This window comes from Chenopodium quinoa, unplaced genomic scaffold (genome assembly GCF_001683475.1).
Source record: "Chenopodium quinoa cultivar QQ74 unplaced genomic scaffold, ASM168347v1, whole genome shotgun sequence".
NCBI classification, from domain to species: Eukaryota; Viridiplantae; Streptophyta; class Magnoliopsida; order Caryophyllales; family Amaranthaceae; genus Chenopodium; species Chenopodium quinoa.
The window spans coordinates 271,239-341,096 of record NW_018743051.1 but is presented as its reverse complement, the minus strand read 5'-3'; the positions used below and the strand labels follow the sequence as shown (position 1 = coordinate 341,096).

Genomic DNA, 69,858 nt, shown 5'->3' with positions numbered 1-69,858 from the left:
TGCCCAGCCAGCCATGAACCACCGCCAGTAGCCACGACCTCCCATTCCCAGCCCAAATTCCTACCTCGATTCCCAATTTCCGGCTCCAATCACCAATTTCTGACACCTCACTTGCTTCCCCCCACCCCAACCTAGCCCCAAAACCTAATTCATCGAGAGCTTGGGACCGTTTTCGAAGGTGGGAAGGGAAAAGGTCGGTTTTTGGTTGAGGGAAAGGAGGGGGGGTCTGTTTTGGCGGTGTTGGAAGGGAGGAGGCGTCGATTTCGGCGGTGTAGGAAGAGAGGAGGTCTATTTAAGGGGGTAGCGTTGCGGAGGGGAATGGTACTTTGGCAGCTTTGTGAAGGGTGATGGCGGTTTTTGAGGATGGTTTAGGGTGGATGAGCCAATTTCCGGTGTAAGGGGTGGTTCGGCGGGGAGAATTGATGGCTGGTGGCTGGTTGGTTCTGGGGTAGAAAGGGGAGAAAGCCACCGTTGGTGGCTAGAGGCGGATAGTTTAGGATTTTACAGTTTTTTTTCTTTTTCTCCTTTTTTTTTTAATTTATTTTATTTTCTCTATTTTTTGTTTTTTTTAAAAAAAAATTAAAATTATTTTTTAGCCACTCACATATCAACACGTGTCATGTGACCTACAATAATAAGTTGTTGACTTTTGTTGACCGGTTTGGGATTGTTGGAGAAAAACGGAGTTGAAATGTGGGATTATTGCAGAATAATAAAAAATTGGGATTATTCAAAGTAAATCCAGAAAAGTTGGTATTATTAAAGTGTATTTTTCTTAATTATTATTTAATAATAATAATAAATAATATTTAAAGATAAATATATTAATAATTAATATTTAAATATAATAATAATAATTAGTATTGAATAATAATAATATTTAATAATAATAATAATGTGATAATAATAATAATATTAATAATAATAACAACAACAACAACAATAATAATAATAATAAATAATGAAATTTGCTCTACTCTGCTTGAATCTGCTCTGCATTGCTCTCTAATTGAATCTACTCTGCATTGCTGAAATTTTCTTTGCTTTGCTCTGCTCTGTTGAAATTTGGAGCTCAAAAGAACATAGGCTAATGGTGTTGCCTTTTACTACGGAGTAGTTACTTTGAACGATTTATTTTGACTTGATGTTAAACAATTTATGTTAATCATGACGTACTATTTTCAAGATTTGTATTAATCTTAGGATTTTTTAGAAAATAACACCACAAATTATGAAAGTTTTTTATTGTAACACCACATTTTCTCAAAGTTTTATTATAACACCACATAAAAAATTAAACTTTTGATATCACCACTAATTAACAATTTTTATGACGGAAAAATAGTGTGGGTCCCACAGTTTACTTAACCCTCCAATTTTTTAACTTCTTGAATTCGATTCTCCCCCTCTCTCATTCATTACTCAAACATTCAATACACTCGGATGAGATTCAACCACCAAAATTTGAGATGGAGAATCAAACCCTAGAGTAGTTTGTGTGGTTGGGAAAGTTAATTGGAAGGAGAGGTGTCATTTTTCAGTGAAACAACTCAGCGCTAAGTCGTTAGCCATCTTCATCAAAGCAAAAGCTTGGATTTTTTCTAGGTTACTGACAGCGACAGGATGAAGATTCCAATAGAGGTACCAATCGAACCTTTTTATAGTACTTTTTTATGTCAATTTTGCAATTTTGGTGTTGATATTAGCGTTAGTTTGGGGGTAGTTGTCGCTGACTATAAAGTAGTCAAACTTAAGTGCGAAATAATGTGATTTAGGGTTAATTAGGGTTTACTTTGGTAAAATGATGTAGTTAGTGCTTAATTGTTGTTAATTGTTGTGTGATTGTTTTATTAAAAGTATTAGTTTGTGCATTGTTAACTGTATTGTGATGGGAATTGGATGTTTTTTTATTCTTTGTTAATTGAGTTGGAATTTGTGCTTGGCTGTATGATTTGGGATATAATATGTGCAATTGCAACTTGTGTTGACTGTTATTCCATTTATTTATTGTCTAGATAATGGCAACCACAGATAGATTGATGGATATAGTTTTCGAGTGGGGGGGCTTTTGTTAGAAAGAGAGTGCACAAAAACAAGAGTTTACTTTGCTACTGTGGTGGGATGTGTTACTGGAGAAGGGGATTGAAAGTACCCAAGCTTAATGTGCATTACATTTGGGAAGCTACAACTTGGAACCATTGTAGGCCCTTATTAATTAAAACCGAAATCCAAAACTCTTTTCGTTAGTCAAAAGAAATAAATAAAGTCATAAACAATTAAAGCAATAACACATTCATATACTTATGGAAACTAGCATGATTCGCTCTTCACTCGTGCCCATTCATGAAAATGCTTCATCACCTGAAAAGCTTATCTCTACTTGCTTCCACTACTCTCCATTAAAAATGGGTCATCATAGGGCCAAGGTAAAGACAAGGGCAACAAACATACAAAACACACAATCAGCAAAGCTAAGTACATTAGCGTAATTAACACACTAACATATAATTTTCCTATCAACACACAACTTACCTTGTTGCATCTGTGTTTCAAGCATACAACATTCAATAAAAGTCCTCACTAGACACTACATAATTTATTTAGTATTGACTACGCATCGAACAGGTTTCCCCCTCAATCTCCCCCAAATAAATTTGAGGTTACTAACACGAGAGCTAACCGCGCCATCATCAATAACCAGTCGTAAGTGGCGGAATTCCTGTACATAATAATAATAAAAATAAAAGGAATGTATAGCGTCCTGTACTCCAGTAGAAGTTATGATCAAATATAAAGTCACATAACTCCCCCCATATGTTCATACTCAAGGTGTATACGTTCCAAGAGTTTTGGTGCGTAATCTATTTCACTTTACGTTATTTACAGATTATTAAACTTGGTGATGACTCTCAAACTATAATTATTCAATCAACCAAATATACCAATTTAATTCTTGAATAAGTAGTGACCACATAATATTTAATGTTGAATCCTTTTTAATTCTACCTCGATGCCAATGACACCTTAAACGCATAAAGCGTCACAAAACCTATCCCTCGGTGTTAAGAACACCTTAAGTGCACTAAGACACCAACATACAATTTATTCCTCGTGTACATAGACACTTATATAGCTCTTTCCTCATGCTTATAGCATTGATAAAAATTATATATATGAACCATAATAAAATTCCTTATTTAATATTTCAAACCAAATTAAACATTTAGTTTAGTTAAACTTGCTCTCTAACATGCCATAAATAAATATATGGTTCATAAATAATATTCCAAACTATTATTTTCCCTTCATTAATCCATCAAAATAAATCATGCTTCATAATCCAATCACCAATAACATCCAAATCATAATTTCCAATCCAAACCTAGCATGATACTACTTCTAATCAACCAAAAACATTTAGCATGCTATTTTATCAACATAATTATGCTAAGTATGCGAACGTACCTTACTACCTTGTATACGATCTTAGAATCGCCACGACTAGTAAAAATCACTCACTTCAAAGTCTCTTACAATTTAAAATTATAGAAGAGTATTAAAATCCACTTTACACAAATTTCCAACAATATATACTATTATAAAACCCCTCATAATTTAATTAAAACATGTTGAAATTATATTTAATACATCATAATTTAGTCCCAATTAATGGATAATTAAAATTCCTTAAAGAAACTTGATTTTAAGTGTTCTACTAAAAATTCCAACACTATATTTCAATTAAAACTTGCTGTAAATAAGCCTTAAAACACTTTAATCAAATATCTAAAGCATTAAACTACCTCCGTTACATATTATTTGCAACGATTAGACATGTTTCCTCTCTACTTTATGTCAAATCGTTGCAAATAATATGTAACGGAGGTAGTACAACATAACCCTTCAATAATTTACAATTCAAGAACCTAGGGTTTCAAAAATTGGGGCTTTTTAATTAAAAACATAATCTAAAAATTAATTAACATATTGTGTAAAAAAAAAAGAACATAATACTTATAATCAAACATCAAAATCAAATCCCAAAATTCATAATTAACAATTTGATTTAGGAATAACTTAGTTTTAAGAAAAAAAGATTATTTTTTTTTTTATAATCGAAAAAGGAGGAGAGAGAGTGCAGCGGCAGCCACCACGCACCGGCTGCCAGCGCCGGTGGCTGCCTGCTACTGGCGGTGGCGGCCACTTGCTGCCGACGGCTGGCAGTGGTGGAGGGGGAAGAGCATCCGAAAAAAAGGGAAGGGGAAAAAGGAGAAAGAAAAATAAGGAGAGAGGAGACAAAAGTTTACTTTGGGTTTTCTCCACTCTAGGCAAAGTTTGATTTGCCTCATATGTGGGATATTTATACCCCTTCTCTGCAAACCCTTTTTCCCTAACTTTCCTCTTTTAATTTTCTTAATCCCATCCCTAATAAAACTTTACTAAATTAAAACTTTCCTTAAATTAAAAGCCAACTTAATTAAATTAATTAATCAAATAAACTTTCCTTTTATAAATATTTTTAACTTATTTTAATTAATTAATTAAACTCTTTAAATAAAGTAATTCAATTTAATTAAATACTTCTCAAAATACTTATTTTGTTTAAAATATGTATAAAAATATGAGGTATTACAATTGTGCATGGTTATAATAATTACAATGTGGAAGTGACCACCCCTTTTAGCTGTTTGTATTGGCAAAAAGAAAAAACCTTTAACTCCAGGAAGAGGGAAATAGTCGATGAATTTGATATTAGTGGACTTTTAGAGACCATAAATGGGCAAGGGTATGTAGAAGTGTTTGTTAGTGCAAGGGAAACAGTGAGACCCATTATTAATGAGGCCCAACAAACTCCGCAAAGGACTACTTCAATAGAGGGTAAGACTAGAGTGAAGATGGTTTCAGTTAGGAGAAGCCCTAGACTACATAAAATAGAAAAACATAATAGTCAAAAGGAAGATTCCTCACCCAAACCTAGATCTAGTTTGCATACCAAAAACAACACTGGAAAAGGGAAGATACAGAGTGAGGGGGTTTGCGAAGCTTCTGCAGTATGAAGGACAAGGGGAAGGGAAAAGAGAAAGCAGTTGCAAAGGGGTTGGTGTTTGACTATGATAAAGATGATGATAGATTTGGACCTGAATTAGGTTATTCAAGTGACGAGCTTAGTATTGATGACATAAACTAGGAACCTACTGAAGAGGAATATGATGATGGTGATAAGCAGTGGTTTTATTCAAGATTCAGCTGAGATTCTTAAGGAGGTTAATAGGAAACTTAGGAAAGGTTTAAAGAAAGAAGGTGAACCTGGGGTGGAGAAGGAGAACAGTTCAAAGTTGATTGAGAACTTGGATTTATCTGAGGTTCAGATTCAAGAGGAAGTTGAAAGGACATTCAGATGATCTCAGAAGCCTACATGAGTCATCTGATGAAGAGGATAAGAGATTAACAACCCTTGGTCTAATGAGAAGGTAGATTTTTCTAAACCTATGTTGTTTGTTCCAAAGCTGCAGTTCAAGAATGCTTTAATGTTGAGGAAAGCTTTAGGAGTATGTGCCGTTGAAAATAGGTATGACTCGTATGAGTATTATTTCTTACACAATGACAGCACTAGGATTACTATTCGGTATAGGAATATATGTGCTTGCGAGTTTAGTACATAGACCAGCAGAATGCCTTCATGTATATGTGTCGGGGGAGTGAAGTGTAACTTTAAGGTGTATGCTAGGAAATTGCTTAGATAAAATACTTGGCAAATTAGGATCGGAGTTTGAGGCTTAAGCATAACTTTATGAGGCAAAAGGGTAACAAAAGGGTTATTGCAGAGTTCATTGCAGATAAATACCTTGAGGATTTCAGGAGCAATCCATGTTGGAAGGTTAAACAAATTAGGAACAGGGTGCTTAATGACTTAGGAATTCAGGTTACCTATTTCAAATCATGGATGGAAAGATGCAAAGCTAAAGCTCTGCATCTTTCCATCCATGCTTAGCAGATTTATGTATGGTTGCAGACAATGATTTAGCTGATTATGTGACACTTTGGGTAATGAATGAACAAGTTTCTGGTGGGTATTTTTGAACAATGGAACAATGACTGTCTTTTGTATGGTCTTTTTGTTATCCAAACTTTAATGCAAGTTGTGAACAAATTTCCATGATAATAATATTGCAATGCTGCTTTTTGTTATTGTGTATTTTCTTAGCTTATTTAATGAACATAGTCGTTGTTTTGCAAATAAATGGCAAACCATAAACAGCAAATGTGGATCAAAATAGGTCCACTTAAGTTACATTTACATAAAAAACAAGTGATTCCATGTTCATTACAACTTACATAATTCAACTACTAACCTAAGGATAATACCTAGCAAACCACATACTTGAGCATCACAAAACACTCCCATAACTGCTACAAATAAACTAATAGAAAGAACAACCCAAATTACAAAGTGATGATCCATGCCTCCCTTGCCTTTAACATCTCTGCTCTTCCTCTTTCTGTCAAATTTGAAAGCCTTGCATTTAAGCATTAAATTATCAACCTCATTCATCAAACACCTCATTTGCCCACCAAGGTCTTCAACTTCCTTTTTGTAGTCACTTCACCCTTTAATAATGTCTTATCCAATAGTAAGTTGTTGATAACCTCAATTTGCCATGTTATTCCATGAGGTTGATCATGTAACACCCTAGAGATTCTTTTCCTTTAAAATACCTATTTTGCTCTTTTAAAATTCAAAGTAGGAAAATTTAAGACATTACCGCCACCGTGAAAATGACTAAGGCAATTATCAAAGACACACAACAGAAGACTATCTTTAAAAACATTCAAAACAAGTCAACTTTAAAATCAACCAAAACAAAAGTAAAGTCAAACCAAAGTCACACAAAGTCAACCTACAACTTGGAACCATTGTAGGACCTTATTAAAACCAAAGATACTTGGAAACCTTGCGTTAGTCTCACAGATAAAATAGTAAAATATTTAAAGCAATAATCCACATCGTAAACTTATGAAAACTAAGCATGATTCGCTCTTCACTCATGCCCCATCATGAAAATGCTTCATTGATGTGTCTATTTTATATAGTATTTTACCCCCGTCCCTTGGTCATAATTAGTAGTGTTTTTGGCTCTTTAGAGCCACTTTTATTACTAATTTGTGTTTTCTAGTGTTTTCGTAGATTTGGTTGACTTTTGCAGGGATTTATGCTTTCGGAGTATTTTCCCGAGATATTTTGGAGCAATCACGAACATTGGAGAAACACGACCATATTTTATAGCCCAGGGCCGGTTAGAGCCATCGAACCGGTGATTAAGGGCTCGGTATAGGTGATACCGGGGCATTTGGACCGAGTATTCAGGACCGAAAGAGGAAACCCAGATTGGCCCGAAGAATTGGAGCCCAATCGTAATCCAAATAGAGGCCCAAATGAGCCGCCCGGCCAAAGAGGCTGGTGCCCGGAGGCGCGCCCAGCCAAAGAGGCTGGCGCCCGGAGGCGCGCCCGACCGGGCGGGAGAAGCTAAGGTGGTCGCCCGGTGACGCGCCCGGCCGGGCGCGAGATTAGTATTAGGGGCAAAAAGGCGCGCCCGATCGGGCGGTGCCTCGCCCGATCGGGCGCGTGCATTTATTAGTTGGCGATTAGCGTCGTTTTAGTTTGTTTTAGTTTAGGATTTGTACGGAGTATAAATACTCCTCCGTAATACGATTTTAGCATCTTCCTTCTCTTTTTCTTTTACTTTTACTTTACTCTCTTAATTGTTCTCTTAGATTTCTTTCTCCTAAACCTTTGTTCTTAATCTACTCTTAATTCCAGATTTATTTTGGTAACGATTTCTCTTCTCTTAATCTCAGTTGTTTATTTTATTACTTTCATCATGACTTATTTTATTGCTTTGATTAGTTTAGTTTTTAATATGTGTGAGTAGTTTTATTTCTAGGGTTTGTGGGGATCCATAAATAATATGAAGGGGTAATTTATTGTTGTTAATTATCAATGCTAGATTAATTTCCTATTGATTGATTTAATGCTCTGTGACTAGGTTAGGCCTGATCTTTTATGCATGAGTTGGACAATATTGATTCGAGATTCGATAGATGAGAATTGATGTTTAGGTCTAGTTTCAATAGGCAGGTTAATTTATAAATGGTTAGGTCGAGATTTGAAAGATGAAATTTAATACCGATAAATTAATTGTGTGATTATAATACGTAGCGAAAGCCCTTTATAATCTTATTAATATATGCATTGATGAATGATTATTATATTCTACCCTGGAATATTATTTATTGGTGAACCTATGCCCTAGTTCCTTTTATATATTATTTTCTCCTTATTCTTGATCTCCGTAGTTTAGTTTATTATTCAAATATAAATTTTGGTTACCTCATAATCTAGATTATAAAAGTTAATTAGGAATAGAAAGATCCGTTTATATGTGGATTCGACCCTACTTCCCTATCTACATTAGTTAGAGGATTTAGGAATTACATTTGATTAGGGGATACGACTTTACCCTGTCATTCATCCCCTGAAAAACTTCTCTCTACTTGTCCCCACTACTCACCATTAGAATATTGGTCGTCGTAGGGCCAAAAAGTAAAGACAAGGCCAAACACACAATTAGCAAAGCTGAGTACATAAGCGTATTTAAACACACTAACATGCTTGTACCTATCAACACACAACTTACCTCGTTGCACTTGTTTTCAAGCACGCATCATACAACAAAACTTCTCAACTAAGTAACTAAATAATTTATTTAGTTTTGATTACGCATCGAACGGGTTTTCCCCCCTAACCTGCCCCAATAAAGGGGTACTAACACGGGAGCTAATTTAACCGTGCCAGTATAAAGGAACCACTCGTAAGTGGAGGAATTCCTGCGCATAATAAAATGGAAAGTACAACGTCCTGTACCCCTAGTAAAAGTTATGGTTAAATATAAAAACCCATAACTCCCCCCATATGTTCATACTTAAGGTATATACGTTCCAAGAGTTTTGGAGCGTAATCTCTTCCACTTTACGTTATTTACATATTATTAAACTTGGTGATGACTCTCAAACCATAATCATTCAATCATAATAATTATTCAAACAATTAAATATACCAATTTAATTCTTGAATAATTAGTGACCACATAATATTTAATGTTGAACCCTTTATAAATCTACCTCGGTGTCAAAAACACCTTAAACACATAATGCGCCACAAATCCTATCCCTCGGTATTGAAAACACCTTAAGTGCACGACACCAAAATATAATTTATTCATCGTGTACAAAGACACTTAAATAGCTCCTTCCTCATGCTTATAATATCAATAAAAATTATATGAACCATAATAAAGTTCTTTTTCAATATAACAAACCAAATTAAACATTTAGTTTAATTAAACATGTTTCCTATCATACCATAAATAAAAGTGTGGTTCATATTCAACATTCCAAACTATTATTTTCCAACCATTAATCCATCACAAATAAATCATGCTTCATAATTCAATCACCAATAACAACCAAATCACAATTTTCATTCCAATTCTAGCATGATACTTCTTGTAATTAATTAATCACATCTAGCATGCTACTACATCATCAAAAATATGCTAAGTACGTGAACATACCTCAAATAAGCTATTAAAATAGTCGAGTACACTACAACAATTTATGAACTAAGTATCCTACATAAAGGGACAATAATACTATATTAATTACCCTTGTATACACAATTTTCAGTAACTTAAACTCACTTTAAACAACTTTTAATAATCTGAAAATTATTTTAAAACCCTTAATTAGTTTCTCTTTTAATGAGTAATTAAACCCTTTCCTTAAAATAACAATACCACTACTATAACTAAAATTCCAGCAATATTACTTTGTTAAAAACTCCTTAAAAACATAAAAATCATATCTTTATACTTGGTTAATAATCAAAATCAATGGGTATTCAAAACCCCCAAATTAATTGATAAAAGAACCCTAAAAATCAAGTCTTTATGAACTTTAAAACCCTAACTTAAAGAATTATAAAATCTGAAAATTAAAACCCAACTAAATAATATGAAATTACACTTTTTAATCATTAAAACATGATTTTTATACCAATTAAAACAATTTTGAACACTAAATACCAAGATCAATCTAAATAACAGAGTAAGAGAACAAAGAGGGGATAGAGAAGGAGGGTGTCACGGTGGTGGCCGGTTTGTGGACGCCTGCTGCGGCTGGAGGTCGTCAGTGTGGTGACGTGGCAGCAGTAGGCGGTGGGGGCGACAACAACAAGTCCTCCTTGAAATCAACCCTTTGGCTCTTTCACGTAAAATGAAGAAAAGGAAAAGAAAAGTAAGGGGAAAAAAATAAGAAAAGAAAAGGAAAAGGAAAAGGAAAAAAAATAAGTAGATTTACCTCTTTAACTTTTTGGGTGGCAAATTTTGGGGATTGGAAGAGTATTTATAGTATAGAGTAGGTTTGGATAGGTTTGGGTTTATGGAGTTGAATAATAAAATAGTTAGCCCAATTATAAAAAATAGGATGATTGAGTTTATTATGAAGATGGGCTACAATTGGATTAAATACTTATTGACCTAAGTATTAGTACTTGTTTTATTTATAATCTAATAATTAAAATAGTTTGATCCAAACAAAAAAAAATATATTTTACAAATAAATAAATAATTTATAAAATACATTAAAAATATGGGGTATTACAAATCAACCCATTCAAATGCTTTACACCCCTTGCTTTCAGTCACAGGATCATGAAACATGCACGATCTGAATTTTTTTTCAGGATTCTCCCTTGTCCAACTAGTCAACTTTGCAAAAGGAACACCACATTGACACTTCTTCTCTTTTGAAGGAGATGAGCTTATAAAATACATGGCCTGCAGCAGTATGACATGCACATTAAACCTTAAACCCTATATTCTAATCCAATTGACTAGCTTTGAAGATGGAATCAAATATTCAGTCCAGAAAAATTGAAAACCCCCAATTGAAAATTCTGATAAACCCTAATTTTAAAATTGGATAATTTGGGGATAACACAAACAATTACACCATGAATTATACATTAATTGCATGTTGAATCGAGTATAAAGTGGAATTAATCACAAATAACCTTTCAAATTTTCCTTCCATTAGCGAATTAAGAACAATCTAAGTATTGAAGACTTACCTTGTTTCAGCAATATAATCTTCACCAACCAAATCTAAAATGGTTGTTGATTCCTTCAATTAGGTTATGTTTGGAGTTTCCTTTCAGCAATTTCCCCCAATTTGATAACCTAAATTTTTCTACAATTGCAAAAATGTTAACGTTTAGGAGGATAATCGAAGATATTTAAAAGGGGTTCCCGAAAGTAGTTGTTACAGTGGGCCCTACTAACACTTCTAGTCTTCTACTAATGGAGTAACAATTTTGGTGGTGATATCAAAAGATTAACTTTTTATGTGGTGTTATAATAAAACTTTGAGAAAATGTGGTGTTATAAAAAAAAAAAACTTAATTTGTGGTGTTATTTTCTAAAAAAATCCTCAATCTTAAGGGTTGGACAAAATATTATATTTATAATTGCATTCTTATGTTTATATTATCGTACTAGTATATTAGATGCTATAAATTATGGATTTTAATTCGGATTTTTGGATTGGATTCAATTAATCGTACTTTAATTCAGATTAGATTGAAAGAGTGATTCGAAACGGATCAAATTGACAAATATAAAACCAAATTATATTTCGGATCGGATTGGATTTGGCCTAAATCCAAACCGAAAATCGAATGAACACCCCTAGACAGAAGATTGACAATGTTAACCCACCGTTATCTCTCCTCAATAATGGAGCCTCACAATTCTACAACAATAGATGTCGAGGAAATCAATGAAGGAGGGAAAGTTCACACAACAACACCTACCATTTAGGAGTTAACTATACCATTTTTCTTAAGGTTTTTGATTAAATTTAGCAGCGACAAAGATGGTGGTGGTGGGATAGGAGTTTGTTATGGTGTTTGGCATGGTGCTTGTTATGGTGTTAAAGTTTGTTTGACATCATTGTTGATGAGAAAGGTCAAAGGTTTATACTAACAATGTGAGTAAGCATGTAAAAAAGAGTCAAAGGTTCACCAAATTGCTCATAACTTTCAAAATGCCATTTGAGATGAAGATTTTGTTAGTAAATAGGGCTCGCTTGGGAAATCGGGCTTATTTGACATACTATTGGTTTTTAATTCTTGATTTAATGATTTTGAAAGCCATAAATATATAGATTTATACTAATAATGTATCTTTTGTAGTTATTATTATTAGGTTTATCTCAAATTTTACAAATCAATTGCTTCTTTATAATTTGTTTCATAATTTTCATTATTTTAAAGAAAACGTAGATGTATTTAAATAGTAAAAACAAAGATCCATTGAGACGAGTTTCCTATTGATCTGATTTGTCACACTGACATCCCTAGGTGGGATAGAAGATAGTTAGATAGCATAATTTTTTTTAATGAATGTGTAAGAAAGAGTGGGTCTTGACTTTTTGTAACAAAAAGAAAGATGCATTACAATAATGGTGAAACCTTTTTCTAAAAAGGAAGTATAATAACTAATATAATTTGGGACAATTGTAAGTGAAAACTGTAAAACCTAATATAGGACAAAGGTACTTTTTGGAAACAATATACCGAGACAATTTCCTTGCCGTTAGTGAAAATTCTTGATCAAAATATGAGCTCGTTAATTAAGACTACGATCATTAAGAGTATAACTTATAAAATCATATAAAATAAAACAAATGAAAACTTTGGTTTACCTTTTCCTTTCATCCCAAAGTTCTTCAATCTTTGGGAGGAAAGGAAATTACAAGAACAAAGAGCACCTAAAAACTAGACATATTTATATGGAGTACTCCATAACATATTTATATATGGAGTACTCCATACTAATCATGTGTGTAATGAAAATCAACAAAGGGAGTGTGCCACATCTTAGGAACGTTAGTAATTGTTCAAATAAAATACTATCAGGTGACCAAAACATGCCAGGGTGAACAACATTTTCAGAGATGACACTAGACCAAAATTAGAGGTTTGTAAGCGTAGAAATTTAAAAATGAATCGATATGACTAGACGTATCCAACCTAACTCAAAAGTGACTTGATTCAGGATAATTTTGCATGACTTAAACCCGGTTAGGATTGACTATCTCTGACCCTAGATTACATTCCAAATTAACGCCTCTCTGTAACGGTCAAAACGTGATTATCTCCGACCCGCTTACAATAAATCGAGAATTAAGTTTTAGTGGGTTTTGGTCAAGAACCATTCCCACCAACATGTCATCGCACAATTTACACGCTTCTTTGCCGTTTGCGAAGCCTTTTCTTCCCCAACTGACATTTATTGCCATTTCCCCCTTCCAAAATAGTCCCTTCTCTGTTACTTTTCCAGTTTCTGGGAGTGTTCTTTGAACAAGAGAGAGAAAACAGAGAGGTGGGACCCACTCTTTTCCCATCAATTTCTCTCCTATTTTTACCATCACTTTCTCTTCCTCTCTCATCATCAATAATACGGAGTGGTTACACTTGGTTGGGTTGCTTCGAATGTGGTTTTCAAATCCCTAATTTCCCCTTTTCTTCCTCATGTAAGCCTTTCTTTCAATTCTATTTAGCAGTGATTGTTTCCTAATTTGTATTCATTTTTTTTGATAATTTAAACGGGAAAAATAACCCCTTTTGATGTTTTTGTTTTTGCCATTGATGGGTTTTGGGGTTTTATTACTATTTTGACACATTTTAGCTGTTTTGTGATTCAGCATGTTACGAAAGTAGGGTTTTTGTGTTTTGTGAAGTGATTTTGGTTAATGGGTTTGTTGTGTTTTTTCACAATTCTGTGAATTTTTGTGAAATGTAGCTGATTCTGAAGTCTTTATTCTAGTTAAGGATTATTTAGTTAATTGTATGGGTTTGATTGATTGTATATACATAATGCAGCAAAATAATTGACGTTGTTAGTTCTTTCCAGAAATCAGGATTATTTGTATGGCTTGGATGGAAAAGCTGGTTGATAACAGTCCTGAGAAGCAATCACCACCATGTGAGAATGGTTTTCTGAAAACTTCTTGTCCAACAACGGAAAACGGGTCGGGGTCTCCGAATTGTAATGGTAGTTTGAAAAAGGAACTTGATGTGAAGGATAGTCTCTCTTATGCAAACATTCTTCGTACCCGAAATAAATTCGCCGAGGCTTTAGCAATATATGAAGGAATATTGCTAGACAAGGACAAGGAGAATGTAGAAGCTTTTATAGGAAAAGGGATATGCTTGCAAATGCAAAACCAGGGGAGGCTTGCTTTTGAGAGTTTCTCCGAAGCAATAAGACTTGATCCTAACAATGCTTGCGCCCTTACGCATTGTGGTATTTTGTACAAGGATGATGGTCGATTGGTAGATGCTGCTGAGGTATGCTTCTTATGTTGCTTCACTCTGAACAGCTGAGCTGTATTATAGCTATGATTCTATGATGTAGTACTATAGCAGGGTGGATCATGCTCATGTATCGGGTGGCTTGTTGGTTGTATAGCAATGATATAACTGTGTGTAGCATAGCTTATAATACAAGGTGTAGGATCAGATACATGCATCATTAGTTATTTATGAATAAGGGAGCATAATCAGTTAGTCTTCTTTATTTTTGGCTACTTTAGAAGTCTTTATAAACATGAACTGGCCAAACTATGTAAATTAGGTACTCTGAAATGCCAAGAGGACCTCAAAAAAGTAAGGGACTTGACGTTATGGGATAGCGAATTGTTGAGCATTGACGTGAATAAGATGTCGGCTCCTGCCTCCTAGACAATGGAGATTAATACAATAATGCTTTCCAATCTTTAGTGATGTTGCATAAACCAACAATATGAATTTTTAAGCTTTCTGAGCCCATAGGCCAACCATAAATGATTCTACTCCCACGAGTGCTTTTGGAATCAGAACACATCTATCCTTGTATACCTTTTGCATTTTTCCTGACCTAATGAACTATGAAAAATAATTTGAGACATTCTCCTGCATTCCTTTTTTTTTTTTTTTTTTGTGGGTTTCATGGGTGACATCCTGCACTTTTCTTTCTCACGGGTGACATAAATTAGTTTCTTTTCTACCTATCTCTTTGTTATGTATCCAAAAAAATGGTTCCTCCTGTATATATTTTTTTGTGTGTTTTTGGATTCCTGAGACCCTGGCTATGTCAAGGGATTATTTGTTGTATTAGAATCTGCTTTTATAAACATATGTTATCCATATGTATAATATGTTAATTGCTACTTTAGTTTTGACCATTGTCTGGTAGATTGTAGATATTGGGTGAATGGCAATTGACCAAAATCAGCATTTGCATGTTGTTTAGTTGCTACAGGCTAGAAGAATTGGAATTTATATGAGTATTATACTTGGATATGAATGCCCTACTTACAAATGTATGTCATTTTTGGCATTTACTAAATGAAGTTGTATTCAAATGAAAAGCAAGCAATTACAAGTGAATTCTCTTTTGGAGGATATTGAAATTTCATTATGAGAACCTGACATTTTAAATTGTCCCATGGAGTGGGCGAAATAGCACGAGAAGGATGTAATATGGTGTAAACCTTATTGTTTACATTTCTACTCCATATTACTTGCTAGAATGAGGAAACATTAGTGGTTGATCGTTATGTTCTAGTTATTCCCAATGTCTATTGGCTGCGAGATTTTCGAACCATTAGAATAGAGTCTTTTCTACGTTGATATGGCAAAACACTTGGAATGAAACACTAGGAGTGGTCCTAACTAAAGCATCTATGTGAAGGATGCCAAGGACCTAGATGCTGCAGGATAGTGATTGTTTGTTGACTCCTATTTTCATCCATTTTCTTTATTTAGGAACTTAGGAACCCCTTTGTGGTAGGGTTTTACTTGTAGTTGTGATTGTTTAGTTAGTTGAGGACTACTTTTGCTGTTTCTCAATTTGACACTTCATTCATCTCTTACTAGGTTTATCTCTTTTTTTGTTTTTATTTTAATTTCCATAAGGATTTTTTTTGCAATTGCAAGGATTGATAGAAGCAACCAATTTAGAGAATAGAGTCTGAGGAGGCTAGTAGTAAATCTGGTTCGTTTTGTTATATTTTCATGTTGTGACACTGATTTTTTAGTTAAACCCAATGATGCTTACCCTATAGTAATTATTTTCATTGTCTAATATTTTTACCACGTAACTATGTAGTATGCACTATTTCAATGCTGACATATTCTATTTGGCATATGACCTTTTGTCCAAAATTTATCCTGATAAATTTATTCTAGCATTACTTTTTGCTAGATTCTAATTGTAAGCACTAATAGATCATTTTAGTGTTGTAAGAATTGTATGAGCTGTAACAATAATTTAGAAAGATTTTATACATATACCCGGCTATATGACACTCAGTCTTATCTCTTTCATTTTGGAGCTATGATACTCGTGGAGTCTAGTTAAGTGATGATTAGTGGTGACTTTAGGAAATTGTGACAAAAAACATGCAGAATTAAAATTTTCTTATCAATTAATCCAGAATTCTTTGTATTTTTAAAATTGATTCAGTTGGACTATTATGGATGAAATATACATTTGTAGTGTGAATTAGTGAATCCACTGGTTCCACTAACAAGAATATCACTCCTAGATTATGCTTCTCTGCAGGTATCTACAGTTCTGCATTACTAGATCTCTTGCTTGTTTACTAGGAATGATTCTTGGGTGCCTTAAATTTCTCTCTCTTATCTTCAAAATGTTTTTGAATTGAGACAAATTGTTTTAGGAGCCCTAAAATGAACTTTGTATTGTGATTATCAAATCTGAGTCTTACATGTAGCTTCAAATTTAGCTGCATCACTTCCATTTTCGGAAATGTCATATACATTGCAATCAATCAATTTTAATTAATTTTGAAGCTGTATAACTGTCGCAATGCCCCTTCAATGAATCAACTTACCAAACTTTATTTTCATAATTAATTGTGATCTTAATCTTCTTGCACCTTTTCCTTTTTCTTTTTTCTCTCTTTTATACTAAAATTGTGCCACTTCACTTGGTTTCAACTTCAAAGAAATAGAGGAAGTTTATTTTTTAAAAGGCATGGTAAATTATTGTTATAAAGGTTGTAGCCTGTAAAAGGTTAAACACTGTGGAGGGTGTAACTTAAACAGTTGTACTATGTTTAAGTCTTTTAACAATAAAAAATTTGTTGAGCTTTGGTTTGCCGCCTCAGTCAATCTTGTTTAAGCTTACAATCTTTATGGGGCTGTGCTGGTACACAATGTATGTAGTCGTCTTTAGTGCATATTCTCCTCTGTCACCATCTTTTCTGGATGTAGCATTTCCAAATTGGTTCAACTTGGCCAAAGTTGTATACTTTTTTTTTTTTTGGATAGTAGTGTAGTACTGCTGCATATTTTTATAAACCTAGTTAAAGGTTTTTCCACTCAACTACCACTAGTAAATATTAGTTGAATAAGTCATTCTCGTTTGCATTGTGTCACAAGATGATGTGGGTGGCTACCCTTTCTAATACCTAAAGGGGGGGGGGATAATATATCCTCATTATATGGTACATTCTTATGTGTTGCATTAACTGAATATAGTAAACAATGAAATGTGAAAATCAAATGCATTTTGTTGCGATTGTCGTAAAGTAGATCTGGGTCTTATCTTTGCTCTAATTTGTCGTTGAGATGTTTATTTTGTGCTTTTTACAGTCTTATCAAAAGGCTCTGAGAGCTGATCCAACATATAAGCCAGCGGCAGAATGCTTAGCAATTGTTCTGACTGATATTGGAACCAGCTTAAAGCTTGCTGGAAATACTCAAGAAGGGATTCAGAAATACTATGAAGCTCTTAAAATAGATCCACATTATGCTGTAAGGGTACCTTATTTATTTTCTTAAAGCATATGCAATTTTCAAATGATACCGGTTTAAGCATTTATATGCTATTTATGCAGCCAGCATACTATAACCTTGGTGTTGTCTATTCCGAAATGATGCAATATGACACTGCCCTCACATGTTATGAAAAGGCAGCACTAGAAAGGCCTATGTATGCTGAAGCGTTCTGCAACATGGGTGTCATATACAAGAACCGAGGGGATCTAGAGTCTGCTATTACATGTTATGAGAGGTAGCCTTCCTCTGACTCTATGTGCTTGGCTGTCTTTGTGTTTTATCTTCACTTTTTAACTTGTGAGAAGACATGCATTCGCGAGGATTCTTTCCTCTACAAGTTTTAGTGATTTAAGAAGTTATACAGAAGAAGCATCTCTGCAGTAGTTGATCTTCGGCAAGGTCTGCTAATAATAGATGATCTAGGGTAAGGCTGCAAGCAATTGAGCTTCCCAAGGGCAGGGTAAATACTAATGGTGATAGGAAATAAACTTTGAGTTGCACTTAAATGTTGTTAGGTTTTTACTACGATAATGTTTCAAAATTGTATTTCTGATCATATTTTCGCAACTGTGTAAATGTTTTAACTGTAGCTAATGTAATCTGTATATAATTTGATTTGTTGTACTACTTTGTTTGACTCAGGTGTTTAGCAGTGTCTCCAAATTTTGAGATTGCTAAGAATAATATGGCAATAGCACTGACTGATTTGGGAACAAAGGTATGTTGTGGTTCATCATTTAGCTTATGTTTTATAGTAAGTGTTTTTGATCATTGTTTCTTATGTTATATAGTGATTTATCTTGAAGCTTTTATTTCTTGTAGTTATTGACATTTGAGCTCTCTAGTGTTAAATTACATTATTGTTGTTACATAAGGTGCTCTAAGCTTCAATTGAAAGTGAGCTTTACTGTATTCCTGGTCCTGGATTAGATCTTCACATTCTACTCCTTTTGTCCCAAAGATTATATCCCTTCTCTTCAGTCTACTATGTTATCATCCCCTTTAAGCTTTCCTTAAGTTTGAGCATTCTGGAAAGGTTTCAGTATAATATAGTTTTATTTCTCTTGTATATACCTTGCAGCTAACAGGAAAACTTCGCCCTATATATATATATATATATATATTGTAAATACGTGTTTGTGTTGTACATTTTTGAGAGAGAGGCTGGTGAATCTTGGAGGCAGTTGAAATATGGATTATGGTTTCCTTATCGAACCTATATTAAGAAATAGCTTACCTGTTTATGCTTTTAAGCCTTTTTGAAGATTTTGTAGAGCTGGATCAAGTGTTAGCGTATGAGGATCACTGTTGTTGACTTTGTTGATAATATGCTCCATAATTGCTTGAGGGCATAAGTTTTTTCTGTCCCCGTCTTCCAAATCTAATTCTTATTACTTGTCATAAAAGGTAAAAGGATATTGATGCTGTCTGTTACCTCTTCCTCACAGCTCTCTTGTTCAGCTGTAGGTCTGTAGCTGACCTTCAGTTTAAAAATTATTGATGCATCTTCACTAATCTGTTTTGGTTATTATTTGTATATTCTTGATTCCATGAGTATCTGAAAACCCATTCATTTTTCCCTTCTCTGCATTGTATTTTTATTTTTTATTTTAAGTTCCTCAAAACATTCACTTTCAGGTTAAACTAGAGGGTGAGATTGAACAAGGTGTAGCGTACTATAAAAAAGCTCTGTTCTACAATTGGCATTATGCTGATGCTATGTACAACCTTGGCGTTGCATATGGTGAAATGCTGAAGTTTGACAATGTAAGTTACATTCTGTCTCTGTGTGTGTGTGTGTGAAATTGTTATTCCATCTTAAAATGTACTTTATCTTGATAAAACTAGTTCTAACCCCATGTGGTGCACAAGCTTTTGTTTTGTTAAGTGACTTTTTTTTTTAATTAATTAATTTATTTTTTTATAAAAACTTTGTAATATGACCATGCAGAAAAACATTGAAGATGGTAATAAAGTTATATATGTTATTTCTTCAAAAAAAAAAAAAGGAGTTATAAGCTGCTATAAATTTAGAAATTATTAATTTCCCCTATATTACAATTTGCGCTTAGATATCATAGTGAATCATTCAACGGGGAAAGAGAATGAATTGGGAATTGATGATATAGTGTGAAATTAGAACATGAAGGGGCATTAGGGTCATTTGAATTGAAGGGAAAGGATTTGGAAAAGGGTGGCGCTTGAAATTGAAATCTGGAAAACTCGTGGTAAAAAGGGAAAACAATGAGGAGACACGTGGCATTCTATTTCTTTCCAATTTTCCTGTCATTAAATAGTACTCTCTCCGATTCTATTTGTTCTTCCCATTTGGAATCTTGTTGTGAGACAAAAAAAAGGTCAAGGTGAACAAAAAAAAGTATAGGAGACATTAATATAGAAGTGGTGTAGCTTTGGAAGGCAAGTAGTTGCTTCTAAGAGTGCTAACAGTATTTGGAGGAGTAGTCTCCTGATTTTGAGGAAACTTATTTTCTTTTTGTTGCAGGCAATTGTTTTCTATGAACTTGCTTTTCATTTCAATCCTCAATGTGCTGAAGCATGCAATAACTTGGGGGTTATCTACAAAGATCGTGAAAATCTTGATAAGGCAGTCGAGTGCTATCAGGTAGCTCCAATATAAAGTGCATCATTTCAAATGGTTTTGTGTTTTGTTATTGGCATAGTGCCAATGATCAATTCCTCAATACAATAAAACATCTTTCATTTCTACTGCATTTCAGATGGCTCTGTCAATTAAACCGAACTTCTCCCAGTCTCTGAATAATCTTGGTGTTGTTTATACAGTTCAGGTATATATTATGTTTAATTCATATTAAATATTTTACCATATAAAAACTTGGTATTGAGTCTTTCCTCTTAATGCAGGGTAAAATGGATGCTGCTGCTAGCATGATTGAAAAAGCCATCATAGCAAATCCCACTTATGCTGAAGCGTATAATAATTTAGGTATGTACTGATAAATAGTTGTGCATTCACGTTCCATTTAAGATCTCTCAAATTTGTGCCTAATATTGCTGTACCTAAATTTATTGACAAACAGGTAAATTTGATTATTATACATTAGACCCTGCTGAAATGTTACTGAGAGTGCTTAGGAGTTATGCTGTTTTGTTAGTACATTACCAATAAGAGGGTTGATACAGTTTTTCGGGTTTTAATGATTCTTTTACCTTTCAAAGTAAGGAAAAATATATATTACAAGTTCTCTTTAATTTTGATTAGGTTGGATTTTGATGGTACCTTCAAAAGATTCCATCATAGAAAGCTAAAAGTGGGTAAAGAAAACATGGTGCTTTGTTCTACCTCCATTCCTTTTTATGTGTCTTGTAAGATTGTGCCTGATAGACCTTAAAGTTATAAAATCAGTATTCAAAACTAACTAGCAATATTCCATTGGGACTTTAAAGTAGCAATTTAGTTAAAATTGCATCAGTATTGTAAAACTGGTAATTGATACTTTTATTTATTTATTTATTTATTTATTTTTTTTTTTTTTCCGGGAACGTTACATATTCTTTTGCATTGGTACTTTTAGGAGTTCTATACAGAGATGCTGGTGAGATTTCTCGTGCTATTGAAGCTTATGAGCAATGTTTGAAGATAGATCCTGATTCGCGCAATGCAGGCCAGGTATCTTTCTTCCAGTTGTCTGAAAATGTAACTCGACTGTTAAATGCTTGGGTTGGAGCTATATAATGTAGCTCCTGGTGGGGAAGAACTAGGTTCAATTCTTTCTGTCCAATAAAAGTCTAGTTGTGTATTAGTGACGTCATGCATCTACAATCTGCACGAGACGTCATACATCTACAATCTGCACATATGTTTGTATATAAGATGCCAGGATTAGATATAGGCTTTAATTTGTAATTGCATATTATCCCAACTGCTAAACATGGGACTATGTGAGAATAACTCAGGATATTTCTATCGAGAGAAGGCATTTTACTTTTTTCCAATTGTAAAAATTCAGGATGGCTCAGGTACCCGTCTTAAGGTTGTAAGATGTGGTCCCTGGTTCTTAATTTGAGGCTGTTGAGTCTATTTCAGTGAACTATGTACAACTGTGGGGGCTTACGGTGTATTTTTATGTTTTGTGGACATGCTATATCAGTCAATTTTTCAGCTAATTGTAGTTGTGCTAGAAAATCCAGGGCTCTTGTTTCATGTCTTCTACTGCCTTGTCTTCCATTTAGTTTGAACTTGTTTGCTATTTTGAAAGGATGAGATTCCTAGAACTCATCCTGGAGAAAAGATCAAAGAGGAAGAAATTTCCTTAGAGTGTTATGAGATATCTTATGAGTTGTCTTCTGTTTCATGACTTTAGTATTCAATATCATCTTAAATGTAATCTGATTTTCTTACAGAATCGTTTACTTGCTATGAACTACATCAATGAAGGAGATGATGACAAGCTATACGAGGCTCATAGGTCTGTGCCGATTCTAAGTATTCTTAGCCTTTTTTTTTGAATTAGTTTGATACTCAAGCGTCATCACCTCAATACATATTTCTTAAATATAATAGAACTGTGATTATGGAAAATCAAATTCAACTCTCCTCGCCTCCTTAACAACAAATAGGTCGAACTCTTGTGTGTTTTTGTGTGGGACAAGACGCTCTGTACGTATGTGACACATAATTTTTTTGATTTCGTTATTAGAAACCTTTTATCTATGTCTTGGAATTATCACTGTACTATTTTGAATACAAAATCTTCTTATGTCTTACAAGGATTAGTTTATGATCACTCATAGGCTCATAGCATATTTTGGAATTAAGTACCTTTTATTTTTGTATTACTTCTACCTCCATCTGGCAATTATAGTCATACACATTGTTAAGTATGATTACAAATAGTAGTCACCTTTTTGAAAGTAGTAATAATAGGGATTTCTGAAATGGCTGTTTAGAAAGAATGATGGGAAATGCAGGACACGATGTAACTATTGTGAATCCTCCCCCCCCCCCCCCAATCCTGTTACAAAGGATTAAAGGGATATTGGAGGAAGTTGTCCCACATATTAGGTATTGGGAACAGGGACACTGACCATTATTTCCAATTGAAGGGAATTTTTCGATATTGTGGCTGGAGTAACTCTATCTTCTAGCTAAAAGTAATCTGCTTAGACTTCCAATATATCACCTTTTACCTATCAGTGGTGTAATGGTAAATTGGTAATTATAACTATCCTCTATGGTCAATGTAAAGCACATCAAATTAAGTACTACAAGTAACTGATATAAAGGATACTTAGTTTTAAAGATATTTTCCTTCTGATTGTGAAGAGGTCAAGGACAAAGTTGGAGATCCTTAGAAATTGAAATCTGACAACCATCCAAGATTTGAAATAAACACATGCCTCTAAAACCTTAAAATACACGAGTTAGTGAGCACTTGACTCAGCTGCTCAGCATCTGTGTGGGACCACGTGGTGTAGTAAACAGCACTTCAGGCTCATTCATGAGGTTTTCACTGGCATGCCTTTTTTTTTTATTCAGTTTGGGGGTGCTTTATTTCAGTTGCCTTTTTAACCCCCAACCCCCCCCCCCCCTCCCCTCTGGAATTCTCCTTGTTTCAATGGATTTTTTTCACTTAAAGGGAAAGATACTAGGGTAGGGAAGTATCATATGCCAGAATAATTAAGCTTTTGCTTTCAGTTCTGCTTCATCTAAATTGAGCTATGCTTCTGCAGAGACTGGGGTCGGCGGTTCACAAGGCTGTATCCACAGTATACATCATGGGATAATCCAAAGGAACCTGAGAGACCTCTTGTTGTTGGTTATGTTTCCCCTGATTTTTTCACCCACTCCGTATCGTATTTTATTGAAGCACCACTAGCACACCATGACTACTCGAGCTACAAAGTGATTGTTTACTCAGCAGTTGTGAAGGTATGTTTTCATGTTGTTGTTTACTTAAAAAAATAGGAAAAAAAATATTCTTTGGCTTGACTGTTTTATTTGCAAGGACATCTTGAATTAGTGGTGAAGCATTTTCCCTGTACAAATTCTGATAATTGTTTCCATTGATGTTTTGCCTGATTTCTTTGCTCATGTTGTTTCTGCAGGCAGATGCCAAAACTTTGAGATTTCGAGAGAAAGTCGTTAAAAAGGGTGGAGTCTGGAGAGATATATATGGCATAGATGAGAAAAAGGTTGCTCAAATGGTCAGAGAAGACAAGGTTGATATTTTTGTAGAACTGACTGGGCATACAGCGAATAATAAATTGGGAACAATGGCTTGTCGACCTGCTCCGTTGCAGGTAAGCTTGAGAGAAAGATGCTCTAAGTGCGCCCCATGATGGTTTTTGATTTTCTGATGTTATACGAGGACTTAATATTATGACTTTCTGAAGCTTCTTTCTAATCAATTGATGACTTTATTATTGTTGGAGATAGTAAATGAACTAAATTACACGTTCTTAATGGTTTGCGTTAAATAATGTTTATTATTTAAGAACTTTGGGCTGGGGGTAGAAGGATCCTATTATGGTAGGTAGCTGCTATATGTTTGGGGGTTTATTATATAGGCGAAAATTACAGTGTCATAACCTACATTAACGTTAATAGTGATTTTCATCTTCAATTGTTTCATTATCCATCTGGGTTACAGGTGACTTGGATTGGTTACCCAAATACCACTGGCTTACCTACTATTGACTACAGAATTACTGATGCACTGGCTGATCCCCCGGAAACAAAACAGAAGTATGTCTGGCTTAACACTTGCTTTTCTCTGGATGTATTTGTGCTGTATTGTACATGTTACCTTTTCCTTTGGCAGTGGCAAAGCCTGCTACTAAGAACTGTACTTACTAACCTGTCGATGACAGGCATGTTGAGGATTTAGTTCGATTACCAGATTCGTTTCTATGTTACACACCTTCTCCAGAAGCTGGCACTGTTTCTGCGGCTCCAGCACTAAGTAATGGCTTCGTCACTTTTGGTAGCTTTAACAATTTAGCAAAGGTATGTTTTTCTTATCCTTGGAAATGAGTGCGTTCCTGTCTATTTGAACTTGTCAGCCATGTTTCTTGAAATACATCATTAGTAATGCTTCTCTCTGCCTACTTTTCAGATTACACCTAAAGTTTTGCAAGTTTGGGCTAGAATTTTGTGTGATGTACCAAACTCACGTTTAGTGGTGAAATGCAAACCCTTTTGTTGCGACAGTATAAGACATAAATTTCTTTCCACTTTAGAGCAGTTGGGAGTGGATCCTGTTCGTGTTGATTTATTACCCTTGATTCTTCTAAACCATGATCACCTGCAAGCATATGCTCTCATGGACATAAGGTAAGGGCCCAGATTTTCTTGCATATGTTTTACATGATGAAACGTGTCCATGTTTTACCCCATCTTCCAACCTCTGCATAATGTTTTCTATATCATTGATGTGCAGTGTATATATTTAATCCTCTAGTTATCAGAAACAACTTGTTCTTTTTTTCTCTACATGATATGTACGTCACTGGTGTTGATTAGGGAGTTATGCTATCTGTTGTGTTTGTGGTATTCAAGGTATTGCTATGCTTCCTTTCCTTTTTTTCATGTGATGCTGAGCTTATTCATCTGGGGAGGGGGGGGGGGGAACTGTGATCCTTGTACATTCTCGTGGACCATTAGGACAGTACAGACTTTGAGTAATGCTGCTACTTCTAGACAATACATCTGCACAGTAATGACATTGACAGTAAGTTTGATAGTACGGTGATGGTCCTACTAGAGATAGATTCCAACTATATATGGTTAAGATAATTATATTAGCATGTCCATCAGCTTATGACTGCCTGTTCACACTAGGTTAAATTGCTATGAGAGGCGTTGAAAATATTTCAGTTTCTTAATCAACCTAATGTGGATACTTCCATCCCCTACCCCTATAGACTTTTTTTTTTTCTCTCATTCATGCTTGGTTTTTTTTTTTTTTTTCTTCAAGCATTTGGGTGAAAGTGAAATAATTCATAAATACAAGAAAATACAAGTACACTGTACCAGGGTCAATAGTACTCTAAAAGCAATCACACTAGATGTTAGTCATACCTAATCCCCATATATTGTCATCATAAAGATTAAACATTTTATTACACCAAAAATAAAGGTGTAAAATTACAACACTTTTACAAAAACTATCACTCTTTCAGTTTTAAGTTTTATTCCCAGAAATTGTGCCGTCTCTCCATACAATTTCTTAGGAATGGCCGAATGGTGAAATGGTCATGCCTCCTAAAAGTGGCATTTTGGACCTGCAAATGCGAGATTGATACTGCTCTTGCCTTTGCTTTATTCTCCGGTTTCATTTCTTTAGGAGCTTTTGGGCCCAGGATCTTACTTTAAGAAATATGTCAACAACTTTATCTAATTCCTATTATCACAAAAAATGAGTTCCACAAAAGAGGAAGCTATATCACAAATTCACAATGGAAGAACAGATGAGTGAAATGTTCCCACTATTTGAATTATGAGCAAAGACTGGAACATCAGGAGATAAGCCTTGTTATGCCATGCCTTCAATTTTGTAGATTGTTGTTAGTGTTGAGCCTTTCTGATCATGTTGTCCTATTGATGTCTTAGTTTTCTTCGGGACCTTGGTTTTACAAATTTAGTTGAAAGGTTGAAGAAAGGAAGAGTGATGTTTGTCATATGCTTATTATAAGTTACATGGGGAATTTGTGAAAAAATATTGACAGAGTAATCTTATTTGGGGAGCCTGAGATAGCACTATAGAATCCACTATGAGACATCATTTTTTTGGTAATCAAAGTTTAGAGTTTAAGAGTTTTATGTAAAGTGGAGATATGATTTAGATGAGGGTGAAATTATAGATGCAGGATAACTCTTAAAGTCTAGATCTTATTCCTATAATGGAGTCCATGTACTTTATACTGTACCAACTACCAAGTTTAGCTGTTAAGGAATAAAAAAGGTGTCTGAGAGGCATGTGTGCCTGTTGCCATTCCTATGGAGACAGTTTTTTTTTTTTTTTCCAAACGTGCTTTAAATAATCAGGCATCAAAGTGTTATTATTTCCCAGATCTAGGAAACATCCTTGGGTATCAAATTCCAAGACCTGTCTTACCTTCTTTAGAATTATGAATTTTATTTCACCCAACTAAATAGCTATCTCATCTTGATTTAATAATATAACACATAACACACAGAAGACTTTTAGCAACATCGCCTGATCCTTAAACCCTTAATAGAGAAGAGACAAGTGTTATAGAGAAACTTTCAACAAATAGGACTGCATGGGAGTTATGTACTTTCTGTGCCTTTATGAAGAATAGTAAACTACGTCGTTCTCATCTGGTTGGCTTCTTAGAAACTTGTTTCAACACAGAGTTCCAAAAAGAGGTTCTCTCATGGTTTCTCTTATGGGACTCCAAGATAATAACTTAGAATATATTTGGGTCATACAATTAGCAGGGGAAGCAACTGAACCAGCAGAGCAGGGTCTTGATCTATTGTGCAAACAAGGTTGCTAAGTGATGGTTTCTCTTAATTAATCTCGAGCCTAAGAACAACTTTAAACTTCTGAAGAATAGCAAGAACATTTTTAGATTTGTGGAGATCTGCAAACTGCAAAGTGGGAGTGAGAGACAGAACCTACCACTTTGACCCTAAAGTGCTCAAGGTTACTCAACCTCTTGCTTGTAGATTTGAAGGATCATTACCTATATAAACCAAGGAAAGAGGAAGATGGAATCTGCTTCAACCCCTTTTTGCTCCAGTGAATACAGACAGAAACTGAGGCTTGAATCTACTCCCCCTCTCATGCTCAAAAGCTTTGCACACGTCACCTTATCCTGGAAATTTTGCATGTACCCTGTCATACGCTTGCTCAAGGCCCACTTCAACAACATTATTTTCCTGGTCATTTCATTGAACACCATTAAATCATCAATCACCTCCTCAGTCACGAGAGCCTCATCTAGAATTTATCAACCTCTATAATCACGCTGAGCTTGCGAGGTCAAAACAAAACCAACTCTGTTTGCAAGGATTTTTTTTGAAGTGAGCAGGCTAATCTGCTTAAAATCTCTCGCCTTCAAAAGATCACTCCTCTGGAACAAGGATGCAAATGTACTCATAAGTCATAACAGTCATAATAAGCTCCATTGCTCCTGAAACAGACAAAAGTATTTTCAGATATAATCTCATCAACATACTGAATCAATTATGCTCATTCTCAAACTTCTAGCATAACGGAAGCTTTTCTCACCACCCCCTTCTTCTACCTCTTCCCCCTTGTACAACCAAACTTATATAACTTCGACTCTTCATTTCACTTTAAGCACTCATGTTAGGTATTTGACACTTGGACATTGCTGGCACTTAGAAACTTCATTTGGAACCAAAATTTGGCAAAATTTTCAGCAGATGATCGTGTCTAATACTGGACACATACTCTTATATGACTCTTCTAGCCTAGTGAGTAACATAGACCACAACAACCCTTTTGCCTTTTTCATTTTGATTAGATTTGGGCAATCCTGATTGATTTTTATCTCATTTCTGAAATCTGAGGTAAAAGCTTGGTTCCTTGAAGTTGATTTCAGACCACGGAGGTATGAACTTAGGGCATGCCTTCGCCAGCCATTATTGTCATCAAATTCGCTCATTCCCTCTCCCTGTGAACACATAATGAACGCATACGATATGTTGAACTGAATTGGACCAGGCACCCTGAGTTTCCAGTTATGTTTACTTAGTTTAACGGACTTGAGCAGTATATTTCACATGTAGCGATAGTGGAACTAAACTATGTTCTAGCCGTCTAGGTACCTCTGGACCAAAGTGAAATGAATGAAAAATGGAGTTTTTTTGTTTATGTTTTAAAATTGGTCATATAGTTATACTCAATGTTCCCATATTTTATTCATTTAATCAAATTCTGATTCCTTTTGGCAACTTTCCTTGCAAATTGAGTGTATCCTGTTATTTCCTTTTGGCAATTCAATGTTCATTGTTTGATCTCTCTTGTTCACCTATATTGAAGCACTGCAAACATAATTAGTTTTTTATCTGATTTGTTTTATGCTGAATGCATTATTTGCTTGTCAAGTTTGTTACCCAAACGTTTTCAATTGAATTGCATTGATTCTCTCTCTTACATGCTGTGCTAATCACTAGCATTTTAAAGCTTCTCTTATAATTGTTCTTTATATCTTTATAATATGTGGCTTTACGCTCTTTTTCCCTTTGTGGTACATGTAATTTATCTTATACTTTATACTCTTGTCTTTATGTAGCTTGGACACTTTTCCATACGCTGGAACAACCACGACATGTGAGTCACTCTACATGGGAGTTCCTTGTGTTACCATGGCTGGCAGTGTGCATGCTCATAATGTTGGTGTTAGTCTCCTTAGTAAAGTCGGTAAGAAATTACAGCCTGTACTCCATATTCATTCTCTTTGCAGGTTAATTTACTGCATTTCATCATTTTCATAATTATTACAGCAATTCCAAAATTTTATTCTAATACTGAAGTGGTAATTGATACCTCTACACTTACATTGGCTTTGGGCAAGCTGCAGCCAGCAAATTGTTATATATCTATTTATGCTGATCTGAGTTATCTCTATTGGTTCTGTTGTTGTTTCAGTATCAAATTCTTGATCACAGGTCTGTTGGTTTATTTTATTTATTTTAAGGTATAGAAGTTCCAATTTAACTTCACACGTGTATATTGCTGTTATTGCTTCTAAGCAAGTGCTTCAGCTATTGGTGTTTGACAGATGAAGCTAAACTTTATGGGAAGTGCTTAGAGCTTTTTTTTTTAATTTAATTTTTTATTTTTGGATTAAAGTGCTTTGAGCTGTTCAAGCTATACTTCAATTGCTCATTTGAAATGTTTTGGCTGACCATAGTGAGGATGGAGGAAATGGAACTTCCTTAAGAATAGGAAATTCCCACAACAATCACATCAAAAGTGCCCTTTCCCTCCCTGCACACATAAGTTACTCTTCCTACATGTATACCTAGGAAGTAAGCGTTTTGCAGTTTCAGCAAAGAATGTTCAGGCCATTTCCGAGAAATTGTTCAGGGAATATAAATAACATTCCAAAATTTTGCATTTTCTACTAAAGTATAATTTTTATATAGAAAAGGAACCTCTTTTTGGACATAGGTAAAGTTATCTTTTGGTGTTTAAAATTAAAACTGTTTGCCTCCTTTTTTATGCAGGGTTAGGTAATCTGGTTGCCAAGACTGAAGATCAGTATGTTCAGCTGGCAATTCAGTTGGCTTCAGATGTGACAGCCCTCTCGAATTTAAGGATGACTTTGCGGGATCTTATGGTCAAGTCACCAGTCTGTGACGGAGCGAATTTTACTCTTGGTTTAGAGGAGGTATATCGAAACATTTGGCGCAGGTACTGTAAAGGCGATGCTCCATCTTTGAAACGGTTGGAAATTCTACAGCAGCAGCAGGAAACTGTGTCTCAAGAGGCTAGTGTTGTGCCATTAAAAGTCATAACCTCAAAAGATGATTCTCCTCTCAAAACAAATGTTTTCAACCCAGTCCCCCCACCACCCGTATTGAGTCTTGCTACCTCCGAAGAAAATGGAGCTGTTAGCTGAACAATGGCATAGTTAGGAATTTTGAATATCTTCTCTTCCCCTGGATGGGGCAATGATAAGTCATACAACGACAAAAGGATCATAGCATCATGGACTGTTGGAGATAAGTGATGCGATCTGGGCTACACCCTGTATCAGGGTTTTACTTGGGCTGTGAGGATGATTTATGTGGTATGGTTGAAGTCCTAGTATTATGTCAACCCACAGGTAGTTGACAGATAGTTAATAGGTCCGGTTCTGATTATTCGTTCACCCTTCTGGCTTATTGTGTGTCTTGGGGGTGCATCAAGAAATATCCATACCCTGTTACTAGAATTGTATTAGTGTATTATTGATTTGTCGGTCAACTGGCGATTAGGTTTTTTGAGGATAGTCAGAGTGGTTTTTATGTAAGCAAATGTTACAGAATGTATAGGCATTAAATCAATAGATCAGTGTAGTGCTTGCTTATTGAGATTTTACTTTGGATATCCACTTAAAACGTTGGATACCTCTTGGCTTGATATAGATTTGTATGAAACATTCTTAACGTGTGATTTATTCATCTGTATCTTCAAGCTGCTCAGCTGCTACCTTAACTTTCTTGATCTCAATGTTTTCTTTCCCTTTATTTCGGGTGATAGATTAAGGCCCTGTTCTTTTCACCTTAAAAAAAATAATAAGTAAAATTAATTTCAATTCAGTAAAAATAAGTTTAGTTCAGTAAAATTAATTTCATTTCAGTAAAAATAAGTTCAGTCCAATAAAAATAAGTTCTGTTCAGTAAAATTCAGTTTTCTTAAAGAAAAATTATAATAGAAAATCAGTAAAATTAATTTCAGTTCAGCAAAAATAATTTCAGTTCAGTAAAAATAATTTAAATTCAGTAAAAATAATTTCAGTTCAGTAAAAATAATTTCAGTTCAGCAAAATTTAAGGTGAAGAGAACGGGGCCTAATTGATGCAGCATTTACAAGCTGTTGCTAATACTGGAACTGTCAAATGTTACGTGTACATTATACAGAGCATTTATCGTGAAACCTATACTTTGTTACCACTTAATCAAGAATGTCAAACACATGGTAAGTACCTTGTGTTATTCATGGTCTTGTACTCTTATTCATTATAGCCTAAAACAATTTACGGTTTTTACTTAATTAAAATATTCCATAAATTTTAAGGACTTCTACTCTTTTATGACCTTAATTAGACAGGTATTTAAGGTAAAGGAACCTCATCTAAGGGAGGGGGGAAATAACTAAAATTCCTTAAATGAGCCCCATTGCTTACACCATATGAAATTTGAGGTAGAGAGCGACACCACTACTCCATCACCTCAACCTCGGTATATAATATGCTGCCTATTTCCCGTCAGTCAGTTGACCAGCATGTATATACTTCGACAAATTAATATATTTGCTGCTCATGTCATCATGTACTCCTACTACTTAGCCATTGACCAAGCAACAAAAATGCTTTTTTGTGGAATTAGTTGCAATTTGTTCAAACCTATCATAATCAAAGATATTATACAATATACTTTATTATGTACATTAATCTCCTCGTAGTATATATATAATTTAAACAAAATCTAATTCTGTTTTGCAATCAGATTGTGATTTTTGTGACTTATGTTGTAAGTCCATTTAGAATAATCTTAAATTCATCACTCAACTCAATTTTACGTTCCAAATCTTTGTTTAGATATATTGAGCTCATGCATATATTTCTTGATGATTTGATAAAACAATATCTGATAATTGACAGAGCAATAACAATAAATCATATCTTATGTTCTCATTTTGTACATTCATTCAATATTGGACTAAATTTTAGCAGGATCTTGTATTGTGTTTACAAATATTGTGCAATCCTATTACATTTTTTTTTTATTTTGTTATAAAAAGGGATATAACCTTCTCTTCCTAAGCAGAATCACAAAAAACAGCAATCAAACTTTCAATACTGTTAATCTTTCTCTACTTTTATTACTTTATTTAAGAGCTCGATCTTTGAGTTGAAGATGAGTCCTATAATAGCCTTGTTAGCAACTTCCTTTGCTTTGCTGCTTGTTTCGATATCATGGAGGGTACTAAATTGGCTTTGGTTAAGGCCAAGGCAGCTGGAAAAGCAACTAAGGAAGCAAGGCTTTTCTGGTAACCCTTATCGCCTGTTGTATGGAGACATGAAGGAGAGTTCCAAGATGACAAAGGAGGCATTTTCAAGTCCAATCGGAATCTCTGATGACATTGTGCCTCGTGTTCAGCCCTTCACTCATCAGATTGTTAAGAACTTTGGTATTGCTTTTAAGTACTAACAGTTGGTGTCATTACTGTTGCTTAACTGTCACAAAATTTCTGACTCTTGGATTCTGATACCGATAATTTTGCAGGTAAGAACTCTTTTGTATGGTTTGGGCCTGTACCATGCATAAATATCATGGAACCTCAGATGATAAAAGAAGTAATGACAAAATATGAAGAGTTTCAGAAGCCAAATGCAAACCCTCTTGCCAAAATGATTGTCAAAGGGATTGTTGCATTAGAGGGTCAGAAATGGGCTAAACACCGAAAAATAGTTAACCCTGCATTTCATTTGGAGAAGCTCAAGGTTCATTTTACTTTCTCATCTTTCTCTTATAACTAACTGAAATATACAAGATATGTTTTTTACTTTTCTCATTCGAATTATACTGATTTTTTTTTTCTGCTTTTTCTTTAATTTGATGAAGGCCCTTCAAGGAGAATTCTATGTAAGCTGTAATGAAATGATCACCAAATGGGAAGAAATGGTGTCATCTGCCGGATCATGTGAGCTAGATGTGTGGCCGCACCTTGATGACTTGTCCGGTGATGTTATCTCAAGGGCGGCATTTGGTAGCAGCTATAAGGAGGGAAAGAAGATATTCACACTACAGAAAGAGCAGATCGCAATTGCTATGAAAGTACTGCAGCAAGTTTACATTCCTGGACTGAGGTATGTCTACATACTTTTGGTATTTATCTGCAGTTTCCGAGTTCTGTATAGAATATGGAAGTGTTCATTTTCATGCACTTCTGTGTAGGTTTTTGCCAACTAAGACGAATAAGAGGATGAAGGAAATCAATAATGAAATGCGAGTTTTGATGAACAATATCATCACTAAAAGAGAGAATCAGATGGAGATGGGAGAGGCTTGCAACGATGACTTGCTTGGAATTTTGTTAGACTCTAGTTCAAAGGCAGTTCAAGAACACGGAAACAAGAAGAATGTTGGGCTAACTATTGATGAGGTAGTTGAAGAGTGCAAAGATTTTTACCTAGCAGGGAGGGATACAACTTCTTGCTTGCTGGTGTGGATGATGGTTATGTTAGGCAAGCATGTAGACTGGCAAGCTCGTGCTAGGGAGGAGGTTTTACGCGTTTTTGGGCAGAACAAACCAGATTTCAACAGCTTGAACAACTTGAAAGTTGTAAGTACTAATATTCAGATGATGGCTTTTCTGATTAGTCTCTAGATTTGTACAGAAGTCTGTTAGCATGCAGCATACTGATCTAACTCTTATTTGCTTCTATTTCATCCTAACTCTAGAGTGATTACTTTGATACAGATGACAATGATAATAAATGAGGTCCTAAGGTTATACCCGCCTGTGATTCTGATGTATCGTATGATCCACAAACCAAGCAAAGTCGGGGACAATATGCTGCCACCAGGAGTACAAATCTGTGTACCGACAATGCTTGTACATACTGATCCTGAACTATGGGGTGAGGATGCCACTAAATTCAACCCTGAGAGATTTTCTGAAGGTGTAGCTAAGGTAACCAACGGCCAAGTTTTTTACATCCCCTTTAGTGGGGGTCCAAGGGTATGTGTTGGGCAGAACTTTGCGCTGCTTGAAGTGAAGATGGCTTTTGCAATGATCTTACAACGTTACTCGTTTGAGCTGTCACCATCTTATTCTCATTCGCCGTTCCTTCTTACCAGCCTTCAACCTCAACACGGTGTCCCCATGATCTTACGGAAAATATAGAATCTTTGAAGACTCCGTGCCTTCACATTATAGTCATATATATAATTTACTATGTAATTCAACAGTGTAAAACTGTAATCGTGTGTTTTTTTTTTTTCCAGATGTTTGAGATTGTTTGCAAAAATATAATTTTCACTATTGTATCAAATAATACATGATTGATATGCTGAATGATATTTTTGTATGAAAGAATGGTTCAATGTTTTAGCACTGTGTAGCATCTCAACTAATCAATGCTCCTTTTGAACTTTTTAGCACAGGCCATGCATGATCATTCATCATTGCTCTACGATTTGGGATCCGTATGCTTATTTAGGCAGATGATAGCATAACATGCTACACGTATGAAAGTCGCCTTGGGCAAACGACGACAATAATTATGAATGTGGATCTTGTCAAGTGCAAGGTTAATGGTCTATGAACAAATGGATATCATAGTGGATTATTTTAGCCAATACTTTAGAAACTGTTGTTTTATAAGCAGGTCTTATTTCTCTGAATTCATGTTTGTTTCTTGGCTGCATGAAAAACTATATTGTCCTTTCTGTCTACAAACTTGTCCCAGTTTTTCATTTCTACAATTTTTTACTTATTAACCTTTAAAATACAACAATGTTGAATTATAAATTATAAAAACACTTTGGCCCTGTTTGGTTTGATGTAAAAGGTTTTCATGGAAAATGAATTTTCCATTTTTTTCCCATTTTCCTTTGTTTGGTTTGTTAAGGAGTGGAAAACAATTTTTCAAGGGTGGAAAATTCCATCTTTAATGATGGAAAACCTTTTCCTTCCAAAAACAAGGGAAGCCACATTTTCCTCTCTCCTCCTTACCTCTTTTTTTACTTCCCTCTCATTCATCCCTACATTTCCACTCTTATTTTTTATTTTTCTTGGATTTTTCTTGTATGCAACCAAACAAAGGAAAACTAATTTGCAATTGTGTTTTTCCTTGAAAATATGTTTTCCATGAAAACTAATTTTCCATTGAAAATGTTTTACATTAAACCAAACAGGGCCTTTATGTAAAATCATTCCATAATGTAATGCATAAGGTTGTACAAAATACTCAAAATGAACTAAAATTTATGTATCCTTGTACACATGAAAGATTGAGAGATGGAACTAAAATTTATGAAATATCTGATGTAAAAAACCTTCAATAATTGAAGAATAAAGTTGTATATAGAATAAAAATAATGAAGGACTTTACATCCTATAATATATGAGATGTACATGATTCATTCATTTTGTAATACAATATCATGCTCCTTGACTTGGCCATGAGTAATATACAAAGCCAATTCTAAAAGTTGGACAACTTTTAGATGTAAGCCATACAATAGTGTAATGGTAATGCGGCGCTAAAATTATGCATTACATTTGTATGATTCAATTAGATATAATAACTGTACACTAGCAGGCATGGTAGTAAAGCAAGCTAAACAGCTTTGCATGGTTGGAGAATTGACCAACAAACTTCACAAGACGTGCAAATTTTGACCATCAGGAGAATAAAGATGGCCAACTCAACCTCTTGAGGTATATTGAAGAGAGAGAGCAACGATGATCAGGATTTGCATCTCAATATATAGTATGACCATACCACCATTGAAACTGAGTGAGGTAGATATATATTGTAAGACGAATGAAACACGATCCCTGCTAGACCAGGGTGGTTTTTGGCAGACTACTAGAAGACAGTGCAAAGATCTCAATGTGAGGCCTACATGGGTAGTTAAATAAATTAGATACAAAAACATGAAGATCACTGCAGTCCTCGTTCACAACACACCAAATAGGTATGCACTTTTAATATAAAGGAAGCATTTCTATGCCAAAATTGTAGTAACACTAGAAATGAGATATTTAGATAGATCAAAGATTGAAACACACCTTTCATTTGAAGAGGATGAACATGATATTACAACCAATATCATCCCTCTGAAGACAATGCTTCCTCAATGCTCCTTATTACACTGCTAAGGCTGCCACCACGCTCAAGAGCTTTAACAGCTTCCTTGTGAGCCTGCTTATGCCACTTAAGCAAATTATACGACTGCAAAACTGCCCATCTTGCTTGATTTGACATCTGCATAATATAACAGACAGCAACACTTAAATATATTTGCTTGAAGTTCATTTGCGCTGTGGCCTCAATGGTTACTAAATTATTACAAACCTGCGGAGTACTTAAAGGAGGTTGCAGAAGTACACAGATACTTCTGAATAGATTCTCATCATTTTCTCCACCCTCAGCTTCACCATAGACAAGAGCTTCTGCTGCAATACCAGCGAATAGCACCATGCAGTACCTGAACAGTTTAATCTTCAGAAGCCAAATGCTAAAACTGACAACAAATTGACTTTTTCTTGCTATAACCTGAAGCCCCTATGAAGTAGATAATGCACACATAATTTTTTCATGTTATTAAGATCATTCTATATTAGCATTTCAGTGAAGAATGAGTCAGCATTGTGTTATAGATGTTACAAGTTTCACTGTCCAGAAAAATATGGAAATGAATATTAAGATACCACATACAACGTCATTCCACATACCAAAATAAGCAAAGAAGAAATAACAAAGCGGCAGATAGCTGGATTCATGGAAAGTAAATTTTAGGTCCCGGTTATATACTCCGTATAAACTAATTTAGTTTTAGGAAATTTAGAGATTACAAACCATCCTTCCACATTGTACATAACAGTGATTCTTTAGCCCCGGATATTCTACATGGTTCCCATCTAGTTTTGACGAATATTGATGGAAGAAATATATATATGAAATTAATAAGGTGCCCTTACAATATTGGGCACAATTATGCCTTACACAATATGTAACATCTGTTAATTTCAGCTAATTACTTTCATGGTACTGAAATGACTAAAAAACCACTCATTTTAAAAGAGAGAAAAATTATAGAATAAGATGTATTTCGTATTAATTGAGCCGAAAGATTAAAAGTGTACCATATGATTCTTTTTTAAATTCTTCATCCTTTCCAATGGCAGCTTGCCAGTCTGCCACTATAGAAAATTATACTTACATCAAGCATCATTAAAGGGATGATTTGAGTCAAGCATACCCTCCACCAGACCCAAAAACCAAAAAACTTTAATGGGAAAATGATCAACCAGAATCTGGGTAAAATTCAGAACCACCAGATTCTCCACCCAATTTTTTGCATATTATCAGAATTCAGAAATGCATGTTGGCCTTGCAACGCCAAGTGGTAATTTTGTGGTCAACAAACAATTTAAAGGTCTATTGCATTACATTTTAAAGGGCAGATATAAATGTAAAGTTTCTCAGTCTCTCATACATTATTGTCAAAACTAAAAGATGACCTCGTATAATTCCCCTTGTTTTATATACTTTTACCCTATCATATCCTTTTTTCATAATATCACACTCATTTTCATCTCTTTAGAGTGGGGGGGACACAAATATGGCAGTCTCAAACATTACCTGTCAAAAGCAGTACTGCTAAGTCGTCCTCCAGCAAGCTCATTCTCCAATTTCTCATCCCAAAATTGGGTCCCTGCCTGCAATAGAAAACAGCTTTTCTCAACTTCGAAACTCTTGTCCAAAAGTATTTGCAACCAAATAAATGAAATTGCAAACTGGAGAAAAAGAGAATGTACAATTAGATCACCTTTTATTTTTTTTTACCCCAGGATGCGTTACCATTCAAAGTAGAAAGTAAGGGTTTAAATATGCAGCAGCTAATAATGGAAAGAGTTCAGAAAAGTACAGCACATGCTACAAAAAGTAAATCCATAATAACTAGGCAGCAGCAGGAGAGAGCAAGCAGAAGCCAGCTAGTGTCATCCACAGATTTCACACCAACAAAACCGTGTACCAGTCGAAGGCAATCACAGTAGCATTAATGATATCTACCAATAACTCACCAGTGATCCAATTACTCAGAAATTTCTGGGTTTATAAGATCATACTCTATTTATCCAACCTATTTTTGGATATCAGGAATGCCAGCAGTTTCTGCTCACAATTAATAAACTACTTCCTCGAATTGAAAACAAATAAATGATGCATTAAGGTTAAGCACAAGCATTAAACAATTATAACATGGAATAACCACACTATCCTTGTTTATACATAGTACTTCATTAAAAGAAAAAGAGGTGGAGGAATGGAATGTATATACCTTGACAAACTTTATCTTAACTACAAAATACATCCAATAATAAGGATAGCGAAAAATAATCTACAATTCAACTGGAGGGGTATATGACCGTTTAGTAGGTTCCAGATGTTCAATCATTTGAAATTAAGTTGGGGTTTGACTTAGTGCCAGCAAACAAGTCCATTGCGTTGAGTTAGATTGCCTTAATTTCAAACCGTTTATAGGTTGAGTCATTTTGGTTTAAGATGGATGCATAAAACTCAAAAAGCTTCAGTTTCCGGGATGACCCAATGGATTGAGAGGATCTATAAACTTTCTAATTTTAATTTTCAGCATTTAATTATGCGGCTTTCTTCCTTGATTGCTAGGTAGGTTTACTCTCATTAGCAAAACACTCGAAATCCCTATGCCCCTCCTTACATAAAAACCTCAAACAATCGGGCTAGAAGGTCATCCATAATTCTTAGCTGGGAAATTCCCATTTATTGGCTTCATATAGTTGTTTTGGCTATCAGCTTTCCCAAAATCCTTCGCTTCTCTCCATAATTCCCACTCTTAGATGCACACTTGACTTGTAAAACATACAAGTGTACAGCTGTCCCATACACCTCATCTACTGACTTGAATCTCTTTCCTGCCAAATCTTTCTGTAACTAAGTTTAGCTTAAACCTGGGGAAAACCTTGACAAGTTCAAAAGTTTACTGCAGTACTCGTTAATTGATATACTTCCTCCATTTCTTCTTAGTTGCAACACTTTCCTATTTTAGAAATTTTTAATTACTTGCAACACTTTCCATTGTAACATTTATTTCTCTCTATCTCTCTCAAACCCACATGGGTCCCTCTTATTTTTCTCTCTATCTCTCTCATCTTCAAAAATTGCCTAGGAGACTGTAACTTTAGAAGTGTTGCAACTAAAAAAACGGAGGAAGTACTATTATACTAATCAAGGCTTCATATGGTGGGTAAAACTTCTCCCTTGGCACAACAGCTAAAGACCTCCCAAAGTAAGGTCGCTTCACCTCAGCTAGTTTCTTAAACATTTCACCCACAAGATTGGATTGCTCATGGTGGTTTAAGGTCAAATTTCGGGCTAAAAGTCTGATAGCATTGGCCAAAGCATCAGTGTTAGCCATCTCGGTCCAAGATGGCAAGAACAATTCACAATTCCTTTATAGGCTTATACAAAACAAGGAATACTTCACTTATCACAACACATTCACGCATCAAACTATCACTTATTTAATGCTTAGTTTGAAAGGTAATTATTTCACTACTCCTATATTAGTTCATTCTTTAAGAAATAACTAGTAAATTCTAATCATTTAACATCATTAGGAAATAAACAAAATAAATTAATACTCTAGTTCCCACAAAATTTATGTTTTGAGATTTCAAGGAGTGGGTATAAGAAAAGAATCCATAACATTATTAATATTCATAATCATAGTATGCATTAATGAAAACAATACTTTATCCTCTTATAAATCCAAAAGTTGTGGACATATATAGCCACTTATTTTATAAATAACTTAAAAAAAGTATTGTCTTTATTTAAATTTCCCTAAAGGGATAACAATAAAATTCTTGTCAATCTTCTCATCATCTCCAAAGAATACTCTTTGTCTAGTTTATCTTCTTTGTATTCCTTAACACACTTAAATACTCTTTGTCTAGTTTATCTTCTTTGTATTCCTTAACACACTTAAATACTCTTTGTCTAGTTTATCTTCTTTGTATTCCTTAACACACTTATAGTTTGGCTTCTTAGCTTGAGTAGAACTCTTAGAGCAATGCCAACAATGAGCAAAAATTATGCTCATGAGCAAAAATTTGGGTGAAATAAAAAAAAAAATTAAAAATTAAAAAAAAAAAAATGACTTACACCAATGAGCAAAAACAAAATTGCTCATGAGCAAAATGAAAAATGCACATAGGATGAGCATTTTTGGAGATGAATAGTAACTATGTGGGGCCCACAAGGCATGTTAAAAAAAAAGAGAAAAAAATGATGTAGTGGAGAGAAATGTAAGTGAGTATTAGTAAAAGTAAGAGAGAATGATGTGGTGGAGAGAGAACACTAAAGAAATTTTTTATGATCATTGGTGGGATTAAAATACGATCATCAAAATGCTAATGAACACGAGAAGTAGAAAGTGAGTAAGTGAGTAGAGAGAGAATAAGGAAGGTTTTTTTTTTAATCATTATTGGCAACGCTCTTATAACTCTCACTCGCTCTTTCCTCAACTTGCAGCTTCATCTCACTATACTTCTCACGTTGTTGAACCACCCATTAGTTTATAAATAGGTCTTCAAGTATCCTATCTCTAGCTTTAGCCATCTCTAAATGAATTCATCACCTTTCGAAGAATCATCCATAGTTAAAATCTTGAGCATCTCTTAATCAATGGTGTCTTAGTGAGAGGAACTAGAGTCATCATCACTACTAATGATGATATGGTTCTCACTCTTCCACACTCTTTTAATTAGTACATGCTCCCTTTTGATCTCCCAACGAAACAAGTCTCATTTACCCTCAACTATTCCTATAAGCAATGGGGTAAGGTTTTCTATTAGGCAAGGAAATAGGTTGAATGTATTTCCCAATACTCACATTGTCATAAGTAAGTTTCTATAGTAAGCACATATTCTAAGTACAGAGCCGCTAGAAGCAGATGAAGTCATGGCAATAGTACACAATCTAGTAAATGTTCAAGGAACTAGCTCATGTGAAGCCACCTTATTTTAAGGGGCGCCTCCATTAAAACTAGATAAGGGAGTTTGATGAGATTTGTGCAGCCATAGATTGCCCTAGGGATATGAAGGTGAATCAAGCTTCCATGTATATGCAGGATGAGGCAAACATTAAATCTCCAATTGCCTAAATTCCTGTGAAAATGATAAATTTTAAATGTCAAGAGCAAAGAGAAATGGAGGTAGTACATCTTACTACAAGCTAAGAATTTCACAAGTCTTTGTTTAGGTAAAACGTATATCAGCATTAGAACCTTTCGGCTCATAGGCCTCTTCATTTAAAACAAAAAATAAATAAATAAAGAAGCAACGTATAAAAGGCTCATGGCGCACGAAAATGATAGAGATTTCACCTCCTTGTACCATAGTGAGCCTCATTGAAGTGAGGCATTTATAAGAATGGGGAAAAATGGAAAATAAAGCTAGAGAAAAAGTTGCGCCTCCGCAAAATCACCTCATCTACACAAAAACAGGTGCAAGGCCCATGAGCGCGGAGGGGGGGGAGGTGGGGAGGATGTTCCATGGTTATGGACACTAGTAATATTGCTCAACTGAACAAGGAACTAATAATGTAGCTCCATTGAACAAAGGTATATGCAATTTGTTATGCGTTTAGGTGTTTAAATTAAGTCCTTGTTTTGTTTAGAGTACTCAATCAAGGCTAGGAAGTGTTTTGATGTTTTAGAGAGTGACACCAATTCACTAGATTGGACCATCTAACAAGAAACATTAAAATTACAAGCAGGTCCTAGTTGCATATGGCATACATAATTGGTTCATCTCAAGAGCTGAAAGCACAATGTGCATAAGACTTGGGCAGAATTTGGTAAGATGGGCTTTCTGGACTACATAGATTGAAAGCTAAACTTTTACTCGCAATTGCTTGATCGTCACTTTTGGAGATTATCCAAGCAAGAATTAGATTGTTGAAATAAAGTTATATGAGCAAATGAAACAATTTTGAAGGACAAACAAAAGCATGGTTGGACCATGCATGTGATTGCGCCATGAAAAGTTTTAGTAAAAAACCATGTATATCTATTACTGAGGCATTGATTTATCATATGGTTGTCTCGCAGATCATTATTCTAATTATCATTGATATTCCTATTACGACGAGTTTAAATATATCAGCTTGGATACAGTGAAAATATATCAATTGGACAGCATGTATTTCATATTTATTAAGTGGCATGATCATATGAATACATCGGGATCATGTGTAACCATTTTGGTAGTCAGGTAGGTATGAATTGGGTGAATGTTAAAAGTGAATAATTGTTTTGCTAAACCCTAAAATATCTGTTTTCTACTTGGTTACTTAAAAGCACCAATGTTGATTGGTGCAAACTATTGATAAGGAAATTTTTTGCTGTATTCCAAAGATTGGTTTGGATAAACTGTTGCACCTGGGAGGTAAGTCAAGTCTTTAGAAGAACAAGTTTTGCATGTGTCAAAGGTTGCATCCTAATCAGCCACCAGTCCTAATTGTAGAGAAAACCCAAAGGATAGTAGAATTAAGGGGATCAGGAGATTCCTCTATGTGTAGCGTAGACTAAAGATTTGTGCATCTCCCTAAGAACAATGAATGTGGCAAAGAAAGAGAAGCACATAAAGGGCTAGACTTACAGTTTGTTTGGATAAAGAAAGAGGAAGGAAAAGAAGGGGAGGGAGGAGAAGAGGAGGGGAGGGAAGAATGGTGAGTTTTCTGCTGGGAATTGGGTCAGAAAAACAGAGCAAGCAAACAATAGAAGGGAAAATTAGCTAAGAACATATAGATTGTATTGCAAGTCAGTGTAACTTCAATACAACTCCTTTCTTTCGAGAGGAAAGGATGCTCTCCCAAGGAATGAATTCCACAAAAGATTTCTCGATCCATTCCCTCTACAATCATTCCCTTAAATAACCAAGGATAACTACAAGCTGCCCTAACAAACTCAACACACACCACAAGGACTAACAAACTTATTTCTTAATTACTGATTTACCCCTCCTTGTAACTAACTTCCAGCTCACCCAAAACCAGCTCATTCTCTTCCAACAGCACCTTGATTGGCCTTCCTTCTTGCATAAGTGAAACGGATCTTTGGGCTGGGCTGATCTCTAGCAATACCTCCCACCCAAAAAAGCACCTTGTCCTCAAGGTGGAAGTGAGGAAAGCGAGCAGCAATGTCCTCATGGTCTTCCCAAGTTGCCTCAAAATCTTGCAGCCCCTTCCACCTGATGAGAACCTCTGTGGCAGCCTGAGTACTTCTTACCCCAAGAACAGAATCTGGCTCCACATCCATCACCAAGTCAGCAGAGAGCTGGGCAGGTAAGGAAGTAGATACCTGACCAGGTCCCAAGGCTTTCTTAAGCTGAGAAATGTGAAAGACTGAGTGTATTTTGGCAGAAGGGGGCAGCTGCAGTCTGTATGCCACCTTCCCAACACGCTCTAACACCTGATAAGGCCCATAAAAACGAGGAGAGAGCTTCTCAGATTGCCTCCTTACTACAGAGTGTTGCCTGTAGGGTTGTAATTTGAGATAGACCAAGTCCCCTACTTCAAAATCTCCGTCCCTTCGAGTCTTGTTCTCATATTGCTGCATATAAGTCTGAGCTTGTACCAAATGGTACTTCAAATCATCCAGAATAGCATCTCTTTCCTGTAGCTGATCTTCCAGAGAGGAAATGGCAGTGGCTCCCTGGGTAAATCTGAGCAAACGGGGGGGGTTCTCTACCATACAAAGCCTTGAAAGGAGTACATTGAGTGGCAGTGTGGAAGGCTGTATTGTACCAATATTCAGCCCAATGTAGCCAAGTTGCCCACGTAGAGGGCTTCCCATTCACAAAACAACGCAAATAAGACTCCACACCTTTGTTAACCACCTCGGTTTGGCCATCAGTTTGCGGATGGTAAGCCGTGCTACGATGAAGATTAGTGCCCTGTAACCTGAAGAGCTCTTTCCAGAAGATGCTTAGGAATATCTTATCCCTATCAGACACAATAGTTGAGGGCATGCCATGCAACCTTACAACCTCCTTGACAAAAACCTTAGCAACCATTTGAGCAGTATATGGGTGCTTAAGCAAGATGAAGTGACCATACTTGGTCAAACGATCCAAAACTACCAAAATAGTATCCCACCCCAAGGACTTAGGTAATCCCTCCACAAAGTCCATAGAAATATCCTCCCACACCCGCTCGGGAATGGGGAGAGGTTGTAAAAAACCAAGAGGAAACAAGGTGGATACCTTGTTTTGCTGGCATATGTGGCAATGCTGAACATACTTTGTCACATCCTTGCGCATACCTTGCCAATACCATTCACTAGCTAGCCTTTGGTAAGTCTTGAAATCCCCGGCATGGCCCCCAATTGGAGAGTCATGGTATTCACGCAGCAACCTTGTAGTGAGATCACTGTGTTTAGGAACAACCACTCTTTGCTTGTATTTTAGAACTCCATTTTCCAGAGTAAAACCTTTGGGAGCTGGCTCACCAGCTTGTAATTGAGCAGTGAGGTGCTGAATGGTGGGATCTTGCTTGATGAAAGAGTGAATGAGCTGCCATTGAAGCCCACAAGAAGTTACCAGAGAAGCACATTCAACTTGGGTATCATGCTGTCTGGACAGAGCATCAGCCACCTTATTAATTGGCCCCGGTTTATAGTGTATATCAAATGAGTACCCCAAGAGCTTACTTACCCACTTTTGGTAAGCTTGGCCTACCACTTTCTGTTCCAGCAAGTATTTAAGGCTGCGCTGGTCAGTACGCACCACAAAAGTCCTTCCTAATAAGTAATGCCTCCACTTCTCAATGGCAAAGACAATGGCCATAAGCTCTTTCTCATATATGGGCTTTGCTCTAGCCCGTAACCCCAAGACTTTGCTGAAAAAAGCGATAGGATGTTGGTTTTGTAAAAGAACAGCTCCTAGACCATGTCCCGAGGCATCCGTTTCCACAATGAAGGGTAGAGTGAAATTAGGAGTTGCTAGAATAGGAGCTTGGATCATTGCGGCCTTAAGTGCCTCAAAAGCCGAAGTAGCTTCATCAGACCACCCAAAAGAATCCTTGCGCAATTGATCGGTTAAGGGTTGAGCAATGAGTGTGTATCCTTGAATGAACTTCCTATAATACCCCGTGAGACCAAGGAAGCCACGCAATGCTTTAATGGAAGTGGGCACCGGCCACTTCACCATTGCTTGAACCTTGGTGGCATCCACCTCCACACCGGCTGCTGAAATTACGTGCCCCAAGTAAGCCACCTTAGTTTTTCCCACCTCACATTTCTTAAAATTCGCATACAATTGATGGGCTGCCAAAGTCTCAAGGACTTATCTGAGATGATCAAGGTGGGACTCTTCACTTGGACTGTACACCAAGATGTCATCGAAAAAAACCAATACAAACTTGCGTAAGAAAGGCCGAAACACCTCATTCATAAGTGACTGAAAAGTTGCGGGAGCATTGGTGAGACCGAAGGGCATTACCAAAAATTCATAATGCCCTTCGTGGGTACGAAAAGCAGTCTTAGGCACATCATCCCTGCTGACCCTAATCTGGTGATACCCAGATTTTAAATCAAGTTTTGTAAAAATGATGGCACCACACAATTCATCCAATAATTCATCAATCATTGGAATAGGAAATTTATCAGGTACTGTGTCTTTGTTCAATGCTCTGTAATCTACACAAAATCGCCAACTACCATCTTTTTTTTTTTACCAACAACACGGGGCTGGAATAGGCACTAGTGGATGTTTGAATGATACCTGCTCGAAGCATGTCAGCCACCAATCTCTCGATCTCATCTTTCTGAGATTGTGGGTAACGATACGGGCGTACACTTATGGGGTTTGCTCCATGCTTGAGGGTGATAGAGTGTTCAATCTGTCGAGAAGGAGGTAAGCCTTCGGGCATGTGAAAGACCTGTTCAAATTCCTTAATCAAGGGCTGAAAGATGGTCAGAATAGATGGTGGTTCCTCTACTACACTTCCCAGGTGATTACACTCCAATAAGAAACCATGACCTTCTTTTTGCAGGGACTTAATCATGGCTTTGAGAGTGATGCAAGTTCTGCCCAGTTGAGGATCCCCTCTCAGAGTGACCATCTCCCCTCCTACTTGGAACTTGAGCGACTGAGTCTTCCAATTGGTCATGGTGGTGCCTAATTTTTCAAGCCATTGCACACCCAAAATTAGGTCCGAATTCCCTAAGGGTAGTACCAAGAAATCCTCTACTATAGTGACCCCTTGTACCTCCAAGATCACCCCCTTACACACCACTGCCCTGCACCAAGTCTCCCGTACCCAAAGTCACCCCAAAGTTCATAGCCTCTGTCACCGGAAGCTGGAGGTGTTGCGCAGCCACGGAGGACACGAAATTATGCGTCGCCCCTGGGTCTATCATCACCACCACGTCTCGATCCTTAATCGTTCCCACCATGCGCATTGTTTTAGGGCTCGTAATCCCCATTACTGAGCACAGAGCTACCTTAGGGTTATTTGGTTCAGTTTCGGGTGGGTTTGTGTTTGGGATAGGTGTGGGCTTAGTGTTTGGTTCAGGTATTAGGTGCGTGGATTCAACCGCCGACAGCTCGCCGGACTCCTCCCATTCCTCCTCTTCATCCACTGTGAGCAAAACACTCAACTCACGGCGGCGGCACCTATGTTCCATTTTTCGTCGCATCTGAAGCATAAACCCTGCTCCCTCTTGTGCTGGAGTTCCTTCTCAGAGAGCCGCCTTATCTCACCGGAGTTTTTGGAGGTGGTGGTGGTGTTTTTGGAGTATGGGTTTGTGTTTAGGGTCGTGTTTAGGCCTGGGGAATTGTTGATCTGAGAGATCGGGTTGGGACGAGGGGTTGGATTGGAATTACGCCACGTGTGTGGGCTAGAAACGAGTTTGGGTCGTGGGCTCAATCTTAACTTTTCTTCAACCCGCAAAGCCAGCTCCATGGCCCGATCCAATCCAGAGTAATCGGATCCAGCAAACGGACCTCGACCCGGATCTCCTCACGTAACCCATTTATAAATTGCCCTTTTGCAATCTCTTCAGGAACCCCTTCAATCGGAGCTAATAGCTCGATGAAGCGACGCCTATAATCCACCACCGTTCCCGTTTGCTGGTGGGCTAACCACTGTTCGTGGAGAGACCCCGTGGCGGTGGTTCAAAAACGGCGAAGGAGGAGTTGTTTCAGACTTCCCACGTCAGCAAGGGGCGGCGACGGTGCTCCCATTGATACCAGAGCAGCGCGTCACCTTCAAGCACCACCACTGCCGCCTCTAGCTAGTCTTCCTCCGTCAACCTGTAAAAATGAAAGAAACGCTCCGCACGGAGAATCCACCCATCTGGGTTTATCCCAGCGAACAATGGTAAGTCGAGTTTCCGCAATTTCCAGTTCGTATTGCCCTGAGCACCACCTTCACCATACTCGATGTGCTGAGCAGAAAAGGGATTATCCCAGTTTCCTCCGTTCGATTCTCGAGGACCAGAGCCCGGCATAGCGGTGGTGCGAAGCTCAGCACGGATGGTGTTGATATCAGACTTGAGAGCAGCTAGAGCAGAAGCGATTTCCTGGGCAACCTTCGCCGGAATCTCAGCAAGCTCTTACTCCATCAAATCCATGCGTTGCGCATTGGTGAGCCTCGCCATTTTTTCAGCTCCGATCGTCACTGCTCTGATACCAATTTGCTGGGAATTGGGTCAGAAAAACAGAGCAAGCAAACAATAGAAGGGAAAATTAGCTAAGAACATATAGATTGTATTGCAAGTCAGTGTAACTTCAATACAACTCCTTTCTTTCGAGAGGAAAGGATGCTCTCCCAAGGAATGAATTCCACAAAAGATTTCTCGATCCATTCCCTCTACAATCATTCCCTTAAATAACCAAGGATAACTACAAGCTGCCCTAACAAACTCAACACACACCACAAGGACTAACAAACTTATTTCTTAATTACTGATTTACCCCTCCTTGTAACTAACTTCCAGCTCACCCAAAACCAGCTCATTCTCTTCCAACAGCACCTTGATTGGCCTTCCTTCTTGCATAAGTGAAACGGATCTTTGGGCTGGGCTGATCTCTAGCATTTTCCTTCCAAATCTCTCCATTGTTGGAGGGATTAATTTTCTACAATTTAATCCTTCCATTTCTCTTCCTTCCAATTCCCTCCCTTCCTCATTTGATATCCAAATGAAAGATACTCCATCTCTCTATTTCTCTTCCCTTCCTTTCCCTCCATTTCCTTCAATCCAAACACACCGTTAGTCTCCTTTCAGCATATTTTTCATCTCTTATTCAAAATGATATCTAATACAAGACTTATTGCATGAATGTAAAGAAAAATAGGATGTGCAAAATTGCAATGATTTTATCTTGCATCGTATAAACAGAGATGAGGATCAAATGACTACTTGGCAAGTCACACCCAAACAAGACTGGACGATAAAGTAGCAAAGATACCTGCCCTTGAATGCCCATCTGCATTGCCACAATTGGTTCTAAAACGACCCCTCGGATGGGGCAGCCCATAAGATACGCTGCAAATGAATCCAATACAAACATAAGAATTATAGCACAGAAGCACAGCAAACATATGTTACCCAGACTCGTCTGTTGCCAGACATGCTGATGCTGACACCAACTGATACGGATCCTGACACTAAATCCAGGTCTGACACTTTAGTTTACAGTTGGACAGGACAGTGAATCAGTGAGAAGGAACGTAGTAGGAGTAAAAGGGATAAAAAAAATGTATACAAGTTAGAAATCCAAACTGAAATATATCATTCCTGTTGCTCTACCCATTGGAGGAAGAGGAAGTAATATACAAATGTTCAGAAAGTAGAAACAGCATAATGAGGGAGTAGCAGTAGCTAATTAAGAAGAACAGATAATGGGTTGGTCCATTACTTCTATATCTAGTAGATACAAAATAGTTTTGACACTTTGACCCAGGTGGCAGCCTAGCAGGTAATGCGGAAAGGTTTACTAGGTGCTAACTGCTAAGTCTATAGTAGGAGTTTACATGGTGACAACCTAGCAGAGTACCAGGTTACAAATGAAGGACTATGACTTCATCTAACCAGTAAACAGCTAAACACTCCTTACATCTAAGCATCAGTTTTTCTCTTTTTCTGTAATACTCCGTATATTTTTTCCCTCGTACAATTTGTAGCCTTTTGCTTTAGACAAATCAATTTTCTTTAGAAACATTATTTTGTATCATCAAGGATCTAAGAAAGGTTAGTATTTAATGCCATACAAAAAAAAAAGAAAAAATAAAAAAAAATACTTCGTATATTATTTTGTTTTATATGATTTTGTTTTATGTATGTATGTATTATTTCAATTCATTTTGACTTTGTTTCATTGTCTGAAAATAGAGAAAGGTAATGCCAAGTCCTCATATTGTAATCAAATTTAGAACAATACCTCCATATTTTGAATTTTGGGGCATAGTAAGTCAAAGTGTCGAATACCTTTCATACCCATAATCTATGTTACTCAGACTCTTCATTTCACCTCATGTATCCGTGTCGGACCCTCGTTAGTGACATGGGTATGACACCCGGACACTTCACTTTTAGCTCAAAATCATGGAATTTTTTCACAAAATAACCGAGTCGAACGCTTGGACACGTACCCGTGTCGAACATGGGTGCCCGAGTCCAAGTAACATAGCCCATAACAACCATATTAATTCTGGCCAATTGACCATATTGGTATAAAAGTTAACACCCTTGTGACAGATTGGTATAAAAATTATTGCCGGCGACATATTGGTATAAAAGTAAACAGTTGACGACATATTGGTATATAAATTAACAAGTTGTGACATTTACCCCTATTTCCTCGTCGGAGTTTTAGCGTAGTTTACACACGCCTTATTCTTAGTGTAAAAGACTTTTACTGACAACTTTTTATTTCCTATTCTCTATTTTAATTAATTCTATAAAATTATGAAGTAACATCCAAATAAATGAAAAGCCAATACAGAAGCGGATAAGAAGGGGAAAGCGAACAGCAGAGCTTGAGCAAGGGGGAGAGAATCTTGAATTTACTGTGAGTGTTGACCATTAAAGCATCATAAAAGGTAAGTATATTCTTCTCCATTTTCTTACTTATTATACTGTTGATTTACAAAATCGTGAGTGTAATTAAACTAATGATGTAACAATGAAAGTTAGGGTTTACTAAGTAATTAATTTTTAAATTAATAACTAAAATATTGAGATCTTGTTTTTATTTACTTAGTTGTTTGGGTTTTATTGTTTAGTTGTTTGGAATTTTATCGCTTGATTGAAATTTGTGAGGATAATCAAATAGATATTACTGTATATGGAGATTAATTAATTAATTAAATAATTATTAAATATAATCGTTGTTAATACATAAATAATTGCTTTTTGGAAGCAGATTTCATCTACTGGCTTGGTGAGGAAATGCTGAGGGAAAAAATTAGTCCAAAAAGAAGAAAACCATTAATATATCCATCTGAAGAAAAAACCCAAATCCCTTCCACCATGCCTCCCATTGAAAATGAATTAATAGAATTTGAAGACGAATCCTCTGAAACTGATGATAGTGTTGAAGATGAAAACTATAAAATCGATCCAAATGATCTTTTTGATGATGAAGACGAGAAAATCCAAAGTGGAGGTGAATTTGATTTTTTTGACAGAGAAGAAGATTATTTTGGTGAAGAAGAGGTGCTCAATCGGATGATTCTATCGATTGGGATGATAGGATGATACAGTTGAACAAGAGCTTAGATATGACGATGAAGAGTTGTTTGACATTAGAGCTACTAACTTGAGTTTGAGAAAAAATACAAAGGACAAATCAGGTCCAATTGCTGAAGGGAGTAGAACACTTGATGATCAAACAATGGAAGAAGCAGAAAATTTAGAAAAAGATGAAGAAGACCAAGAGCTCTTTCGATGTGAATCTTCTTCAAGTAAATGGCCTAAATACTTCACCACATATGAAGGGGGTTATGTCTCTGATCAAAGATCCTCAGATGATGAAGGCTCTTTAAGATCATCTGATGCTGAGGAAGAGGAACAACAAATTCAGAAAAGGAGCAAAAAAGTAACATATCCTACATTTAATGAGAAAACTGACATGTCTCATGTGGAGTTTACAGTTGGGTTGAAATTTACTTCTCAACATGTGTTGAAACAAGCTATTGTCTGGTATTCTATTCAGCAACACAAGGACATTATCTACTTAAAGAATGACCAAAGGAAGCTCTCTGTTGGTTGTGCAAATTGTGATTGGGCTATGACTGCGGGTCCTGAAATAGATGATCCATCGGGCTGGCAAATAAAGTCCTTACTGCCAAAACACATCAACTGTCCAAGGACTTTCACTAATCGACTAATAACTGACAGTTGGCTTGTGACGGAGTTTATGGACAAGGTGCTTAGGAACCCAATGATAAAGGCAACTGAGATGAAGGCGGAGATGAAGACCAAATATGACATTGTGGTGAATGACAGAAAATGTCAACGAGCAAAAAATAAGGCTCTTAATGCTGTTAAAAGTTTGATGCAAAAACAATATGGAATCTTGAAACCATATTTGACAGAATTAGTGAAAAGTAATCCTGGTACTACATGTGTGCCGAAAACGTTAGAAAGTGAAGGATGTAGACCAAAGGTGTTTCACAGATTTTATGTATGTTTTGATGCTTTAAAAAAGAGCCTAATGGAAACATGTAGACCAATCATCGGTGTAGATGGTTGCTTCCTCAAACATGCATGTGGGGGGCAACTTTTATGTGCTGTTGGGCGTGATGGAAACAATCACATGTTTCCTGTTGCGTGGTGTGTTGTGGAAGGTGAATCAACTGAGTCATGGCTATGGTTTTTGAGATTGGTAAGTAGGGACTTAGATATTGCACTTGGTCATGGATGGACAGTCATTTCTGATCAACACATTGTAAGTCCTTTGTACATGATATTACCCCTTTATTTAATTTTATCAAGCCTGTAAATAATTTATAAGTTATGTATGATCTATACAGGGATTAGTTGGAGCAATTGAACAATTGTGGCCAAACATTGAGCACAGATTATGTGCTCGGCATATTTATTGCAATTGGAGGAAGCAACATAGAGGAAAAGTGTTGGAGAAACAATTTTGGAGAATTGTCAAATCCACCAGTATGGGAGAGTATGAAAAGCAACTGATGAAGTTGAAAACCTTATCAGTTGATGCATACAATGATTTCATCTCTAGACCAAATTCCAAATTTTGTAAATCTCATTTCAAGACACATTCTGCATGTGATGTTGTTGATAATAACATGGCAGAAACATTCAATAGCTTCATACTATTGGCCAGGTATAAATCTATTGTGACCATGTTAGATGACATCAGGTTAGCATTAATGGACCGGATGAGGGAAAAGAAAAAAATTGTACGACAATTTGTTGGTGATATTGCTCCGAGAATAAGCCAAAAACTCGAGGAGGCCTATGAAGAACAAAAAAATTGTGAATGTAGATGGAATGGTGAAGATTCCCAAACAGGCTTTGAGGTGCATCATAGAAATGTGGGTCATGCTGTTGATCTGGGGAAAATGACTTGTAGTTGTAGGGGATGGGATTTAACTGGGATACCTTGTGCACATGCAATGTCTGCTATCTTATACATGCATCACAAACCAAAAGACTATTTAGCTAAGTGGTACACTGCCTCCACTTACACTGCAACTTATTCTAATCTCTTGAAACCAGTGCCTGGTAGTATATACTGGTCTCACGAAGGAGAAGGAATGGTACTTCCACCTAATATGTTTTAGGCGTACATTGGGGTGTTAGGAATTCATATCCATGTTGAAGTGTTAAGAGTTCAATAGTAGTAATTAAAGTAAAATGAAGTGTTAAAATAACATATGTTGCAATCTTCAAACACATCATCAATGCAGAATCTTGATTCTTGAACAGATTGATAACTCGAAGTAGCTTATATTTAATACTTGATTTGTTTCAAAAGAACTTCAAGAACTTACCAGTCAAAAGGTGCCCTGCTTCATGAACAAGGATGCGACGCTTAAATGGAGGCCAATAGCTAGAAATCTGTGCAAGACAAGAACCACCAAGAAAAAGAGAGTCTGCTACAGCTAATCCTAAAATCGCTGCTAAATTGGGCCTCAAATCTATTCCTTGGGAGAGCAAAAGAGACACGCCACCAAAAAAGGTAAATAGAACAGCACTGGAAGCTCCACTGATACCCCATTTTTTTGGAGAAAGTTTGGACACTGTAAGATAAAACACAATGATGAAATTGATTAGATAAATAGGTAGACATACAATATTGGAGGCTTGGACACACACCATAGTAAATGACCGTGTTTGACACTTAAACACACTTGAGTCTTGCACTTCTAGCCAAATATAAGTAACATACCTTCAATATAAGCAACTGCTACACAAAACTACAATGATATATGTGGAATTTTAATTTAGTGTGTAGCCTTAGTTGCATTTCCCAAACAGGAAACAAATCAATGAGTGTGATGTTGTAAGCTTATAAGCAAATACTTGAAAAAAAAAAAATCAAGTTTGCATAGTAGGAAGTCAAGGACAACAGGACAAACCTTCTAAGCCAGTCGAAGACTTCAGAATTGTTGGAGTAACATCTCGCGGTCCTTCCAGAACTGGATGTATAAGATTGATGAGTAAATTAAGAGTCATAGCTCATCAGAGTTTGACTGTTTCAGAGACTGATTAATAATATGCAGAACACAGTAAACATAAAAGAAATACTATCTAACACAAAGCATAATAATTGCAAATATAAAATATGACATTTTCTGGACCATATATGCCCTGTAGATTAATGTTTAGATTTTTAAATCAGAAGAAAAGAAAACTGTTTCAGCCAGTCTTCTTCAGATAAGTTATAAGTAGCATAAGGACAGTTAAGTGCAATTCACAATAGCACAAAAACCATATACTTCGGAACAAGCTGATATTCAAATTTTAGACCAGTACCATAAGCTTTGGTTCCAATGACAGGATCAAACAAGAGTTTCTATTGCACCCAATTTCTTAGATGTAAGAGACAAGTTAACATTTTTGGGAAAGCTCGAGAAGTTCTATGAAAATTAACCAAGACGACCAAAAGTGAAAACACGTTTATTATCAGTTGCCCAACGCCCCAGATTTCAGTAAGTGTTCGCACTAAGATTAAAATAGTTCTCACAGTTTGATCGATTTGTTAAATGAGGCAGATTATATGCTGTAATAAAAACTCTAGCAGCTAGATCGACCTATATTACTTGTCTAGCAGCGTCAGGGATTCCACTCAGGCAAGAATAAGTGTAACTTAGCAGCCTTTTCTTAAAATCAAACTAATCACACATTTTTAAAAAGGAATTGTATAGTTCCTAATGCCACTTGTAAGTTCCACGCTTTTCTATCTAGTTGCAAAGATATGTTCCACATCATATCCATACATCACTAAATTCACAAAATAAGCACATATACAATATATAAACTCACATTAATACATGTCCATCCTTAAATACCCTTTTCTATTTCTACAATCAATCATGTAATATCTATCAATTATGATTAGGACTTTTCAAAATTATCATTGAGGTAAAGTTGCATCACCATAGCCATTTACATACATGACTTCCTCACAAAAATTCCTTACCATACAAGCTATTCAAGAACTTTCATTGATAGCATGCCTTCTTAACCTCATCATGGATATATTTAACAAGATAACCGGATTCGTGATTATCCCAAAACCTTTCTAACTTGCTATTTGCACAATTAGAACCTATAAGTTATGATCTAAAGCACAATTAGCCTAATTGGTTAAAGTCTTGGTATCAAATCCCGTCTATATCATTTCTTTACGTGGTTTTCTCTACACTCCAAAAAGCAAAGATTAAGATCACTAATCACAATCCATATAATTCAATAAGATGACCAAAAATACCAGTGCATAAACAATCAAAATCAAAATTAAAAATTGAAAATAATTCAGAATTTCCAAACTAACCAAGATTTCTGCATTTCCCAAAATTGGGTAACATCCCTCTATCTTGGAGAAAGACATAAGCACTACTAACAAGCCTCATATCAGTTGCATTCAAGCAAGTATCAAGAACCTCCCAATCTCTGTCCAACAAAGGAAAACCCAATTGGGAACGAGTCGGAATCGAAGCCCCGGAATCAGACTCATTGGATTGAATGCGAATTCCACCATCAATGGACTTTAAGAACTTGAGTGCTTTAGCAAGGTCCTTCTCTTTTACAGCTTGTTCATATTCCTTCCACTCTTTGAAAGCTCGGACAATTGATGATGGTGCAGCGATTCTGTTGAATTGGGAAGCCCCATTAACGCGAATCGGAAAACGGGGTAAGGGAGGATTAATGAAGGGAATTGGAGAGAGGAAGAAAGGGGAGATTGTCAAGTTGAAGGAAAAAGCCATGAGAATCCCTGGTTTATCTCTTTGATATAAACATTGTATGCTTTAATGAATTGGACTCTAATCAGTCCATGTCCCCCAAGCCAAACTGTCAAACGGTTTGACAGTTCGGGTTTGGTTCGGTTTGAAATCGGTTCGGTATTAAATCGGGTCGGTATTAAATCGGTTTAAGTGTCTCGCGGGTCGGTTTTAGTTCGGTTTAAATATTTATCGGTTCGATTCGGTTTCGGTTTAATCTTGATCGGTTTTAATTCGGTTCGGGTTGTAAACAGTCCGGGTAGTAAACGGTTCGATGCAAACGGGTTGCGGTTTGTTAATGGTTTGGTGTAAACAGTTTTTATCCCGGTTCAAACAGTTTCGGGTTGGAAGCGGTTTCGGGTTGGAAACAGTTCGGTTCTTTTATGGTTCGGTTTATAACTGGTTCGGTTTTTTTCGGTTCAGTTTATAATTGATCCGGTTCTTTTTTGGTTCAATTTATAACTAGTTCGGTTCTTCTGCGGTTTAACGTTATTCGGATCGGTTCCATTCCGAGTTTACTAAATTACGATTCGGGTCGGTTTTCGGTTTCAAAAAATCAATTGTTTATCGAGTCGTTTGGATTTGGGCAGTTAAATGGTTTTGGTTTGAAATTTGATAGTATTTGCTGGTTAACAAGTTTTATATAAAGTAAAGACTTCATCATTTCATATTTAGGCATCATATTATAAACAAATTCACATTGATTTTATAAATATATATCATGTTCTGTTTCAAGTTTAGTCATATTGATCTTACTAGTGTATTACGAAGTAGATTATAAAAGTTAGTGAATTAATGTATTATTGTTTTACAACTAGGTTGTTATATGTTTCTTATTTAATCATTTAAATACTAGTGTCAAAGTCATGATTTGATGAGTTCTTATTAAATGGAAATTTGCAATTTGGTAATTCGATACTTGATTAATCAACAAGACTGGTAATTATGGCTCGTTTATCTTTATATATTTTCATGAAATTATGAAGATATTACAAAGTAGTTTGATTTGTGTAATGAAAGAAAACATTAATGATTTATTAACAAGGTAATATTGATTAGTTCAATCGATCGTATGTACACATTAACGCATAGCATCTAACCATCTCATAGTTAAATACTTCGTATGTATTAGTACAAAGTTATAAATTAGTGAACATTATTTTGATTGGATCAATAACTTGAGCTGTTGTTTTAAATTAAATTAGGATCATTGTTCGTGTAGTTTAAGTATAATGATCTACACCATCTCTAACTATTATTTTAATACTCCACCCGTCCCTTTATTTTGTCCCTTTGTCATTTTTGGGGTCAAACTTTGAAAATATTGACCATAAATTACCACTAATCTATAAAACAGTAAAACTTAATTTTGTCACGAGACTCATGAGTCATGACTCATGACTTCATGAGTGATCTTTTTAAATTTGTATCATTATATATTTTATTAATATAACGTTTTTATAATTTTTACTTGTATGAAAATAAAGATATACTACGTAGATGTTTTAATACGCGTCTTGGAGACTGATCCCGATCAAATGAATACACAACACACAAAACATCATCTAATCAGTCTCAACCATAGATCAAAAACAATCTACGGTTAATTTTTTTCTCCCACAACACACACGGATCACCACTCTCAACCATAGATTAAAAACAATCTACGGTTAGATTTTTTTCCCCACAACACACACGGAAAACCATTCTCAACCATAGATTAAAAAATCAATGGTTAGATTTACATCTCAACCATTTTGATACCCTAATTCCACTTTCACTTTCACGCCTCCTAGTTCTTTCTCTCCTCATCTCCTCTCAGATCTCACTCATTCATTCACGGCGCCTCTTCGTTTGTCGTCTCTCTCATTCATTTTCAATTCTCCCTAATTCATTCACGGCGCCTTTCGTTCGTTGTTGCTGCTCATCGGTGTTGTTGCTGCTCTAATCCTCGCTTATCAGTGTTGTTGCTGCTCTAAACCTCTCTTTTTTTGTCCAGGTATGATATCTCTCTTCCTCGTACTTCTTGCAACTGATTTAATCTGATTTATGAAGTAGAAGAATTAAAGTTGTAGTTATAATTCCCCTTAATGAGTATATAATTGTATAATTGTATAATTCCTTCACTGGTAATCAATCTTACTCTATTTCAGTGTTGTTTGATTCAAAGTTCCTTGCTTTCTGTGTACTTGTTATTGTGATTTCATTTTAACTGAAATTAGTTTTTTTGAGGGAAAATTGATCAATGAATTGCTTTTTCATTGATGTGCTAATTTTTTGTAACAAAAATCATGATAATCTGTGATTTTTTATTTATATCATGTATAGATAGTATCATTCATGGCATTGATTAATTTAATTTCAAAATAGTATGGATTCATAATTTCGCTATGATTTCCTTCTGTTCAATTCTGAGTTAAAATTTTATCTGGTTTTCATTTTATCATGCCAAATATGAAAACCCTTTTGAATATTGGTTTAATTGAGTTAATTTTGTGTTAAAAATTGGAATTGCATGTATATGTTTTTTTGGGCTAGAAATAGTAAATTAGGTTAAGCTTATACTATAATGTAGGTTTTAATAGAAAGGGGTTTTTTCTAATTTGTGAAATTAATTGTTTTTTTCTCACTTAAATCAGGAAAAATGAGAATGAAAAGAAAATCTCTAATTGAGGAAAGGTATTATGGGATCAAAAAGAGGCAGATGAATTTTATAAAGATGGTACAAGAAAGAGCTGTTAAAATGAAAACTTCTTGGGTGCCTTTTTTACCTAATGAGTATATAATTGTATAATTGTAAGTTAGGTTAAGCTTAATGAGTATTTAATTTTCTAGTAGTTAAAAATTAATGGGTTGCTACTGAAATTTGATTATATGAGTTTATTAGCGTTTATAGAAAAATAATATGGGATTAATGACTTTTCACTCTCTATTCTATTTGTTGGTTTCACTATTAAGTGTACATCTCAATGTAATGGGTTTTCGACTCTTAACTAGAGTGTAAAAAGTACCTAAATGTGTTAGCATTGATAGGGACAATTATTTGTTATAAGGCTGAAATGTGTTGTTTTGATCCTGTTTTTTCAGCAATGGATCAAGGGTATGAAAATTATGATGAGGACAGACAAGATTATTTAGAAACTTCAGATTCTCAAAACACTATTCAGAATCAAGATTCTTCTCAGCAACAAGTCACTACCACTAGTGGTAGTAAGCGTGGACGAACATCAGATGTGTGGAGGCATTACACCTTTTTTGATAAGATTGTTGGTCTTGCTCCGATAAGATATGCGCGATGCAATGTTTGCGGTAATGAATATAAAGCACCAGGTAAGGCTGGTACTTCCACTTGTAAAGCTCATACTAAGGCATGCATGGGTAAAAATATACATCATCCTGCAAATCTTGAAAGTGTTGTTGATCCTACGTTTAATCAAACTCGTCATTTACAATTGCTTGCTAGAGCTATAATTTTGCATTCCTATCCTTTAAATATTGTGGAGCATCATGGCCTTAGGGAAGTTTTTACGAATCTGAATCCTAATGTGAAGCATGTGTGTAGAAACACTATGTTGAAATATTGTATTGCTGAGCATGATAAGTTTAAGTCCTTGTTGTTGCAATCTTTTTCTGGAATTGAAGGTAGAGTTAGCTTCACTTGTGACTTGTGGACAGCATGCACTAATCGAGGTTATCTCACTTTAACTGCACATTATGTTGATAAAAATTGGTGTCTAAGGTCTAAAATTCTGAATTTTAGATATTGTGGTCCTCCTCATACTGGTGTTGAGATAGAAAAATTTGTGTTTAAACTTATTGGGGAGTGGAACCTTCAGGGTAAAGCTTTTGCAATTACTGTTGATAATGCTCGATCTATGGATGTTATGGTTAAACTTTTGAAGAAAGATTTAATGTTGACTTCTCCTCTTCCTTGTAATGGTAAATTTTTTCATATTCGATGTTCAGCTCATGTCTTGAACATTATTGTTCAAAGAGGTTTGAAAGAAGTTGATAGTAGTGTTCAAAAATTGCGTGAGGTTTGTAAATATATTGATTCTTCGGACTCTAGACTTACTCAATTTGAGCATGCTCTTTCTGAGGTTAACTGTCTATTTAACGGTAAGTTACGTCTTGATGTTGTGACTCGTTGGAATGCCACCTATACGATGCTCCGAAAAGCTTTAGAAGCAAAGGAAGCCTTGAAAGTGGTTATCGATAAGTATATGGGTTATGAATTCAAACTTTCGGATGATGAATGGGATACCCTTGCAAAAATATGTCATTTCCTAAAGCCATTTTATGAAATCACTATGTTATTTTCTGGTTCTGAATATCCTACCGCAAATTTGTATTTTGCTAGTGTTTTGAAAATTGAGCACACAATAACTAAAGCCCATATAGACCCTAAACTTGCACCCATGGCAAAAGTTATGCTTGAAAAGTTTGAGGGCTATTGGGATGACTATAGTTTGATCCTTTCAATAGCTATTGTTCTTGATCCTCGCTATAAGCTATTTCGATTGACGAATATGTTGAAAGTGCTTTATGTTGAGGAGGCATGTGTTGAAAAGGCGAAGGTGATTAAAGATGCTCTTTTGGAGTTGTATAACTTTTATTCTTCTATGTGTTCCGGTTTTAAGTCAAGTACAATTGTTTCCCCCTCCATCCCTATTGGGGTTGATAAATCAAATAGTCTCTTGGATGATGATGATATATTCAAGGTAATTATTTTCTGTTTATTGTGGTTTACTAAAATAATAATTATATGTCTTAATTTTTATTATTTAATAAAAGCATATTTTTTGCACTTTTCTAGGATGTTGATGTTGATGATAGCCTAAATCGACCATCGATGGAGATTGATAATTATTTGAATACTCCTCGTCAACCATCAATTGAAGGGCAGAATTATGATGTTCTCAAGTATTGGGAATCTCAAATTAATGTGTACCCCATATTAGCTATTATGGCTAGGGATGTTTTGGCCATTCCTATTACATCGGTAGCCTCTGAGTCTTCTTTTAGCATGGGTGGTCGTATTTTAAACAAGTATAGGAGTGCACTTTTGCCTAAGAATGTTGAGGCGTTGGTTACCACACAAAATTGGTTACGTGGTTATGATTGTGATATTGAAGAAGACGTCCTTGAAATTGGTAAAGAGGTGATAGATGAAAGTTTTGCATCTAATTAGAAAGGTATGGATGTTGCTATTTTACTGATGCTTAATTTATATTGTGTTGCTTAATTCAAGCTTTCTTGTTTTTTTTTTTTGTGAGAAAAGTGTAGCTTCATTTCTTACACTAATGATAAGTATAGGGTGCTGCTACTGCTAACTGCTTCTTCTCCTTACTGTTGTTCTGCTGACTTGCTGTGCTGCTGACTTGCTGTTCTGCTGTTGTTCTTCCATTCTGCTGCTGCTCTTCTTCCATTTTGATGTTCTGCTGCTCTTCTTCCATCGCTGCAGTTCTGCCATTCTGCTGCTGCAGTCTGCAGTGCTGCTGATCTGCCATTCTGCTGTAGACTGTGGTGCTGGTGTTAATCTTGTTATGCTAAAAACTTGTACAATTCTGTTGTTAAAACTTGTTTGTATGGATTGGTTGGTTTGATTTTGTTACTTTGTTGTTAAAAATTGTTTAATTATGTGTATGGATTGGATTAGTTTGTTTTGGTTTTGAAAAGTTGAAACTTGTTGAATTAGAAGTTTTATAACTTGTTAATGCTATTAATCCTATTATGCTACTGGAATACTGCTATGTTGATGAATAAGGCCCAAAAGGCCAAAAAATTGTAGGTTATTGCCCAAAAAACCAAAATTGCAGATTATTCCCCAAAAACCAAATTAAAGTCAATACTCACGGATTAGCTAACGAAGTGCTATTTCTAAGGGAATTTAGTATTAACTAAGTTACTAAGATATATACAATTAATATGATAAGTATATGGTCTCAAGAAAAACTGATAAGTATGGAATATATGCTAAATATATATTCTAAGATTTCTAATACTTAATCCAAATAATTACATAAAAAAGTGCACCAAAAAAAATATTATTATTACATACAAAAAAAGCTTGTAAACGGTTCGATTTATAAGCGGTTTGGTTCATAAACGGTTCGGTTTATAAGCAGTTCGGTTCAAAAACGGTTCGGTTTATAAGTAGTTCGGTTTACAATCAGTTCGGTTTTTAAATGGTTCGGTGCAAACGAGTAGCAGTTTGCTAACAGTTCGGTGTAAGCGGTTTTTATGCCAGTTTAAATGGTTTCGGGTTAGAAACGGTTCGGTTCATTTTCGGTTCGGTTTCCTTTTCAGTTCGGTTTAGATTTGGTTCGGTTCTTAATCGGTTTAACGTTTTCTCGGATCGGTTCGGTGTCGGTTTTACTAACATGCGGTTCGGGTTGGTTTTCGGTTTCAAAAAAATCGGTTTTTAATCGGTTCGGTTCTCATTCGGATCGGTTGAAACAGTTCGGTTTCACCGGTTCGGTTCGGTTTTTGACAGTGCTACCCCCAAGTTATTCGGTTTCTAAATTGTATGGTTGTACACATGCATTTTCAAGTGTGTCCTCCACCTCACGATATTTTATCAACTATATCTTTGACAGCCATATCCGTTAACAAAAATTAAGTTATTTTATCAACAATGGTATCGTGACGTTATTAATTTAACACACGTCCCGTTCTAATTGGTTTAACACTTAAAAAAATTTAAAAATCAGAAAATAAAATAATAAAAAAATTTATTATTGACGTCAAAGGTTATTGTTAATAAAATTAGTGAGTTTTAGGACACAGCTTAGACGTTTGAAAAGACATGGGCACAATTTAGAAATTGAAGAAGTTTGGGGCATAAATTATAAAAACTCAATAAAATTTCTAAATTTGTTTATTTTTTCATATCAAAATTAAAAACAAAAAACTTTCCAAAACAAACCATGCATCAAATAAATATAGGGAAAAAATTTAAATTACCACCCAAAAATGGAACAATTTTCAAAATAATCACCCGTTAAAAATTTTATTTTAAATTACAACCCCTTAAATTGAATAAATACTCATACTACCAACTTATTTGAAATCCCGGCTGATTTCTGATGTGTGGGGCCCTGCTAACGGCTAATAACGGCTAGTTCTTGCTTCCCAATTGAAATCTCCCCCGATTTTTTTCCTATAAAACATATCCCCTACCATAAATTGTGATTTCTACTGCAAATTCTCTCCAAATTCCACAAATTCACCTAATTTGTAATTGCAGACGCATCCTCAAGAAAGCAATAAGGTGAATTCACATCAGGTATTGTCAATTACTCTATAAATTTAGGGTTCTTATTGTACTGAATTTGGGGAAAACTGGTTGATTAGTTAATTAGGGTTCTTCTTATTCGCAAATTAGGGTTCTTATAGTATTGTAATTGGGGAAAATTGGGTCAATAGTTAATTAGGGTTCTTGTTCTTCGCTCAAATTTTTGTTTTCTATCAATGATTTGTTGCTAATTCTGGTGAAATTGTGTTTGCAATTTGTTTACTTAAGTACTGTTAGGATTGATTGGAGCATGTTGTAAGCTTGTATGTTTATTAGTTGTTGAAATTATTGTGGCAGAAATGGAAGAGAATAAGGTGGATCTCAGATTTAAGTATTTGAGTGTTGTTATTGACATTGAATATGAGATTGGCAAAAGTAACTTACAAGATACAGCAATAGCATTTGAAGATCAACTTCGGGATATGGATGATCCAGTAGAAGGATCAATTGACATCATGTACCCCATGTTCCAGTATATTTATAAAGGGAAGTATATGACTTTAGAAGATGATGGTGATGTGTTCAAGATGATTAGGAGGTTACCTAATCAGGACATTTACATCATACATGTTGGAAGCACAAATGACCCTGGTTTCTTGGCTGACTGTATCATCGAATATAGGATGAAACAAAATGGGACTTGGCCACCCCCTGGTTATCCCCATTTTGGTGGCCAACCACCACAGTGAATAGGTGTGATTGGTTGTTTGTTGGTATTGTTGCTTAATCTAACATGTTTTATGCCAATTTTAGGTTTCCTTCTAACTATCTCAAACCGGTTAACAAAAGTCAATAACCCATTATTGTAGGTTGCTTAACGCGCGTCAACACGTGATAGGTCAAAAATAAATTAAAAAACCATTAATGGGGCGTTTTGTTCAAGAATCTAAGGTATGAGGTATGAGTTTAGCTAGAATGAGTGAAACCAATACCTATTGTTTGTTTTTATAAAATTCAATTTTGAAATACATACCTTAAACCCCCAAGGTATGGGGTTTTGAAACCTAAGGGGAGAGGTGGATATGAGCCATATTCATACCTTTAGCTTCAAAATAAAGGAAAAACATACCATTCTCAACTCAAAACCAAATAAATCTATAACCTCTTAAAAGCCAAATTGGTTTGAGGAATTTTTACTTTTTGGGATTTCCTTATGAATAGTGTGCGGACGATCTTGCCCTTAAAAAAAGTCTCTTATTTTTTTAAATTTTTTTTACCCATTTTAACCTTTAAAAAGTGCATTTACAAATTTGCCCTTATCAGTTTTGCTGGTGCACTACCCAGGTGTCCGCATCTTTCATTTTTTTTTCTCGTGAGTTACTCTCTACCACTCATTCTCTGTTTCTCTCTCTTCTCTCACCTCAATCCATACTCATCTCTTCTCTCTAAAATGATGAATTGTAGTACTTTCATCCTCTTGTTTTCTCTCTAATTTAATTTCTCCTTTTCTTTCTATAATTCAATACGTATTACTACCTCCGTTGCAGGTTATGTGCAACGATTTGACATAAAGCAGAGAGGGAAAATGTCTAATCGTTGCACATAACCTGTAATGGAGGTAGTATTATCAATTTTCCCTAAAAAAAAAGAATTATCAATTTAGGGTGTTGGAGATCAAGCTGCTACATTTAGTTTTTTCGATGATCCATATGTCAGCGTCCTTGGTCGGAATATCGTTCATGGATGTACATCTGTAAAAAATAATGTGCAGTGTAAAAGCTTGCCTTCATTCATTAGAGATGCCATCAATATATAGTGTACAAAGATATCCTGTTGGACTTAGGAAACAATCTAGATGAGATCAAATATTGCCATAAATCCTAAGATATGCCAACTATACAATATAAGATAATATCATATATTTCTATCTTAACACCCCCCTTAAGTTGGAGCACGATGCGGATCGAAAGTGCCTAACTTGGACTAGAGGTTATCAAATTGTCGTTTACCAAGTGCCTTGTTAAAAATGTCCGCCAACTGGGAGTCCGTAGAAACATGAAACGGCTCAATAATACCATCCGTAAGGGCATCTCGCACAAAGTGACAATCGATCTCAATATGTTTGGTGCATTCGTGAAACACCGGATTCTTGGCAATGTGAATGCCCGATTGACTATCACAAAATAATGGAATAGCTTGGGGATGTTGAATGCCAAGACTTAGCAATAAGCCCTTTACCCATTTAAGTTCGCAAGTGGCAGCATTATATTCATACAACGATACTTCGCCTCTGAGGACGATGTGGAAACTGTGGGCTGTTTCTTTGTTTTCCACAAAATAGGTGACTTTCCTTAGAAAACCAACCATCCAGTCAAGGAACGACGAGTGAGTGGACAAGCTGCCCAATCTGAGTCACACCACCCTTGCAAAGTCAAATCACTATCAGCTCGAAGAAGAATACCTTGACCAGGGGTTCCATTCAAATATCTGACAACCGGTAGAGCTGCTTCCCAATGCTCCACTCGAGGTTGTTGCATAAATTGAGATAAAATATGCACGGAGTAGGTAAGATCAGGCCGAGTTACTGCAAGATAAACAAGTCATCCAACTAGACGACAATACATTTATGGGTCTGAAATAGTAGCACCTTGTGCGTGACCCAAGCGGTGATTTTGCTCCATAGGAATACCAGACGATTTTGCACCAGTCAAACCGGCCTATGAAATGATATCAAGCATATATTTTCGCTGGCATAGAAACAATCCAGTCGCACTCCGAGCAACCTTGATGCCAAGAAAATATTTCAAAACACCTAGGTCTTTCATTTTGAAACAATCTGACAAATAAGCCTTAAAAGCACGCAACGCAGCGGAATTGTTACCCGAAATTATAAGATCATCAACATATGCCAAAACATTAATCAGAACAGACCCCTTAGTGAATGTGAACAAGGAATAATCAGAGTAAGATTGGAGAAAACCATACCCTTTCAAAGCTGTGACCAGTCTAGCAAACCAAGATCTTGGAGCCTGTTCAGACCATATAACGATTTTCTCAATCGACAAACTAAATTCGTATTTTGTGTTTCAAACCCGGGAGGCAATTTCATGTAGACTCCTTCATCAAGATCACTATGAAGAAAGGCATTGTGAACGTCCATCTGGTGAAGTTCCCAATTCTTCGATGCAGCAATAGCTAAGAAAGCTTGGACTGTAGTCATTTTTGCAACAGGAGCAAAGGTTTCATTATAGTCGATGCCCGACTTTTGATGATTACCGAACACCACTAATCTTGACTTGAGACGCTCTATATCTCCATTTGAGAGATATTTTGTTTTGTATACCCACTAGCTACCAAGGGCACGTTTTCCCGGCGACAATTCTTCTAGAGTCCATGTCCCATTATCCTCCAACGCTCTTATTTCCTCTTGCATTGACTTCCTCCACCCCTCATGCTTCATTACCTCTTTAAAAGATTTCGGTTCTTGTCCCGAAATTATTGCTGCAAAAAAATGACGATAATTTGCAGAAAATTTGTCACAATTAATATAATGTGCTATAGAGTAAGGAGTACCTGAGGATCGTTGTGAACATGGAGTAGACGTTGATGGAGATGGACTTTTTGCTAATACTGTGTGCGTCACATAATCCCGCAATTTCACCGACGGAGTTTTTTCACAAAAACCTCGACCAAGCTGCTGAGACTGGGCTGTCGTGGACTGTTCAAGAGACTAATCTTGCTCTGGCATTGCTGCCTCGGGCTGGGGGTCAGACCCGAGCTGCTGGTGAATTGGAATAGCAGCAGCAGACTGCCATTGCGTTCTGGAAATGCACTCCGCGGCCTCCATGCGGGCAGCAACAGATTACCACGGGTTGCCCGTGGAGTGGTCTGTGAGGGCAGCTTCATGCTGCTATGGCGTGGATGTAGTCTGTTCTTGAGGGGGTTGTTGTACTGTAATGTCTTCCTCAACGACATTCATCTCTTGCGCTTCACCATGTACCAAATTATACTCAAAATCTGGATCAACCACAACATCATCAACCATAGGCACAATGTTCTTTGGCTCAATATTCACCTCATTCGAATCACGTAATGGAAAGACATCCTAAAAAAACTTCACATCCCGGGAAACGAAAAACTCTTTCTTTTCGAGATCATATAATGACCATCCCTTTTTACCAAACGGATATCCCAAAAATACACATTTTCTACTCTGACTCTCAAATTTATCCCCCTTGGTTTTCTATGTAGGGACTTATAGGTACTACGCAGCGGAATAAACATGAATCATATTCATAAAGCACCTAACCAAGGATCTCATGCATAACACATAAAGAGTAAGAATTATACCTTTGAAGCGTGATTCCACTAGTAATCGAGCAAGAACAAGGGAGACAAAGAACCTCAAACGTTATTCCTCTACTTGGTCCACAGACACGGATTAAGACCTCCACTAATGCTAGTTAGTCGCGATCGAACTCTTCAATCGACTTTCTACGGAGAAGTATGAACAACGAACTAGTCACGAATCACCATGAACCACCGCGAACGCCACTAGGGGTGGCCGACCGCAAGTCCAAAGGAGGGGAGAGGGGTGCCGTGAGAGAGAGGGGGGGAGGTTAGGGTTTTTAGGATTTTGTTTGCCTTGATTCACAATTCACTGTAAGTTAATTGTGACTTAATTAATCAACCCTAGGCATGGATCTTATTTATAGGTCACATCTCTAAATAAGAGTCCATGACAAAGCCCAATTCCTAATCCCAATCAAACTACACTAGCCCAATCCTATTCATATTAGTTAAATGCTCATAAGGCCCATTAATGAGCCTCTTACTTGCTTAACCCAATACCTTTGTGTGTGACCTCATAGGATCCATTCTAGCGGGCTTTGGACTATTTTACTAGCCTAAAGATCATCTCTCATAGTCTAGCAACAGATGATGACGCCCCAAGAGAATGAACTTAATATCTCCATAATAGTGATCCTTGATATATCTAGTAATTGCACTTATCGAAGACACAACTCCTTCATTCTGATTATGTGCAAAGCATAAACATCCAAATGTACGGATTGTATTATATGATGGAGTAAAGCCAAATAAAAACTCAAAGGGTGTTTTGTTGTTTAATAAAGGAGAGGGAGTCCTATTAATCAGATGGGCGACCGCAAGAACACATTCCCCCCCAAAAGTAAATAGGTAATTGTGCCTGAAAACGCAAGGCTCTTGCAACATTTAAAATGTGTTTGTGTTTCCGTTCGACTCGACCATTTTGTTGAGGTGTCCCAACACAAAATGTGTAAAACAGAACTCCAGTGGCATTGAAATAGTCACGCAAGCAATTAAATTCCGTACCATTATCACTTTGAACAATTTTAATTGTTTGAGAGAATTGACGTTCAATCATGGCTACAAAATTCATAAAAACATGAAAAACTTATGTTTCATCATCAAACACATAAACCCACACAGCACGGGAAAAATCATCAACTATAGTAAAAAAAATAACGAGCTCCACAAGAAGAAGCATGTGTATAAGAGCCCCACAAATCAAAATGTATTTTTTCAAACATACGACTTGCCTTATTATCACTGTAAGAAACTTGTCCCTAGGGTGTTTGGCCTTAAAACAAACTTCACAATTTTTATCTAAGCTACCCTTCAGACTGTCAAGAGGAAGTAACTTCACTACATTCTCCGAAGGATGACCGAGTCTTTTGTGCCATAGATCTAACTGAGATGTTGCCACAATCACTGAGATTTGTTGCACCGAATGCCCTCCGAAGTAGTAAAGTCTATCTCGTCTAGCTCCCATTCCAATCATCGTCCCCATTTGTTCCTGTATAGCACACATAGAGGAATTAAATTTGACAATACATTGCAAATCATCGTTTAATTGAGAAACCGAAATCAAATTACAAGTCAAGTTTGGAACATAGAGGACATGATTAAGCACAATGGAATCAGATAAGCGCACTGAGCCCTCTTTCTCGGCAAGAACGGTCTCACCATTAGGCAAGCCAACCGGACAATCAAAAAATAGGAGTTGTATCAAACAACCACGAAAAATTTCCCGTGACATGATGAGTTGCACCTGTATCGATAATCCACAAATTATCATTGAACTTACCATTCAATCAATTATCCGACATTTTATTATTACTAACAACAACTGTGATAGCCTTCCATTGATCCGGGGTGAAAATCTGAGTAGCCGTATTATTGTTGCTGCCTGGAACCGAAGTCCTTGCATTGTTGTGCATTGCATTTGCACGAGATGCAGCTCGACTATTGCCTATGTTGCTGCCACGACCCCGACCTGCCCCATCAGACCGTGGCTGATCAAACCATCCTTCAGGATAGCCATTAAGTTCATAGCAGTCACCAACTTTGTGACCCTGCTTCTTACAATGGGTACAAACTTGCAAATACAAGCACCTTAACGCCTCATGTCCTACCCTTTTACAATGAGTGAAGGTGGATTTTTCTCCTCTGCCATGTCCCTTACCTGCACTAGGAGAAACAACACGCATAGCAAAGCCTACTGCCTTCGTTGTTTTATCCCCTGAAGTGGTCTTTGCTTGCCGAACTCGCTCATCTTGAATTGCTAGCTGATAAGCCCGATCAATGGTGGGCAAAGGGTTTTGTGAGAGGATGTTGTCCCTCAATTGAGTGTAATACTCAGAATTCAAACCCA

The 69,858-nt window shown here is 36.1% G+C and overlaps 3 protein-coding genes across 4 annotated transcripts; 2 read left to right on the top strand and 1 right to left on the bottom strand.

The window, feature by feature from the left end:
• Positions 1–13,339: 13,339 nt before the first annotated feature.
• Positions 13,340–31,149, top strand: LOC110730969 (probable UDP-N-acetylglucosamine--peptide N-acetylglucosaminyltransferase SPINDLY). 2 transcript variants are annotated; one of them, XM_021910818.1, is made up of 18 exons: positions 13,340–13,653; positions 14,024–14,470; positions 17,783–17,944; positions 18,028–18,203; positions 18,611–18,686; positions 19,607–19,735; positions 20,472–20,591; positions 20,707–20,775; positions 20,852–20,933; positions 21,523–21,617; positions 22,352–22,416; positions 23,681–23,879; positions 24,056–24,250; positions 24,601–24,695; positions 24,821–24,956; positions 25,066–25,283; positions 29,240–29,367; positions 30,177–30,571. In XM_021910818.1, exons 2-18 carry the CDS (start codon positions 14,051–14,053, stop codon positions 30,569–30,571), a joined length of 2,760 nt encoding a protein of 919 aa, XP_021766510.1. In that variant the 5' UTR covers positions 13,340–13,653; positions 14,024–14,050. The 2 variants fall into 2 exon arrangements, with proteins under 2 accessions (XP_021766510.1, XP_021766509.1); XM_021910817.1 differs by having other exon boundaries at positions 13,341–13,653; positions 14,034–14,470; positions 30,177–31,149.
• A 1,233-nt stretch (positions 31,150–32,382) lies between these two features.
• On the top strand, positions 32,383–34,773 carry LOC110730968 (cytochrome P450 CYP72A219-like). The gene is made up of 5 exons (XM_021910815.1): positions 32,383–32,847; positions 32,943–33,160; positions 33,282–33,526; positions 33,615–34,002; positions 34,141–34,773. Exons 1-5 carry the CDS (start codon positions 32,574–32,576, stop codon positions 34,564–34,566), a joined length of 1,551 nt encoding a protein of 516 aa, XP_021766507.1. The 5' UTR covers positions 32,383–32,573; the 3' UTR covers positions 34,567–34,773.
• A 939-nt stretch (positions 34,774–35,712) lies between these two features.
• Positions 35,713–55,963, bottom strand: LOC110730967. The gene is made up of 8 exons (XM_021910814.1): positions 55,477–55,963; positions 54,059–54,118; positions 53,471–53,719; positions 48,913–48,989; positions 38,036–38,112; positions 36,746–36,878; positions 36,460–36,655; positions 35,713–36,289 (listed from the first exon to the last, which is right to left on the bottom strand). Exons 1-7 carry the CDS (start codon positions 55,907–55,909, stop codon positions 36,500–36,502), a joined length of 1,185 nt encoding a protein of 394 aa, XP_021766506.1. The 5' UTR covers positions 55,910–55,963; the 3' UTR covers positions 35,713–36,289; positions 36,460–36,499.
• Positions 55,964–69,858: the final 13,895 nt, after the last annotated feature.

What these genes read in the sequence shown, in the direction of transcription:
- LOC110730969 (XM_021910817.1), top strand. Translation starts at nt 14,051, where the DNA reads ATGGCTTGGATGGAAAAGCTGGTTGATAACAGTCCTGAGAAGCAATCA. An exon ending in TGACTGATTTGGGAACAAAG is followed by an intron (nt 18,687 to 19,606) that starts GTATGTTGTGGT and finishes ATTCACTTTCAG; the next exon opens with GTTAAACTAGAGGGTGAGAT. An exon ending in GTGTTGTTTATACAGTTCAG is followed by an intron (nt 20,776 to 20,851) that starts GTATATATTATG and finishes CTCTTAATGCAG; the next exon opens with GGTAAAATGGATGCTGCTGC.
- LOC110730968 (XM_021910815.1), top strand. Translation starts at nt 32,574, where the DNA reads ATGAGTCCTATAATAGCCTTGTTAGCAACTTCCTTTGCTTTGCTGCTT. An exon ending in TCAGATTGTTAAGAACTTTG is followed by an intron (nt 32,848 to 32,942) that starts GTATTGCTTTTA and finishes ATAATTTTGCAG; the next exon opens with GTAAGAACTCTTTTGTATGG. An exon ending in GTTTACATTCCTGGACTGAG is followed by an intron (nt 33,527 to 33,614) that starts GTATGTCTACAT and finishes ACTTCTGTGTAG; the next exon opens with GTTTTTGCCAACTAAGACGA.
- LOC110730967 (XM_021910814.1), bottom strand. Translation starts at nt 55,909, where the DNA reads ATGGCTTTTTCCTTCAACTTGACAATCTCCCCTTTCTTCCTCTCTCCA. An exon ending in TGGGAAATGCAGAAATCTTG is followed by an intron (nt 54,119 to 55,476) that starts GTTAGTTTGGAA and finishes TTATACATCCAG; the next exon opens with TTCTGGAAGGACCGCGAGAT. An exon ending in GTCTTCGACTGGCTTAGAAG is followed by an intron (nt 53,720 to 54,058) that starts GTTTGTCCTGTT and finishes TTTATCTTACAG; the next exon opens with TGTCCAAACTTTCTCCAAAA.